General features: G+C 26.7%; 1 protein-coding gene and 1 long non-coding RNA gene across 2 annotated transcripts; one reads left to right on the forward strand and one right to left on the reverse strand.

Moving 5' to 3' along the window:
- Positions 1 to 1,543: 1,543 nt before the first annotated feature.
- On the reverse strand, positions 1,544 to 35,656 carry LOC135928164 (uncharacterized). Its single transcript, XM_065464531.1, has 5 exons — positions 35,378 to 35,656; positions 35,295 to 35,338; positions 35,153 to 35,258; positions 2,157 to 2,732; positions 1,544 to 2,096 (listed from the first exon to the last, which is right to left on the reverse strand). Exons 1-5 carry the CDS (start codon positions 35,462 to 35,464, stop codon positions 1,944 to 1,946), a joined length of 966 nt encoding a protein of 321 aa, XP_065320603.1. The 5' UTR covers positions 35,465 to 35,656; the 3' UTR covers positions 1,544 to 1,943.
- Positions 35,383 to 36,062, forward strand: LOC135928165 (uncharacterized). The gene is made up of 4 exons (XR_010572249.1): positions 35,383 to 35,699; positions 35,736 to 35,798; positions 35,846 to 35,905; positions 35,949 to 36,062. It is a non-coding gene; the product is annotated as an uncharacterized LOC135928165 (long non-coding RNA).
- Positions 36,063 to 56,980: the final 20,918 nt, after the last annotated feature.

The raw sequence follows: 56,980 nt of genomic DNA on the forward strand, positions 1-56,980 counted from the left end.
CATAATTTCCTTGAGTTCTGATAAAATGCTCTCCGCTATTCTCATCTTCTTAATCAAGTCAATGTCATGTTTTTGAAAAGTAATACTTAAAATAGTTGTATAATTAAATAATACATTCTAATGAGAAATAAAATTTGGAATAAGCATTGAATCCAATAATTTTCTTGCTTCTGAAGAAATATTTCTTTCAGGCCATTGTGATATTTCAGTAATAGCAAATAATTGGCTCTTCTACTTAAAAGCTGTTACTGCTTGATGGCAGAGACTCTATCTCGTTGGACTGCAATTTCTTTTTTCCTATTGGACAAGAAGTTTCAGAATTAATAATTATTTGACTAGAAATTTGAAAATGGTAGATAAATATTACGCCACTAAAAATTTGAAAATAATAAGTAAATTACGCCGGAAAACTTGAAATCGAAATTAATTGATAAAATAACTTAGTAGATAAATGTGATAATAAATGTAATTAAATATATATTTAATATGAGATACGAATAAATATTAACAAATATAAATTAATATAAACAATAATATTTTTGAAAAATATATCCGGCATCTGCATTTTTTGGCTTTGGGGGGAAGGGGGGGGATTTGTCCCCCTTCCCCCGCTGCATACGCCAATGATTGTATCAATATTTTAAAAAAGATAACAAATCTGATATGTCTCAAAAACCTGCCTTCTATGGTTGGTTAGCAATTTTAACTACCAGTAAAAGAGAATTAATTGTCAAAGAATTACAAAAGAATGTTAATGTCGAGATATTCGGGAAATGTGGAAGAGATAATATGAATTTCAAATATTTATGGGGGGGGGGGGGGTTATAAATATTTTGAATTATATTAAATATGAATTTCAAATATATATAGGTTTAAAATGCTTTTTTTAGAATAAAAAATATTTCCAATAATAACTGAAGCTTAGGGTGTAATATTTCCTCGATGTAGTTTTTTTTAAACAAATTTTTATGAAATACATAAATATAGAATACATGAAAGAGCAGTGTGCCGCAAAGATTAGATCTTACAAATTTTATATATCCTTTGAAAATAGCATGTGTCCACAATAGCTTCTGAAAAAATATTTGGAATTTTGAAATATAATATCGTACCAATAGTTTTTGGGGCGGTTGACTACCAATAACCTTCGAGATCATTTTTAGACGTTGGAAAATATAAGTCGATTCGTAATTTAGCATGTCATATTGCACATCTAGATATAATTTCTAGCGCATTCATTTTATATTTTAACTGGAAAAATAATTATAAAGTTATAAAACTTAATTATTGATGTACTCTGTGTCAAAAATTAAATTATTTTGTTGATAAGGGTATACCGCATAATTTTAAAAATAAATATATAAATTTTAATCGGTGGTGGTCAAGAGACGGTTTAGATAAATGCCAAACCGTCCAGATTATAAATGATAAAATAGTTATAAAATAATTTTATTTTTAAAATATAAATCTAATAATTATAAGTAGTTTGAAAATATAAAATGTTCCGACATCTTGACAAATAAAATGATAAATATGATATTATTTATAATAATACCATGACTTTGTATTTCAAATCTGATATTTATTATATTAAATAAAATATTATTTCACATCTATCACTAAGGGGAGTGGGATTTAAAAATTCAAAATGAGTAATAGTAACTATTACTATATATATTACATAAATAAACTTTCTCTTTAATTTTCTATCAGTAATTAACCTAAGCAAATTTTATATTCAAGTATTAAGTAAAATGCCTTGGTATATTTATAATAAAATGATTTCTTAGCCAATTTCTTTATTCATTTTATATTGCATAATTGTAAAAAATATAGGTTAAAGATTAGTTACTTTTTAAAGAGAGAGGAAAACGAATTAAATTTTCAGTATGAAATTTATTATATGTAAATATACAACATAACAACATTATTGACATAACAAGTTAAACAGAATTTCTTTTGTGTGCATTCTTAGTGTTTTTTCGTTTCACAATACATACGTTTTTAGGCTTGGCACACTTTTTGATTCGGATAACTCTTCCATTAATTTTTTGCTTTTCGTCCATGAGTAAAGCGATAGGAACTGAATCAGAGCTCTTAAGAATAGAATATGATATGTAGCATAAATTAATAATATTAAAAAATGATTTGTATACTTTAAACAACACAAATCCGCATCCAGTGCCTTTTACAGCATCCTTATTCCTGATAATTCGCACAGCTTCGATAGGTAATTCATACTTTTCTTGAAATAAATTCCAGATATCTTCCTCTTCGCAATTCATGGTGGGTAAATTTCCCAAAAATATTGTCCTCTTATCATCATATTTAACGATTCCATGTGTAATCGAATCGTTAGCATTGAGTTGCTTTTTTATTACTAAAGTTATTGATTTGACTTTGTCTAATCGTAAATGATGTGTACCTTTGAAATAAAAGCCATTTAATGCTCGGATAGCTTCGATTACAGATTGATTGGATTCAAAATTGACGTAAGCGTTTTTATTCGTTCTGGAAGAATGAAAATATTGTTCCTTGTCAGGGTTATTATTTTGGCTTATTTTTGCGGCTATTTTAAGGGATAACAAAGAAGTGATAGGAGATATAGCCGAATTTTTCGATACATCCTTATTCATGTTAGGGAGATAGGCGGTTGATTTAGAAATTAAAGGCATGGATCGGAATCTACAATTCAATATTTTCCCGTGAGGCTTTAATAACTTGATAAGGTCCTTAAAGTTTTTTGTGTAAATAAAAGGTTGAGCAATTTTAAATAAATATTGGGTAAAATATTTTTTCTGAAGAAGCAATTTAAATTTAACAAGAAACAAATTATCACTATTGTCAAGTCAAATAATAATTAGAGAATCTTCCTTCAGCCGGGTTCCCTTTAATGGCTTATACCTATTATACAAGATTTTTATTATTTCTTATATTTTTGGATAAAAATGTCTATAAACGAGAATTTTCTAATTTATTCTATCAACAATTCTCTCAGCAAAAATGCCTTCAATTTTATCTTGCCGCATATTTGCCCTCAGACTATTTTATATAATTTTAAATTTACGAATGTCTGAAAATAGACTTTGCTTTTTATTTTTAACTTTCAAAGTTAATTAAATTCTTTACCGCATTTTTCGATTTCCATTTATTCTCATTTTTAAATGTGCAGCGAAGAACGTTACTTATATTTTTCAAGACAACAATGGTAATTTAACTATTTTCTTTGAATAATGGTAAGTATTAATATTTTTTTTCAAATGTGCCAGCCCTATTGAGTAAAAGAATCTCAAGGACATATAAGATTAGATTTGGTTAAATTTATTATTAATTATTATTGCATTATTTTATTTTCGCTTATTAGACTCCTCACTATCATAAATTATCTAGCAAGTATTTTCATTTAGCTAGACTATTAAATTTTGTAAATATGAGTAAATGAAGACAATTCATGTCGTAATTTATAAGTGAATATTTGTGAAACTTTCTTGAAAGCTTTGTAAATTCATTATAAGCTTTTTGTACATTCAAAACCCTTCATCAAAATATTTTGCATCATTGCATTTATGTCTGTACATTCTCCTTGTTCGACTTATTCTATTTTTTAGCATTTTATTTTGTACCCAGGTGGTATCGCAGCTTTAAGTCATAAATTTCTTAAATTTTTACCCAATCTCATAACTTTATTTTGAATGGGTGTAATAGACATAGAAAAGTTGACATTTTCTTTCATTTTCCAAGCTGTAAAATAAAAAATTTAAATTTGAAGAAATTATTATCTAAAAAATTTGAGCTGATTAAAGTTTTAAATTGGCATAAATTTTCAAACAAAAATTTAGCTGATTTATTATAAATTATATTCTCTTCACCATATAACCATCTAAAGGTTTTCTCGAGTCCGCCATTGTTTTGCCTATTTTTTTGATAAATTATTTAAAAATATAGAGCATCCATTCTTTTGATTCGCCAAGATCAGCTGATGTCCTGGGCACCATATATTTATAAATCGTTTGCTACCTATTTCCTTTTTTAAAATTAAATTTTTAATTTTACCTAGAACAGCCTTAAACCTTATTAATGGTTGTCTTCAACAAAGTTATTAGGTATAGATTTTGATTTAGAGAGTTTTAGCTTTCCTTTTCTTTGTTTGTTCCTGAAAATAATCTTATCTAAGTGGCCTCCATAATTCCATTCAAAATTTTAAAATGTTTCATATTGGTCTGATTTTCTGTAGGATAAGTTTTGTTTACCTAAAAAATTTATTATCTCGAATATTTGTTATATTACACGGATATTGTGCGAATCTATAGATTCATTTGATTATTTTTAAATTGAATTCTATCTATTGAATAATAAAATCATATATAAATTATAAATTTATCAAAACTCACTTTCTTTCTTTTTAACGGAAACGCATTTTATTAACCTAAAATAGCAATATCTAAATAATAATCCTCAGGTGTAATGAATTGATATAACATTGTAAATTTAAAAAAGGTAATATAATTAAAATTAACTTATTATTTAATAAAATATATGAATATGTTAAGAGAAAAGTCAAATCAACATTTCCCTGAGGCTTTGTGGGCAAAATGCTCACTTGGTCTAATGGCAGGCCGCTATAGGATGGGTAAATATTTTGATAACACATCTATAATATATATAGAAGCCTTGTCACACTCTGACAGTCACACTTTCACAATTTATAATATATATATAAAAAATCGTTAATTTTGAAAAGTGTCTGCGGTCCGATCGGCAAGAGCGTCCATCGACTTAGATTCGAATCCCAGCGGCAAAATACATTTTTTTTTCTTAATCTGGCAAAATTAATCAAATAGAAGATATTCAAAGTTTGTAGTTACTTTAAAATTAAAACTATTAAATAGGTATTTCTTATATTTTTAAAATTCTTTTAAAAAATATTCGTCCAATTATATTCCTGCAAAAGATAATTAAATGCACTGAATATATACCTAATATTATACCTATTCATGAATATTTAGGGATCAGTAGAACTATAAATGTATCAAGTACCAATTCAAGAGGAATAAGAGATTTATTTAAATACTATTTTAATTCATGAATTAATCTATCATTTAAAATTTTATACCATTATATTGGAGAATCAAAATTTTCTCCTTTATTTGATGAGGGATGAATCAGAAATTTACCTATCTTAGGTGTTATTTAAAAATTTATATTTATTTGAGCTTATTCTAAAATTTTCCATTATTTTTATAAAATATTTTAATGAAGTATATATTTAGTAATTTTAATTTATGTGCACAATTAAAAAATCTTTTCTAAATTTTTATTCATTTGTATTTGTAATTTTAATTTATAATCTAAAATTTATTCTTGCTAGATGAGAATTTTGTATTAAAAAACCCTTAAGAAGGATCCATTCCACATTAAATTTTATACAACTATATATATTTTAATTAGGTAATTTTTATGCATAGGTAAATATTTGCATCTCTCTTATCTTTTCTGAAAAATTATGCATTCCATAGTTTTGCATATTTTCTTATAAATTCATAATTTAACTGTAGAATGTATGTTTTCATAACTTATTATAACATTTTTGATTAAATTTATAACCTTTTTGTTTTACTTATATATAATTTAACCAAGAATAAAGTTAACCTCCTATTATTTGTTTAGAATATCTTTTTATTTTTTCTATTGTAATTTAACAACAATGTATTTGTTAAGTAGTTGTAATTGTTTTTTTTATTCCTTTATATACTATTTGTTTTTTATATATTTTGGTAATGACATTCAAATTTTAAATTGTTTTTCTTTTTTTGTTAATGACATTGAACCATACAAATTCTAATTGTTAATGACATTTTACAAATTACAATTTATTTCGAAAGGTCAACTTGTTACCTTCGGTGATAATTTAAATTAAATATTTTATAAAAAACGAATTTTTTTGTATTTTCAGTGAAAAATAAATTTGATTCTTTAATAAAATAAACTTGGTTCATGAATTTATTAAAATATATCATGGGATTCTTTGAAAAATAAACCTGATTCTTATTATTCCTCCGAATATTATATTGAACTTTCAGAAAACAAAAGTCTTAAAGTTATATTTTGTAACTAAGTAATAAATCTTTTGGAAGGGTGGTGGTTTGTTTAAAATTTAAATTAGGATGAACATATTTCAGCATGTTACTTTAAAATATGTATTCATGAATTTCGTATAAATACCAAGAGCTAACGAGTAGAATGATGGGTAAATCAGATATTTCCCCTTCATTTGATGATAATTTTGAAAAATTTTTCCAATATAAAATGGCAAAAAAAATTATGTACATATTAGACAGATTTAAATCTTATAAACTACATCAGACCTATTTTTTTGAATCCTAGAAAAAAATAAATTATTCTTGGTTTTTCTGGGCTTGGGAAATATTTTTCACTATTAATATGAACTTGGACGTAGATTTGGGAAACATTTTTTAAATTAATATAGTCTTAGATTCCTGAAAATTTTTTAATTTTAAATATGGGCCAGAAATTGGTCTGAAAATTTCTTTTAAAGACATGGCCAGGCCTGATCAAAAACCAATGCAACTTTCATATTCTGATTGTATTTTTAAATGCATTGTGAATTTGTATATATTTTATTTCAGTTCTCAACTACCAAAATTATTATGGTCTTTGGCGAGTTTGAGAAAATTTTCCCAAGTATGTGGACCTGGTGGAAATTTTTTTAATATTAGGCATAGGTGTAATATTTAACACAAAATATTTATATGGCCCTTAGGTAAAAGCTAATTTAAATATATTTTCATTCAAAAAAATAGTATTCACTCTTAGTTTTAATGGGTTGGCCTTGGTCTGAAGTAGGGGTGAGCTGGGTTAAAATAGAATAAAATATAGATATGGTTTTTAGAGATTTACTTATCTCCAGGTTTGGGAAAAAATTTTGAAAATTACTATGGGTTGGCCAGGCTTGAGAAATTTTTTTTATAAAATTATTATGGGTTGGGCTGGGCTTGGAAAATGTTTTTATAAATTATATTGGGCTGGGCTTGGGGAAAATTTTTCAAAATTATTATGAGCTTGGACTTAACCAAAAGCCCGCCCACCCAATGTTTTAAAAAAATTTAACCCGCCCGCCCAACCCGCCCATAGTTTTCAAAAATATATACCCGCCCGTTTCGCCCTTTTGTCTAAATTATCCGCCCGCCTGCCCGCCCATTAGTCTAAAATTTTTTAACCGCCCGCCCATTATTTATAAATAATTTTAACCCAAGTCCACTTATAAAATTTAATAAAGGCCATTCTTTCAATTTTTTAAACATCTAATAAAAATATTTCAGCATTTACACCTCTATAAAAGTTTATAATTTAGGAAATTAATTTAAGCATAAAAAAATTTCAATTTAAATTATGAATTTATTTGATCAAATAGAATATTTATGAAATAAATATAAATATAAAATTGATATTATATGTAATTATAATGCAAAAATAATAATAAATTAACATTCTGGATTCAAACACGTTCTTTTTTGTTCTAAAAACCTTCCAGCAATGCTAAATCCTCGTTCAGAAGAAGTACTAGTTGCAGAAATTTCCAATGTTTTTCTTGCTAATCTTGATAGCTTTGGCAAATCTATTGTCGTTTCCACCAAAGTAGTATCCGTCTGAAGTATATCCTCTTCCTCAAGTGAGATCCGGATGTCCCGTATGCAATATGTAAAACTCTTTTTTGAAGCGAGTACGAAGATTAATCTGCCATTCCTAAAATACCGTGCTATTTTCGTAATCGTTTTATGCTATTCGGAATAGTAACAGAACAAAATACTATACAGTTTTATAAACCAGACCTCGAGTTAATATTAGAAATTGATGCATCTAACCAAGGATTTAGAGCTGTATTCATGCAAAAATATGATAATGGTAACGAATTTCTAATAGCTTACACCTCAAGAACTTTACAAGACGCTGAAAAGAATTATTCTACAATAGACAAAGAAGCAAAAGCAATAATAAACGGCGTAGAAAAATCTCACAACTATTTGTATGGACGAAAATTTAAAATTTGAACAGACCACAAACCTTTAATAAAGATATATTGTAATAACAGAGATTTAAGCCATTAACAAACCAAAGATTATTATGTTGGGTTTATAAATTATCTGCATATGATTATAATATAATGTAACAAGGCGTTAATAATATAATTGCAGATGATTTATCGCGAAACCCAATATAGAAAAATGATGATAGAATAACAAGTAAAAATAAAACAGTGAAATTTATAAGAAATCTTACTTATGACACATTAACTCTATCAAGAAAAGAAATGGTACAAATATACAAAATCAGATTTACAAGTTTTTAGAACAATAGGTAATAGAAAATGATGACGGTATTTTATTTTGGAATGGCAGATTAATCATTCCGTACTCACTTCAAAAAAGAGTTTTGCATATATTGCATACGGGACATCCGGTTACAACAATGAAATCCATTACGAGACATTATATATGGTGGGAAAAATTAGATAAGATATCAAAAAACTAGTAGTGTTCTTCACTTAAAAAACGATTGGTACAATAAAAAAAGAAATATTGTTATTGATCATAATTAATTATGATTTTCTTTAGTTTGTTTTTGCAAAAAAAATTTAAATTTCCTAAACCCGCCCGCCCATGTTTAAATTTTTCAACCCGACCACCCGCCCGCCCATAGTTTCATAATTTTTTAACCCGCCCACCCGCCTGCCCATCTCAAAAAATTTTTGTAGGCGGGCTGGCCGAAACCCCGCCCAATGCAGACCTCTACTTGACCTCTTGAGATTTTTTTTATTATTAACTTTGGGTCAGACATTGGCCTAAAAATAATTTTTTTGCAGGCCTGGGCTCGGCCTGATAAAAAAACCAAGGCCCATGAAAATCTGATTTTGATTGTATTTTTAAATTCATTATAATTATTTAAATATTTTATTTCAGTTCCAACTACCAAAATTTATGATCTTTCATTGAGCTTGGAAGAAATTTTCAAACTTATTATGGCATTGTATTGGAAATTTTTTTAATATTAAATATTAGGTATAAGTGATCAGTAATATTTAACAAATAATATTGGTATTATCAAGTAAAAGCTTTAAATTTATTTTTACTCAAACCATAGTATTTATTTTAGTTTTAAAGGATTGAACCTGGCCTGAAGGGGGGGGGGGTAAAAAAAATAAAAATTGGACATTATTTTAAAATAACAATAAACACTATCGTAAAAGTAGGAAAATTCTCATTCCCTGTCATTTTTGACGGGCTATCTACTAGTGATAAAATAAAACTTTAGTCAATTGGATTCGATATGGTTTTCATAAATTCCACAGGAAAAGAGATATTAAATGTAATAAAATGAATGCAAGCTAGATTAATAACTTTGTTTTCAAAATAAATTTCCTCCAGACCATTATTTTAAATATCAAATCAATGGATTGTTTTTATTTTTGTTTAAAAAATAATTTCTGCCAACTGAATAACATTTAGCTGAGAAAATTATTTGTTATAATATTTTAAGCGAAATATAACTCTAAAATAAATTACAAAGCAGAGATCATACAGTAAAATAAAATTAGCTCTGGCAATATATTTTTTTGGACCAGGAAATTTGCAATTTTTTAGACTATTGAATAATGGAAATTTATTATTTTTCCTTCACAAAATAATAACGAGATGGACAACCTGTGTAAAATATTTTTCGAGCCGGGCCCAAATACCTTTTTAAAAATTGATGGAAAATTTTGGAGTAATTATTTATTTTATCTTATAATTTGGGGTCAAATTTTTGCCTGGCAGTACTAAAAATGAAATTCAAATACAAACCGAATTTATTTATTGATATTGGGACGGCCCAGTTTTTATTTTAGTAGGGCTGAGAACCCGAACTCTCAAATTTTTACCAAAACCAAGCCTTTTTTTAATTTAGGGTTCAAAAGTTTTATTTTTATTATCTATATTAAAAACATTTTATTATCAATATTAAAAACATTTTATTATACTTTCTTCGGGCTGTGCCGATCCAAATATTTTTCACCTATCAGATCCGATATTTATATTGATTTTTCACCACCACCCTTTGAACCAAATGTAATTAAGAAATAAATTTTTTTATGCAAAAAATCGAACTAATGAATCTTTCATTATTCCTCCTCGTGAAAGTAGAATTCCGCAGATAACGCATTTTGCAAAATTATCTTTGTCTTTTGTTTTCCATAATTCAGATACCATATTTAAAAAAAATCTTTTATTAAAAGTAATTAATATAATGGGCTTTATCCTTTAAGAAGATTTAAAATAAATAAAACTTTGAGTGTTCCTTTCTATATTTATCAGACATGCAGGCCCGGCCCTAAGCTTTAAAATTTAAATATATACCCGGGCCGGGCCTGAAAATTTTTTAAAAAAAACCCGGGTCAGGCCTGGAATTTTTTTTTAAAAATGCCTGGGCCGGGCCGTATTTTTTTAAAAAATTTATACAACATGAATTATTATATTCGTCAATTAGATATGGCTATAATGATTATATATATTTATGATTAATATAATGTTTGGTGAAAGATAACACTAGCTAACACTCATAGTATCTATTACATACTATAATTATAGTTCTGCCATGGGATAAATACGCAAAGGATTAAATACATTATTATATAATATATAATATATGTTATATTTTTTATTAATTAAAATATCAATTTTATTTTTATAAATACAATGAATATAGTATATTCTCAAAATATTATTTACTCAAATTTTTTATAGTATCAATTTGTAATATACTAAATATCTGTTTAGAATAAAAAAAATAAAATATGTAGTGTTGTTAAATGGCTCGTTTAAGCCGATTTTTAAAAACGGCTAACTCAGTTTTTTATCCAGAAAAATATTATGCAAGCCTGAAAATTTTGCTCATAGATGGAGCAAAGGTCTAGACATATCGTATCAAAATTTCGAGGCTCGTTTTTAAAAATCGGTTCAAAACGAGCCATTTAACAACATTAGCGAATATACTTGCTTATTAAATGATAATACTTGCCGAAAAATATGGTAAAATACGAAATAGATGAATTTTTTGTATATACCAGGTCGAATATAATTTTTTCCGAGCCGGGCCTAAGAAATTTTTTTTTAAATATCCGGGCCGGGCCGTAAAAAATTTTTGAAAAAAATATCCAAGCCGGGCCTAAAATTTGGAAACCCGGGCCGGGCCGTAAAAATTTTTTGAAAAAAATATCCGGGCCGGGTTGGGCCGAAACTTTTTTAATCAGGGCCGGGCCGTGCAAATGGTACCTCTGCAGGTCTCTGATTTTTATAAAAAAAACTTTTAAAATAAAAAAAAATTTAGAAGGTTTTGTGCATTTGCATTGTTTAAAAAAAATATATTTGGAAAATATTATAATAATGTAAAATAAATATACAATACATAAAATAACAAAAAAAAGAGAAAGGATCGGATCGGTTACAAGTATCGGCCCAATCCGATATTTTGGAAAACGCTAAATAAAGTTAAAAAATTTTAAATTTTAGCGTTACATTTTGTAAAATTTCTTAACATAGTAATATATAATATATTTTAGGAATATATATTGTTTGTTGTTTTTTTAATCCTTTTTTTATTTAACAAAATAAAATTAAAGTAATAATATAAAAAGCATAACTCTTTTTTCTTCAATACAAAAATTGGTTAATTTTAATTTAACATTCGATAACTTTTCGGCCCGACCTTTTAATTTCGATAAAATTCTGTATGCTGAGAGAATATCATTTGAAAGCATCGAATCCAGAATTTTAGCTTTCTAGTACTCATAGTTACAGAGATATCAATGGTCATAAATGCCAAAAATGACCTTTTTTCGAAAAAAACGATTTTTTTAAATTGAGATAAGTTAAAAAATAATGATTAAGTCATATGTCATTTTGTAACTCTATTAAAGGCCTTTTATTAAATATTATATTGTTGCAGTTTTATTTACGTTATAAATTTTAAACATAAAAATTCCAGGTGTTTCGCTTTTCAAATTTTTTTGAATTTAATATTTTCTTTTTTTCTAACCTTATATCTATTCATAAAAATAATTTAAACTTGGGACAGTCATGGGTTTTTTAGTTATTACGATTTAAAAAATCAAAAAATAAATATTTTTTTCAAAATAGATGGCGCTCCTTTATAAAATAACGTGTTTTGTTATAATTATTATTTTTTTAAACTTTTTTTCATTTTAAACATAAATAATAAGATTTTCCAGCATTAATATCAGGAAAAAATATTATATAGATCGTTTGATAGGCTTACTTATTATTATTGCTATATTGATAACTTGTAAAAATTAGTTTTTATAATAAATGATTAAATTTCCTAAAAAGATAGTTAAGATTTCGATATCTCCTAATAATAATTAATTGTTGAAAGATAAAAGCAAGTTTTCATACACCTGCTCTAATATTAATTAATTTACAAATATTTTGATATTAATTATTTTTCTTCTTAAAATTATTTATAATGTATAAATAAAAAGAGTAAATCCTTTTAAAGAATCTAAACAACTTTAATTATAAAAAGAACCTGCGTATAGTTATGATGTGGATGACACAATATCCAAACATTGAGGAGGAACACAATATTTGTGATAAATGTCGTAAACGGTTATCACAAAAAAATATTGAAAATATAAATTCTGATAGTGAATATGTAAATAACAGCATCAACATCAATAGATAAAATCAATATAACTTTAAATGAAATTGGAATATCTCCTATTAAGAAAAAAAGACTAACCGAAAAAAAATATCCAAAAAAAAGGTAGCAAAAATAACAAAAGCGATTACAGATATAATAATTAACAATCCCGAATCGGATACAAAAGATAATAATGATATACTCAATAACATGAAATTACAATATCCTAATTTATCTAAAAATAAAAAATATCAATTGCTGACCATTCTGCCTCCTAATTGGAGCGCAAATAAAATAAAAACGACATTCAACGCTACATATCATATGGCATATAATTCCAAAATCATTTAAGGGGATTCTTTCAACTCCAAATCGAAAGCCTGCAAAATATCTCAATCAGAAAATGGCTGATATTGTTAAAAAAAATTTTTGCAGTGATGAAGTTAGTAGGGTATTACCAGGAAAAAAAGATTGCATAACTATCATTGAAAAGGGGGAACGAGTGAACGCTCAAAAAAGGTTAGTTCGAAAGTATTATATAATCATTTTAAGACGAGTAATTCAAACTTAACAATTGGATTTTCGAAATTTGCTAGCTTAAGATCAAAAAATTGTCAGGGGCTAGCGGAACACATAGTGTACGCGTTTATAGCATACACCAGAATATTAAACTTATGATTTTAGGCTGTGAATTAGCAACAATGACTAAAAATGGTGAGGATACATTAACAACTTATAGAGATGTTATAGGCAGAATGATTTGCAATCCCCCGTTACCCACCTGTTATTTTGGTGACTGCAACGAATGTCCTGGCTCGACACTCTTAAAAGAACGCATCGAAAAATTATTTATAAAAAATGATATAGCTCTTGTTACTTTTAAACAGTGGGTTTCGGTAGATAGAACAACTCTGGAGACTATTTCTCAATCTTCAGACGCAGGGTTGCCATGTCTCCCCCCATCAGCGGGAGACTCCCGCAATTTTTAGTTTACACGCAGACATCCCTCTCCCGCAAAACTACCGCAATTGGAAATCTCCCGCAAAAATCTACTGCAATTTTTAAATTTCTCCCGCAATTTATTTTAAAGTATTTTAACGTTTTTAATATATAAATAATAATTTTGAGACATTAATTGATTATTTTTATATTTTTAAAATAAATTTTAAATATTTATTCGAAAAACATGTCTAGTTTGCAAATTTCTTTCTATCCTTTTTTATTTTTATCCAATAATAATCAACATTATTTCATTCATATAAGTCAGTACAGGGAAGTATATCAACATCGATTGCAATACAAAAATATTCTCAAAATTAATAAATAATACAGATGCAACCTCATATGCGGAAATCGTATACATCTATCATGTAGTTCAACATTAACAGAGCTATATCATCACAATATGGGTCGAATCTTTTTCTCGTGATATTTAACGACACCAATATAAGTGCAAACCTTACTTGTGGCAGAACAAAAATGAGCACAAGTGTTTTAGTACCTGAATCCTAGAGGTCAATTCTAGACGATTTGAAAGATGGGCATCCATATGCAATTCTAACAGATGCATCTGATAAGGGAAATATTAAAACATTTCCCTCATTCCTTCGCTATTTCAACAAGAATAAGAACATTTCAATAAAACTGTTAAAAAAATTTCCTCGGATAGTGAAAATCCAACGATGTAGCTAGCCACATAATTGGAAATATAGTTGATTCAGGGTTATCAATGATTGGCATGTCAGTTTCTGCGCTGATAATGCCTCTGTAAATTTTGGCCAAAACCATAGTTACCGAATTGAGGCAGCACAATAATGAATTAATACCAATTGTCTGTATATGCCATATACTATATAATTCTTGCAAGAAGGCAATGAATGTACTATCTGTGGATGTCTAAATAATTGTGATGAAATGTTTTAACGAATTTAGTCACCAATTAAAAGAGTTTGTGAAGTGGTCTGACTTGGAATGGTGTGAGTTCTTGCGATATGTACCTATCAGGTGGTTATCATTAATACCTGCCAATGTAGAATTAAAATTTTACGAACCCTTAAAAAAAATTTCTTAAATAATAATTTTAAAAGCTGTCCTTTTTGAAAAATTTTTTTGAAGATGAAATGGCGTATCACATGTAGGAAATCTACTTCATGCAGTTAATATTCAGTTGCAATCAGAATATTCTTTATTAAAAAAGATTCACAAAATCATGCAGCTCTGTTCATCTCTACAGTTAAAAATTGATAATAAATTTTATGGCGCTATTGCTAAAAATATTATATTAAAATGTTCAAATAATACTCTAATTAATACATTTTTAAATGAAGCAAATATTTTTGTTAAGACAATTTTAGAATATTTACAATCAAAATTTAATTTTAATAACTCTATTTACAAATGTATAAATATTATGACCTTGGAACAGAAACCATCAATTGATGGTTTTTATAATTTAATAAATATATTAAAAATACCGAAAGACATTGATGTTTTGTTTGAGGAGATAGTAATTCTCTCTATCTTTTATGATTCGCCAAAATACTTAAAGTTTGATGGTCTAAAAGCAGAGGAGAAATGGGTAGAATTTTTTTCTAATAACGATAAATCCCCATGCTTAAAATAAGCGAGTATGCCTTCTCCTTACCTCATTCTAATACCTCATCTGAGCGCATTTTTACCCTGATGAGGACTGCCTGGAAAAAGGAGAGAAATAGGATTGATTTAACAACATTAGAGGCCGAGCTAGTGGTTAAACAAATATATATGTCATGCTAGGAATTTTATAAATATCTCAATAACTACTATAAAAATTTAGTTCTATTATTTAAATCTCAAATAAAATATAATTAAGTTTTAGCAATGGCACCATAAAATTTATTGTCAATTTTTAACTGTAATGATGAACACATCTGCAGCATAATTTTGTGAATCTTTATTAAGATTCTTCTGATTGCAACTACACATAAACAGCATGTATCAGATTTTCTACATGTGAAATCATTCCTAAATATACTCCGCCATTCATTAATGAAAAAATTTTTCAAAATGTATAGATAGCTTTTATAATCTATGAAATATTTTTTTAAAGGGTTATAAAATTTAAATTTCTATCGATGGCAGGTATTAGGAACATATCGCAACCAAAATTGTGGACTCAATTCTGTAAATACATTCTATTTTTACTAAATTCACTGAGGCATTATCAAATCAGAAAGCTGACATGCAATTTATTGATAATCTCGAATCTGCTATATTTACCCTTATGGTTAGCTATGTCTTTGGATTTTTCACTATTTGAGTTGAAAAAATTTAATAGTTTAATTGAAACGACCTTAATTTTGTTGAAATAGCGGAGGATCAAGGGAAATATTTTAATATTTCCCTTATTAGATGCATCTGTTAGAATTGCATATGTATGCCCATCTTTCAAATCGTCAAGAATTGGCCTCCTGGATTTAGGTCCTAAAGCATTGATGATAGCCTTGCTCATTTTTGTTCTACAAGTATAGTTTTCATTTATATTAGAGTCATTAAATATTATGGGAAAAGATTCTACCAACATTGTGATGATAAGTATCTCTGTGAATGTTGTACTAGAAGATAAGTGATTACAATTGCCGCAACTGTAGTTGCATCTATTATTTTTTATTTTTGGAGTACCTTATTATGTATTTAAACGTGATAAGTGATAATTAAGCGCCTATCCCTATAATGTTATACACACACAAGGTAGATTTCCAATTGCGGTCGTTTTGCGGGACATTCGCATAAAATATATTTTAAATAAAATTTTATCTTGTTTACATTCTTTTATATTTAAAAAAGATTGTTGGTTTTTTTTATTGATTATATTTTAATAAATCAAGATGTTATTTAATTTTGAAAAATAGTTACCGACTTTGTATTTATATAAACTAATTATTAAAAAAAATAGGCGGATAATTAAATCAATTCAAAATCCCAGCCAGCCCGCAGAATATTTTTTTAGCAATTTTTATATTTCTACAGCAATTTTCAAATTTCTCCCGCATAATACCAAATTTCTCCCGCAATTTGAAAATTTTGACCTGGCAACCCTGTTCAGACGAATTTATTAATTATTTTTTCGATAAAATGAATATTCTCATACGCCATTTATTTATTTGTGAACAACAAAATTCATTTCACAATAACCTTAAAAATAGTTTAAAAAATAATCACTATCTAATTATTTGTGACTTTTCAGAAAATTATTCCTTTATTGTCCAAGACGAAGTTCAGGGTTATCATTGGACTTCGCAAGTTAAGTTGCATCCATTCTCAATTTATTATAAAATAGGAGATCAAATAAACAATCGTGGTAATATAGGAATCCTTAATTCATAATACGGTTTCATTCCATGTATTCCAATCGCATTAGATTCATTTTTTTTAAAATAAATTCGACACTCCATCAGAAAAAAATTCACTACTTTTCTGATGGTTCAGCAGCGCAATATAAAAATAGGAAAAACTTCATCAATGTTAGCTACCATGAAATCGATTTTGGTGTTCAAGCAGAATGGCATTTTTTTCCTATGGCACATGGTAAACGAAATTTTAGCGCATTAGCAATTATATTAGCGGAGATAATCGGGGTTAAAGGTCCAAAAAACGTCTTTTTTTGCTTTTTACTGATGTTAAATAATTAGTTTTTAATTTAAAACTAAATATGATCAAATATTGAATCTAATATCAATAGCTAAGTTAATAATTGATAATTATGGCAAAAACATCAAAATTAATTTTTTTTAAAATATGGGTCATCTTATGGTCAGTTGAAAATTTGAAATTAATATTTCGAAATGAAAATAATCTCCAATTTTTAATTTTTTTAAGAAATATTATCCTTTTACTATTTTTTTAATAATTTCTTCAACAATTAGCATGGCTGGATATTTATTTTAAAAAATATTGCTATTTTATAATTTAAAAAAAATAGATGGCGCTATATATAATAGTTTTAATATGTTAAAATTCATTTTTTTATTGATTAAAAATATTTTAATGTATAATATATTATAAAATTCGATTATATAACTTTGTAAACCTTATTCCGCAGGATAAAAAATTTTAATAATTTTTTTAATATTTCAATGTAAATTAAAAATAATTAAAAAATCCGACTAGCATGCGAACAAAAAAGCAGGATTAAAGGAGTGCAGGAAAATTATTAAGGGAAAAATCGAAAATCATATAATTACCCGGCCTACCCCCCATCCCTCCCCCCAGACTAAGTCATACCCATCAAGACCAAGAATGTTATAAAATTGTCATTAACCAGAAAATTTCAAAGATTTTTAAAAAATTTTTAAGCGATATAAATAACAAAAAAATTAACTAGTTATAAAATTTTGGGTATCAAATGAATTTGAGCATTCTCTATAAAATTTTTGATCAAAGTCTTTGAATTTTGAGCATAGGTTTAACACTAAAAAAATTAATAAAAGTAAGTCAGCTGTTTTTATCTTTTCTTAAAATTATTAAAAATAAACTGATTAGCAAAATTAATTAGCGAATTTAATCGATAAATCACAGTTGCTAAAAATACAAATTGATTTCTTTAATATTTTTTCACAAACACCGATTCATTTTTTTACATTTTTCTAATTTAAAAATAACTAATTTTTTATATTTTTACTTGTCGTTAAAAATAAATAAATTTTTCTAAATGAAACCTTTAAAAGATAAGATAAAGTGTTGCAATCCACTGAATAAAGTAAAACATAAAAATTTTAAAAAAAATTTAAGATCAGTTCTTCCATGGATGCTTAATATAAATAATGATTTATATCTTCAACAAAAAATATGTAATTCGTGCCGATACCAGTTAAGTAAAATTGGTCCACACATTCCCGAAGAATTTATATCCCCAATAAATAACCCATAATCAGGATGCCTTTGAATCGATTAATGAAACATTACACAATATTGGAGAATCACCAATTAAAAGATAACGTTTAATGGAGAAAAAATATCCTAAAAATAAAATTCAAAAGATTGAAAAGCAATAAAGAGTAAGGTTTAAGAAATATCTGATTCCGAGATTGTTAGTCCAATGAAAGAGGAAATTCTTATTATATTAAAGGATAACTTTGATAAATTATCAAAAAATCAACAATATCAAATTCTTACAATTTTGCCTCAAAGATGGAGTGTAAATAAAATTCAAAAGGAATTCAACGTAACATCATACATGGCAAGAAAATCTAAAATGGTGGTAAAAGAAAGTGGAATTCTTTCATTCCCAAAACATAAGGCAGGAAAGACACTAAACGAAAAAACATTTAAACTCGTCAAGGATTTTTATAGTTCTGATGAAATAAGCCGACTCATGCTGGAATAAAAGATTTGTATCTGTTAAAGGCGAGAAAGAACCAGTTCAAAAAAGACTTATATTAAATAATCTTAAAGAAATATTCAAGATGTTTAAGGAAGAATACCCAAATATATCAATTGGATTCTCTAAATTTGCCGAACTTAGACCAAAAAATTGTATTTTAGTTGGAGCTAGTGGCACACACACTGTTTGTGTCTGCGCTATTCATCAGAATGTGAAATTAATGACAAATGTAATAGCTGAAATTACAGCAGGAGAAGATTACTGTATAAATTCTTACAACTATCTTTTGGCGCAAATTATTTGTAATCCATCTCAGCCAAAATGTTATTTAACAAATTGTGATCAATGCCCTGGTATAGAATCTCTTAAGGGACAATTATACAAATTGTTTCAGAGAAATCGTATAGAATATGTCACGTTTAAACAATGGATCACGGTGGATAGAACAAATCTTGAAACTATTATAAAGTCCGTTGATGATTTCATCGATTATTTATTAGAAAAAGTTCAAATTTTACTGCGTCACTCGTTTATAGCTAAACAACAAAGTTTATTTTTGAAAAATTCCAAAGAAAATTTAAAAGATGGGGAATTTTTAACAATTCTAGATTATTCTGAAAATTATTCCTTCATTTTACAAGATGAAGTTCAGGGATTTCATTGGAACAACGTGCAGGCCACTATACATCCATTTGTAGCATATTATAAATCTAGAGAAGATTTAAAAATATAAATTTTGTTATTATATCCGAATCATTAAACCATAATACTAGTGCAGTCCACCTTTACCAAAAAAAATTTATTAATTTCTCAACAGCCAAATTTAATTCTAAAACAGTAAAAATAATATATTTTTCAGATGGAGCCGCGTCTCAATACAAGAATCGCAAAAATTTTCTGAACATATGCCTTCATAAATACGATTTTAATATTCCTGCCGAATGGCATTTCTTTGCCACTGCTCACGGCAAAAATGCATGTGACGGTATCGGGGGAACTGTCAAAAGATTAGTTGCCAGAGCTAGTCTTCAAAGGCCAAATAAAAATCAAATCCTAACCCCATTAGAATTATATAATTATGCTAAAGAAAATATTAATGGAATTCAATTTGAATATATATCCAATCAAAAATATATCGAAGGGGAATTAGCCCTTCGTAAAAGATTTAATTCTGCGCTGCCCATACATAGGACCTTAAAAATTCACGGGGTTATTCCCATTGATCAAAATAGACTAAAAACCAAAATATATATCAAATTCTAAAAAATATAATATAAAACAAGTTTCGTTTTTAAATGAAAAAATTATATTTAAAAATATTAATGGATATGTAACATGTGTATATGATGATAAATGGTGGTTAGGATATATAATCGATAAATATGATACAAATGAAGAAGTAAAAATCCGATTTTTACACCCTTGTGGACCTTCAGCCTCATTTAAATTTCCCCTGAAAGATGATATTTTAGTGTTACCTAAATCTCATATTCTTTCGCTGGTCAATCCTTCTACTCCCATCGGTCGAACATATATATTATCTCCTGAAGAAATCTCACAAGCTAGCAAGGCTTTGTATTCCTTTAGATGAAGTAAGATTTAATTAATTTATATGATATATATAAATTAAAATATTTTTAATCAACAAAAAAAACGAATTTTAACATAATAAAACTATTATATATAGCGCCATCTATTTTTTTAAATAAATATCCAGCCATGCTAATTGTTAAAGAAATTATTAAAAAAATAGTAAACGGATAATATTACGTAAAAAAATTAAAAATTGGAGATCATATTCATTTCGAAATATTAATTTCAATTTTTCAACTGACCATGAGATGAACCATATTATAAAAAAAAATTAATTTTGATGATTATGGCGAAAACATCAAAATTAATTTTTGATAAAATATGGGTCATCTTATGGTCAGTTGAAAACTTGAAATTAATATTTCGAAATGTATATGATCTCCGATTTTTAATTTTTTTAAGAAATATTATCCGTTTATTATTTTTTTAATAATTTCTTCAACAATTAGCATGGCTGGATATTTATTTTAAAAAATATTGCGATTTTTATACTTTAAAAAAAATAGATGGCGCTATATATAATAGTTTTAATATGTTAAAATTCATTTTTTTATTGATTAAAAATATTTTAATGTATATATATCATACTAAATCGATTACAATGTCCATTATATATTTTTATTTGTAATTCAGATCATAAATTTTTAAAATCTTAACAAATTTAGCCTAATTTAGATAGTTTATAAATTAATTAAATCTTACTTCATCTAAAGGAATACAAAGCCTGGCTAGCTTGTGAGATTTCTTCGGGAGATAATATATATGTTTGACTGGTAGGAGTAGAAGGATTGACCAGCGAGAGTATATGAGATTTAGGCAACACTAAAATATCATCTTTCAGAGGAAATTTAAATGAGGCTGAAGGTCCACAAGGGTGTAAAAATTGGATTTTTACTTCTTTATTTATATCATTTTTATCGATTATATATCCTAACCACCACTTATCATCATATACACATGTTATATATCCATTAATATTTTAAAAATTAATTTTCTCATTTAAATACGAAACTTGTTTTATATTATATTTTTTGGAATTAGAATATATTTTGGATTTTAGTCTATTTTGATCAATGGGAATAACCCCGTGAATTTTTTGGGTCCGATGTATAAGCAGTGCATTAAATCTTTTACGAAGGGCTAATTCCTCTTCGATATATTCTTGATTGGATACATATTCAAATTGAATTCCATTAATATTTTCTTTAGCATAATTATATAATTCTAATGGGGTTAGGATTTGATTTTTATTTGGCCTTTGAAGACTAGCTCTGGCAACTAATCTTTTGACAGTTCCTCCAATACCGTCACATGCATTTTTGCGGTGAGCAGTGGCAAAGAAATGCCATTCGGCAGGAATATTAAAATCGTATTTATGAAGACATATGTTCAGAAAAATTTTGCGATTCTTGTATTGAGACGCGGCTTCATCTGAAAAATATATTATTTTTTCTGGTTTAGAATTAAATTTGGATAAAATAACAAAATTTATATTTTTTAATTCTTCTCCAGATTTATAATATGCTACAAATGGATGTATAGTGGCCTGCACGTTGTTCCAATGAAATCCCTGAACTTCATCTTGTAAAATGAAGGAATAATTCTCAGAATAATCTAGAATTGTTAAAAATTCCCCATCTATTAAATTTTTCTACATTTGTCATCAATTTCACATTCTGATGAATGGCGCAGACACAAACAGTGTGTGTGCCACTAGCTCCAACTAAAATACAGTTTTTTGGTCTAAGTTCGGCAAATTTAGAGAATCCAATTGATATATTTGGGTATTCTTCCTTAAACATCTTGAATATTTATTTAAGCTTATTTAATATAAATCTTTGGACTGATTCTTTCTCGCCTTTAACAGATACACAATCTTTTATTCCAGGCATGAGTCGGCTTATTTCATCAGAACTATAATTTTGTTTATTTTTATTACTTAAAAAATTTTTCAAAATCTTCGAAATTTTCTTTATCTCTGGTTATTTTAATAATTTAAGATAATGACAATTTCATAACATTCTTGATCTTGATGGGTATGACTTAGTCAGGGGGGGGGGGTATGCCTGATAATTAATGTGATTTTCGATTTTTCCCTTAATAATTTTCCTGCACTCCTTTAATCCTGCCTTTTTGCTCGTATGCTAGTCGGATTTTTTAATTATTTTTAATTTACATTGAAATATTAAAAAAATTATTAAATTTTTTTATCCTGCGAATATCTCAGGGGAATAAGGTTTACAAAGTTATATAATCCAATTTTATGATATATTATACATTAAAATATTTTTAATCAATAAAAAAATGAATTTTAACATATTAAAACTATTATAAATAGCGCCATCTATTTTTTAAAAGTATAAAAATCGCAATATTTTTTAAATAAATATCCAGCCATGCTAATTGTTGAAGAAATTATTAGAAAAATAGTAAACGGATAATATTTCTTAAAAAAATTAAAAATCGGAGATCATATACATTTCGAAATATTAATTTCAAGTTTTCAACTGACCATAAGATGACCCATATTTTATACAAAAATTAATTTTGATGTTTTCGCCATAATCATCAATTATTAACTTAGCTATTGATATTATATTCAATATTTGATCATATTTAGTTTTAAATTAAAAACTAATTATTTGACATCAGTAAAAAGCAAAAAAAGACGTTTTTTAAGACCTTTAACCCCGATTATCTCCGCTAATATAGTTGCTAATGCGCTAAAATTTTGTTTATAATCTAATGGGAACATATATAACCAGTCTACAACTTTTTATCGAAATTGAAAGGGGTCGGCCGAAAATCTTGATTTTTTTGCTCATTTGACATGGAATAACCCAAAGGTTAGTTGCAAAGGCAAGCTTACAAAGACCTTATACTGATCAAATAATTACACCTTTACAATTTTATATATGCAGAAGAGCATATAAAAGATATAAATTTTTCTTAAGAGATAAGGCTAAGTGAGAGATTTAGTAAATCTATCTCAATACCCGGGACATAAAAAATTCATGCAGTGTTTCCGATTGGCTTAACTAAACTCAACACTAAACTATATTATAATTCTCAGTCATTTATTGTGGAGAATATAGTATATAGACGTGAGGATCCTTAGATTGAGGATCTGTTAATCGATGAGATTAGAGGATATATATCATGTGCATATGAAAACGATTGGTGGTTAGGATTTGTACAAGAAGTGAATGTAATTAGAGATGAAGTAAAAATTAATTTTCTTCATCCTAAAGGACCAGAAAATTCTTTTGTTTATCCAGCTGCACAAGATATCCTTTTCATACCAAAAAATAATATTTTAACAATAGTTAGCCCATCAACGGCTACTGGGCGTACATATAATTTATCGCAAAACGAAATTATCATGGCGTCAAAAAAACTAAATTTAATGAAAAACCGAAAGTAGGTAATATCTTTCTGAATTTTAATTTATCTATTATATCTTCAAAATTTATAAAATAATTTTTCGAAAATTAAAATTTTTTATAAAAAAAAATGATTATAACCGCAGCTAAATAATCTTATTTCATGATATTAATGCTGGAAAATCTTATTATTTATGTTTAAAAAAGAAAAAAAGTTTAAAAAAATAATTATTATAACAAAACACGTTATTTTATAAAGGAGCGCCATCTATTTTTGAAAAAAATATTTATATTTTGATTTTTTAAATCGTAATAACTAAAAAATCCATGGCTATCAAGTTTAAATTTTTTTTTATAAGGTTAGAGAATAAGAAAATATTAAATTCAAAAAAATTTAGAAAGCGAAACACCTGGAATTTTTATGTTTAAAATTTATAACGTAAATAAAAACCGCAACAATATTATTTCAAAAAAATTCTTAATATTTAATAAAAGGCCTTTAATAGAGTTACAAAATGACATATAACTTATATTTTTAAAATCATTATTTTTTAACTTATCTCAATTTATGGTAATTTTTGCTTTTGATTGACCATTGATATCTCTGGAACTATGAGTACTAGGAAGTTAAAATTTGGGATTCGATGCTTTCAAATTATATTCTCTCAGCATACAAAATTTTATCGAAATTAAAAAGGTCGGGCCGAAAAGTTATCGATTTGGTATGGAATTACCCATCTACAATATATAATATTTTATAATCATTTACTTCAAATTAGAGAAAATTAATAAATAATTAATTTTTACTAAATTTGAACTTACCCAATATAAAATATAACATTTTATTAACCAAATTTTGAAAAATAAAATAATAGAAATAATGGATTTACAATTTAAATATTTATATTCAATTCAAATAAAAAAAGATTAGATCTTCAAAATTAGTGATCTTTAATATTTCAAATTTTATGATGATCTTTGAAGATTTTTTAATTTTGAACAATGTACAACTGTTTATTTATAAAAATAAGCATGTAAAAGAACATATCAAATAAAATTAAAAGGTTGTATAAAAAATAATGGATTTAACAATCATGTTCCAGAGCTATAATTCTATTTAAAAATTTTGATTTGTATTTTTTTGTCTGATTTATAAAAATTCTTTCGCTTCTTTGGTGAAATGTCTAATTTTACCGCCTACTTTTTAAAACCTTAAATGTTATAGGCGGAAATGAGCCGTTAATTAATATGATTAATGGCATGAAAAATTTTATTATTGGTTTCAGTCTGGGTAAGCGAATTGATAGTGTTTGAAGGGAATGAAGAGACACAAGTAGTGTTGTTAAACGGCTCGTTTTGAGCCGATTTTTAAAAACGGCTAACTCAATATTTCGTTCAGAATAGTAATACGCAAGCCTGAAGATTTTGTTTGTAGAAGGAACAATGGTTTGGACATCTATTACCGAAATCTCGAGGCTTAGACAATATTTTTCTGGCTAAAATATTGAATTAGCCGTTTTTAAAAATCGGCTCAAAACGAGCCGTTTAACAACACTAGACACAAGCATAGTCCCATATTAAAAACAGAGGGCCAACGGGATGTTGTCAAATCAGGTCTTAGGCCGTCTAATTAACAATACAAAAATATTAGTCTAAATAATAAAGACATATAGTATAGAACGGAGACGAAAAAAGAAAATAAGGAAGGAATTTTTATAAATAATGGGCGGGCGGGCGGGTAAGGAATTTTAGAATAATGGGCGAGCGGGTATATTTTTTTGAAAACTATGGGCGGGCTGGGCAGGTGGGTTAAATATTTTTTAAAACATTGGGTAGGCGGGCTTATGGTCCAAAAACCCGCCCAATGCAGACCTCATATAAATATTGCAAAAATTATGATTTATGTTTTATAAAATACTAGCTAATAACCCGTCAAGAATGACGGGGTTGAGGGTGAGGGGTAATTAGTTAGTTTGTGTATATGGTACTAAATATGCTTTATATTAAAATTTAGGAGAAAAAGAGGTAAAATTGTTGCAATGTAACCCGTGAGCATTAAGGGTATTAGAAATATCAAAATTTAAATTTGTGATAGGAATCATATTGGGTAAAATTAAAAATAGAGATTCTTCAAAATTTTTGAATTTTAAATATGGGCTAGACATTGGCCTCAAAATTTTGTTTTGCAGACACAGCTAGGTCTGATCAAAAAACCACGTCCCATGCAACTTTCCCAAAATTTTGCCATTTATTTCTATTGTAATTTAATAATGTCTTAAATTTAATTTTATATTTAAATAAAATTTACTTGTGATAGAAATCATATTGAATAAAATTTAAAATAGAGATGCTTGGAAATTTTTTATTTTTGGGGTAGACATTGGCCTGATCAAAAAATCAAATCCCATGCAACTTTCATAAAATTTTGCCATTTATTTTTATTGTAATTTAATAACAATGTTTTAAATTTAAATTTATATTCCATTTATTTCTATTGTAATTTAATAACAATATCTTAAATTTAATTTTATATTTAGAATAAAATTTAAATTTGTGATAGAAATCATATTGGGTAAAATTTAAAATAGATATGCTTGGAAATTTTTTAATTATAAATATGGACCAGACATTGACCTGAATTTTTTTTTCTCAAACCTGGCCAACCCATAATAATTTTTTCCCAAGCCTAGAGATAGGTAAATCTCTGAAAACCATAGTTGGGAAATTTGCCCGCCAAAGGCCATAGTAATTTTGTTAGTTGAGAACTGAAATAAAATATATATAAGTTATAATTCATTTAAAAATAAAATCAGAATATGAAAGTTGGATATGCTTGGTTTTTAATCAGGCCTGGCAATTTCTGCAAAAAAAAATTTTCAGGTCAATGTCTAGCCCATATTTAAAATTAAAAAATTTTCAAGCATTTCTATTTTTTATATTTTACACAATATGATTTCTATCATAAATCTAAATTTTATTCTGAATATAAAATTAAATTTAAGACATTTTTATTAAATTACAATAAAAATAAATGACAAAATTTTAAAAAAGTTGCATGGGACTTGGTTTTTTGATCAGGCTTGGCTATGTCTGCAAAAAAAAATTTTCAGGCCAATGTATAACCCATATTTAAAATTCAAAAATCTTAAAGCATCTCTATTTTAAATTTTATCCAATATGATTTCCATCACAAATTTAAATTTTGATATTTTTAATACATGCAACAATTTTAACTCTTTTTCTCCTAAATTTTAATATTTATATAAAATTTATTAATAAACTATATTCAGTACCATACACACAAACTAAATAATTACCCTTCAACCACGTCAGCTAGTATGGTAATAAACGGCAAAATTTTAAAAATATCAACTATTAATTATTATAAAAATAACATTACAATATAGTCTCCTTAAATTTTAAATACATTAGGAAGATACGAAAACGAATGGAGATTATATATATTAAATAATATTTTATTTCGAAAATTATGATTTATTTAATTTATTATATCATAAATTTTTAAATAATATTTATTTTCCTCGAGTCTTTAAATGAATGCTTTGAATGTGCGTATTAAAGATTTATGCCAAATACGTTTTATTGAAAAGATCATCAAAAAACCAAACAAATAATTAAATATATAATTTAATGGTATTTTATTGGCAACTTTTAAAGAGAGGCAAATATTGAGAGGATATAAATCTTCTTTAAAAATTTCATGCAAAAGTGTTGTGAAAAATAATAAAGTTTTGCATGAAATTGCAATTTCAAGTTTAGGCTTATTATATTGGGCAAAGAAAGATTACTGGGATAAATTAGAGCCTGTACTGACTTTTTTGGAATTTATTTATAACAAAATTATAATTGTAGAATCGGATACAGCGGTATTATCTGACGTACCAGAAATATTTTGGGATATAAAAGATAAACTCAATTAAGTGTTAAGATGCATATTAATAAACGAAAGAAATTTTGTTGCCGAATATCATTATGCAACAAATCTTCTGGATCCTAGATATTATGGTGTGAAATTAACAGACCACGAATTAACAGTAGTTTTAAATTTAATAGATATTTCAGGCCAAATTAATTGCGATATTGGAAAAATTATGAGTAATTTAGCAGAATATCGTTCAAAACAAGATTTCTATAAAGGAGCTGGCATATGGGAGAGCTCAATCCATTCCAAACCACTCATATGGTAGAAAGGGTTGTGTACAAATCAACCCCTTTGGCAAGTGGCAGGAAGATGCCTTTCAGTGCCTCGTCAGAAAGAGTCTGGTCAGTATTTGGAAAAATTCATTTAAAAAAGAGAAATAGAATATGAAAGAGTCGAAAAATTAGTATCAATCAGGCATAACATGCATTTAAAGGAACACACAAATACATCATTCGGGTATATCAAAAGAGTTCAGATTCCGATTTATCAATATAAAGTGATAATGATGATATTTCATTTAAATCCCATGAAGATGTTGATACCATTTCTTTAGCATCTCATAAATTTTAAATGTAATTTATAATACATGCTTCTTGTAATTAATAAAGTTATCCTAAAAAATGAAATATTTACAGTGTCTTTTTGTCTTTATTGTTTAATTATTTTATTTTCCATTAATTCCCCAAATTTAATAAAGTTATTCAATGAAAAAATTAAAAAGTTTAAAGTATATTTTGTGGTTATTTTTTAATTTTACGAATTTTCCCTTTTCACCAATTTTACCGGGGAAATTTCCCCTGAATCAATTTTCCCGATTATAACTAATTCAGGATCAGAAAGATTGTTTAATATCTAAATTTTAAAATTATGATCAATAAGGGAAAAGTGTCTGGGGATCAAATAAATAAATATTCTCTCCAATCAACCACAATGATGCTGGTGATACCAAGCCTACAAAGAATGATCATGACCAACGATATGGAAGGAGACTTTATAAATCATAATATAAAAAAAATCAAGCTTTGACTCACCAACTGACAGCACGATGACAACTACGATATAAAAGGAAAAAATAAGGAGTTTCCTAGAACAGAAAAAAGGAAAATTTAAAATAAAAAATAATTTTGCATTTTTTAGATTATTTCTTTGAATGTAGACATTACTTCGATTATATATACGTAAATTGATCTCTTTACCCCAGTTTGGTTTCTTAAGAAAGGGAGGAGACGTGTTCTATCAATTTGTAAATGAGATTCATAAACGCTTGCCAATATATAATTTTGGAAAAAAAGAAAGTATATGCGATCAGTGTTTTCTTTGTCCATAAAGTGTTCGAAATTGTGTTCTTCTTGGCTTGTAAAATGTTTATAACTGTATTCTCAGATTTGTAAGATATAATATGTTAATAAAGAAATCGAAGATATTCAGGAGAAATAGATTTTATGACATATACTTTCTAAAATCCGGACCTAAAAATAAAATAAAGACATATTCCGGCTATAGATATTTTTTATTTACAAAACACGGATCAAGCCCATTTTTAAAATATTTAAATTATGTTTCAAAAATCGGATAAATAGAGCTGTTTAACAACACTCCATTCACCCATATTGAAAATATTTTAACTCTTCAATACTCTGGTGGGGTATATTAAACCCCAGGCATGGTAGAAATGATATTACATAAAAGCGGTTAAATATTATGATCTGGATTCTTCAGTAATTAGAATCTATATTCCAAATTTCATATATTTTGGTTGAATAGTTTTTAAGATATAAGCATTTTGTGACTGATTGGGGTTTGTGAGACCCCACCAGAGTAAATTTGTAATTTTTTAAGAAATTTAAAAAAATTTTTAAATTATAAATATGTACTACTATATTATAAAATATTAAAACAAAATTTAAATATCTTATATTTTGAATAAGATATATGAAAAAGAAAACGTAAAGATTTTCTCTGGTGGATATTTTATTATTATTTTTCACAAGCTGACTCATTTCTTATATTATTTTTATCATTTATAATGATTTTTGCAGATTCTGAAACTAAATATATAATTATTTAAGATGTAATATCATTTTATTTGAGGTGATTATGACAATATAATTAATAATGAGGATGAAGATTTTATATATGATAGTGATTTTATATATTATAGTGATCATGATACACAATCTGAATTAGATGAAGAAGATATGTTAGTTGAAGACAATAAACTTAATATCATTTAGGTAAATAGGAAATCATAGTATATTTCTCTTTAAAATTAGCTAAAAAAATAAGTTTACTAAGTGAATAAGAACTAATCAACAAAATTTAGTTATTCATCTGCCAGGAGTAAAAGAATAAGGGAAAGACACTCCAGAAAAATGTTTTGACTTGTTCATAACACCAAAAATGATTAAAGAGATTATTTATCATACCAATGAAAAAATTAAAATTATATGTGTTAAATATAATTAAAATTGAATATTATAATTTTTGTTTAAAAGGTCTAAAATTGAATATTGTATTTTTTAGTTTAAAAGGTCAGTGATAAGAAAAAGTAAAATGAAATTGTAAAGGACATATGTATTTTGTTTATATGTAAATACGATATTATAAAAAATGTATATAATGACAAGAATTTTGTATATAGAAATATATAATAAAATTCAATTTGAAAATCAACAAAGAATTCTCCCGTTGCCTTCCATTAAATTAAAATGGTGGCAGCGAATTAAGACGCTACAAATTATACTGAAACATGGTGAAGCTAGACAAAAGAGGATTATGGAAAATGATTTTAATATTATTCTAAAAAAAAAAGTAAGAGATGATTAAAATATAAAATTGAATAAAAATATAATAAAATTTTAATGTTGAAATATTTAAAATAAGACAATATTGATAAAACGAAATTAATAGATTAATTAGAAGATTATTTAGTAAAAAATTTAAGAATGATGAAATACGATGAGTACGATAAAGGGATGAAGTCGCACGTACATAGATATCAGTGGAAACCGAGATACGATAATTATGAAGATTCGAGACATACAAATAATTATGAACCAAGATATAGAAACAATTATAATCCTAGAGTTTATGATAATGATAGGGGGTATAATGGATCAGGACCGTATAATAATTTTACAAGATTTAACAACAATTATAACTACGATAACTATAGATATAATAATAATGATAATTACAAATATAATGAAAATAATTATAGATATTATAGACATCAGAACGAATCGAGATACATACCTAGATACAATAATAATCAGAACAATAATCAGTCATACAAGAACAGATTTGACGTAAATAGAATGGATGATGATGACAGGGCAAATGATGCTTACAAAGTTACGATATACCTTAACGATATACCGGTAGAGATGCAGATAAATACCGGGTCACGATTTTCAATATTACCGATTAATATTGCTAGAAAGATAGGAATCAAAGTCTTGAATAAATCGGATACGAAACTGACTGGTTATGATGGGAGAAGAATAGAGGTGCTAGGAATTGTTAAAATAAAAGTGAGATATGAAGACAAAACTCAAAATTTAGATGCGTATGTAGTCCAAAATGACAATATTGCAATTCTGGGAAGGACTAAAAGTTTTTGGGAACATACTTAATAAAATTGTAAATATAATCGAGGAAAATAGAGAAGTAGATAATAAAAATTATGAAGGTACATATTACAATAAAAAGCATGAAAATTATAAATGTCATAATAATAAAAACTTGAATAAAATTGAATTGTGTAAATTAAATGTTAAAAAAGAAATAAATTCTTATAAATTAGAAGAAATAAATCATTTGATAATTGAATAAATAATAGTTATTAAAAACAATAATGAAATAATAGTTATTAAAAACAATAATGAAATTAAAATTGAAGAAAATAATAAAATAAAAAATTTTATAATTAATAAAAAATTTAAAAAAACTTTGGAAAAGAAAATTACAACAAAGGTGATTAAATATCGTGATGTTGAAAGAGAGATTAGGAGTACGATATGGAGATCGTATAATGGTAGGAGAAAGAGAAATTTTGTTATAAAGAACAAGTTAAAGAGAAATTATGATATAAAAAAGTGTTTAAATTGAAAAATAAAGGAGTAAAATTTAAAAATAAAAATAATTAAGTAATAAATAAAAAATTATAATATAAAATGAAACAATTCCAAATATTCTATTATTCTATATTCCATAATTCTTATTCTTATGATTGATTCTGATAAATTATTTATTCCATTATCATTATTCCAAAATTATTTTATTATTTACAAACATTGATAAAATGACGAGATGAACAGTGTGAAGATGATGTTCAAGCGAATGATTAGATGATAATAACAGGATAAGAACAAATCAATGAAAAAGATATGACTCAGGCTAAACAACGAACAAAATATCAAATTTCTACTACAAACAAATGAAAAAATTTTTAGAGGGGGAAGAAGTGAACAAGTTCAAGTTCAAAATTCTAAAATTCAAAGTCAAGTTCAAAAGCGAGAATATGACCTACGACATAGAAAATGATTAATTGTTATAAATAAATAAAATTTTGTAAAAAATATTTATATAAAATTTTGAAAGAGAAATGGGATGATCAATACAAACAGCAAATCAACAAGCAATGTTCAACTAACGACGTTTCAACAATGATGTTCAACCAACGATGTTTCATAATGTTCGATAATCAATTCAACTAACGATAATCAGATGGTCTAACAAACGATCTAAACGATATACTCTCGATGATAGGAAAGAACACTCTAGCTTTCGAAGGAAGAAATTTAAAAAGAAGAGGAAATGTTAAATATAATTAAAATTGAATATTATAATTTTTGTTTAAAAGGTCTAAAATTGAATATTGTATTTTTTAGTTTAAAAGGTCGGTGATAAGAAAAAGTAAAATGAAATTGTAAAGGACATATGTATTTTGTTTATATGTAAATACGATATTATAAAAAATGTATATAATGACAAGAATTTTGTATATAGAAATATATAATAAAATTCAATTTGAAAATCAACAAAGAGTTCTTAACTATACTGACCAATATGAAAATTCTACTAAAGAAGTTGATGTAACACAATTCAAGACATTATTGTGAAATGCTGGAATTTTTAGATTTAACGATCAAAATAAAAAAAACAAAATATTTTTTTCCAAATATGTAAAATAAATTTATGTTTAGAACACATTAATGTTTTATGTAATAAATGTTTTGCATGTCAAAACATATTTCAATGTTCTATATTTTTTTTATGTTTGAATTTATTAGTGTAATTTTTTTTTATATTGAAGAATAAAGATCCTTATAATGAATTATTATGATTATATGATAGATAAGTTATTTTATTAATTTAATATTTAAAAAAGTAAGCTTTTTTAGAAAATTTTGGCATAAATTATAATTATCTTCATCATCTTTAATCTAAGCTTAAGAAATAAAAATAAATAAATATTTTATCAAGTTTAAGGTTAGTTCTATCTTATATCCAAATATTAAATAAAATAATGAATATAACTGGAGATATATACATTTGAAATTGGGGCCTATAAAACCCCACCTTAGTACTAACGTATTTTTTTCACCAGAGTATTGAAGGGTTAAATGAAATTATTAACCTTTGAGAATAAAAAAATATATTTAATCATTAGTGAAAGTTTGTTTCTTATTTTAAAATAGAAAATATAGATATTTTTATTACATTAGTTCAAAAATAAATATAAATATTGGATTGGTATTGTTTTAAGAAATATAGGAAAATCGGATCAGATTGATTAAAAATTTGTGGGTCAAAATAGCCCTAATAATAACTTTAAAATAGTTAAGATATCTAATTCAAACTGGTTTACAGGCCTTTTTAGAGGTTGGTCCTGACAATTTTTAAAGGTTCAGTAAATAATAACAATAAATATATGTTTAGCAGTACGGATCAGGTTTTTCCCTGCAATATAGTGCTGTTAGATATACATTGTAAGCCCCATGTGTTAAATATGATAAAACTATTAAACTTGGCAACCTAGACCACAATAAATGTGCATATTTTGCCCAGCACATAATAATCTTTTGTGAAGGAAAAAGTCATAAATTTGCATAGTAACATTAAAAACATTTACGAACTTCTTAGTCAGCTTGGTCCATAAACATTTGACAAGTTGGTTTTCCTCAAATTTTTCGGATGTGTAAATTATTCAGTCCTATTGGTATTAGACAGAATCCAGACCAGGCCAATAGCTATTGGTCCATTTTCTAAGGTCATTTTAGAAAAAATTATTTGTCCATACAACTTAACAATATTTTTAAAAAATATTAGGCTCAACCGAGCCTGATCTTAAATTATTTTTTGAAGTAACCCCCCCCCCCTCCTGACCAAGCCCAAATGCAGGATGTGCAGATCTCTAGTCAGTGCATTTTCAATAATAATTATTTAATCATGTATATATTTATGATATAAAATATTAATAAGCACAGAATTTTTTTTTAAATATAAAAATTTTTTATGGCCTCTGAACTTGTCTTTAGTCTGGACTGGTCTTTGCTTTTCAGTTCAGTTCTTCACTAAGATATCTGCCTTCATATGGGGTTTGACAGATTCCAATTTTAAATTAATTTTCTTTTTATAATGTATTATTTTGATAACATAAAATCTTTATAAAGCATTTATTTATATATATTTATTCTCTACTAGGTGTATAATTCTCAAAATAAATAGAATGATTATTCAATAACATAATAAATATATGTCATAAATTTAGTTTATTATTGAATTAATTTCTATGCATTTATGGGGGATAAAAAGTATAATAATAAATCTATATTCTTAAAAATAGTATTAATTCTAAATTTCAAAAAAAATTGTTAAAATTAAAATGTAAAAACATGATTCTATAAAAAAAATATTTATATAAAAGTTTATAAAAAAAACACTGAAGCTGTCCCATTAATTTTATAGGTTTTGTAAAGATTTAATAAAAAAAACTCTGAAGCTGCCCCCTTAATTCTATATGTTTTGTAAAGATTCAATAAAATCATAGGTCTGAGCTTTATATAAAAGTATGCAGTTTATAAAAAAATTTAAAAAACATAATTTGTATATATTCAAAATATATCTATATGATTTATAATAAAAATGATAAACTTTTTTTGATGTCTCTTTAGGTATATTTCCAACAAATAATGTAAAGGCGACATTATCCACACTTGTATTATCACAGAGAATAATTTTCTTAGCATGTTTCTTTAGTCTAATAAAATTAATTAATCTCTATATTTGTAAAAACTTTTTTTGATTCGTTACATCTATAGGCTCTTTTAAAACCTTAGCCTATTAAAAAAATTTATTATAATATAATAAAAATATAACCTTTGAAAAAATTTCAGAAAGAGTTGTTTTATTATCGACATATCCAAATAACGATTTCGTTATATCACCTGATGTATAATTAGGCATATATTTAAGTGACCAAAAGGAATGGGTTTAGTCAGGTTCAATTTAAATTATTCTTTGATTTGGGTTCAACTCATATAATTGTCATTTGCACAACTGATTTATTTGACTTTATTGGTCATAAATATATTAAAAAATCGGTATCGTCCCTCCAATTCGTATGAAGATTATGAATTAGGCGTTTTGTCGTATTGCCAAGATTCCCAAGAAAATCTTGAAGATTCCCAAAAATGTATAAGTAAAACAAATTAATATTTACAATAATTTTTCAAAGCTATTAATCTACAAGGTCCAGTTTTGGATAACACAAATAGTCCGGTTTTGGATAACACAAATAGTATTAGTAAATTTTAATTATATTGGTATAACTATTTTTTAACAAAGTTATGAACCAAGAGGTCTTGGAGGAAATAGATGCCCATAACAAAAATACCATTAGTCCAAGTAAATAGTATCTTTTAGATATTTATAACATTTTTAAACAAAGCTATTATTCAAAACAATTCTAACAATCAAATGGTTCAATATAATTTGATTAAATCAAAATACAACAAAAATATTATCTATTCTAACAAATATTTAATTCAATTTATACATCATCATGCAAAAAAAAAGGAGATTGCATTTTTATATATTAATTAAAATTTTTATTATGAGATATTTGATATCTATTTTATTAATATTATATCAAAAATATATTTATAATAAAATTGTGGTGTCTATTTTATATTAATAGATCTTGAGTATTAAGAGTTTGCTAAAATATTGTAAATTATCTGCAATTTATTTTTTAGTATATACTGTTCTTGTATTAATATAAATATTAATTACCATTTATTTATTTAAATTTAATTTAAAATAAAAAGCATTTTTTAATTTATTTGTCAAATCTGTTACAACGTTTCAAAATTATACAAATTTATAATCGCTTCAAATATATTTGTGGCCATTTTAGGTCATTTGACGTTTTTTCATAAATGTTCATACGAAGAGGTGGACCCTCACTACGGTTAATTTTTTTTAATCAGTAATTTTGAAATTTATATTAGTTTAAACATTGTTTTATAATTAAATCATAATTCAATATTCCAAATATCATAATTGCTAATCAGACCAATCATTTATAAGTATTGGTTAAACAAATTTTAAGTTAAATGGGCGAAAAACTGATTGCAACATTTTGATATATTACGTGATACGTGATATATAGCGCATCGCCCTCTAACGTTGAATACACAACAGAGCTACGCTAGGTTTTCCTCATTTCCATCTAATTGGAACAATTTAATTTGGGTATAAAAGTAAAAATATGAGGAGCCCTCCCGTTTGTGGGCAAGCCGCACGTACTTGTAGGCACAACCTTTCGAAAATGTTACTTAAACCTCTATATGTTATAATTTAAAAGGAGTGGGACAAAGAAAAAGCCTATACCCGAGAATTACAGTATAATTTAATTACTTTAAAGGTGGGTGATGGCTGATTTTAAGCTTAATTTCTTTAGTGTAAGTTATTATTACTATCAATATTGAGATATAATGTTCATAGAATCTGTAAATAAATATGATTAAAATAAAATAATATTTACCGTTTTATCACTTCAAATTTTCCACCGGAAGTTTTCACATTTCAAAAAAAATTTCTGAAAATTTTGAATTCTTCATATTTAAAATTCAATGAAAGAATCAAAACCTTTTGATATATTAAATTTAGGAGTATTCATAATTTTTTTTTTACATGGTCATTTCCCAAATACACGTTTGCTAATCAGGCCATCTTAAGTCCAACAAGTTTATTAGCTTTTTTAAAGTAGAAAATTTAAAAAAAAATTTGGCTGCTAGATTTTTAAATTATCTAAGTCATGTATCTCATAATATATATTATTATACATTATATTATATTAAAGTGTCAGTATGAATGAACATAAGTATGAAATTGATTTATATAAGAAAGGGAAAATATATATGGTGTAGAGAAGTGTTGTTAAATTGCAGGTCGGGTCGGTTTGGCCGAAAATCCAGCAATGTTGAGCCGAAGAAACGACCTTAAACGCGAGCCAACATATTTAACCATAGATCAGACCCGACCCAATGCGCCTCGTGAGTCGATCCATCGTGTCTGCCGGATGGGTCGGCTGACTATGTCAGCAAAAAATATTAAACTAGTTTGTTTTAATCCGGGTTTAGAGTTTTTGATATTAGAAAGATGTTCTAAAATCTTTGGTTCTAGTAATAAATTGGCACTGCTATTATATTTTATTCAACCAGGAAAAGAATTATGAATTATTTTAAAACTATGTTTTAGGCCTGGTTAAAATTTTTGATACTAGAAAGAAGTTCTAAAACCATTGGGTCTAGTAATAAATTGGCACTGCCATTATAATTAAGTCCAAAAGGAAAAATACGAAATTTTTTTAAAACTTTGTTTTAAGCCTAGTTAAAAGTTTTTGATACTAGAAAGATGTTTTAAAACATTTGGGTCTATAAATAAATTGACACTGCTATTATATTTTATTGCATGAGGATAAGAAAATTTTGTAAACTTTGTTTTAAGCCTAGTTATAAGATTTTGATACTATAAAGATGTTCTAAAACTTTTTGGTCGTAATAAATTAATATTTCCATTTAATAAATTTTTTTTATAAATTTGTTTTAAATCTAGTTAAAGGTTTTTGATACTATAAAGATATTCTAAAACCTTTGTATAATAAATTGGCACTGCTATTATATTTTACTCCAAGAGGGAAAAAATTACCATTTTTTTAATAATTTGTTTTAACTCTCGGACTTGTGGCTGAATTTTACTTACTCCCTCATTATCAAGGAACGCAAGAGCAGAATTCAGCTGAGTGCATTGGCCTTTATGGCTTTTACACTCGTCGCTACTAAGTAATAATAATAATAATAATAACAATAATACCAAAAAAATTAAGTGTAGAGAATACTGCCAATTAATATAAAAATTAAAATGGCAAAAATAAATGACAATTAAAATTAAAAAACAACGACAATAGCGAGATGAGGTAAAATACATCGTTTATTTATAAATAAATATATGCAAAAAGATGTTATAAAATAATTGGGACTAGTAATAAATTGGCACTGCCATTTACTACACCCAGGAAAAATAAATATGTAAATTTTTTGAAATTTGTTTTAAGCTTAGTTAAAAGTTTTCATTATTTGAAAGATCTATAACCTTTGGGAACCTTTGGATCTAGTAATAAATTAGCATTGCCATTATATTTTATTCCATGAGGGAAAAAATTATGAAATTTTTTTTTAAATTTTGTTTTAAGCCTAGTTAAAAGTTTTGATACTTAAAAAATGTTCCTAATGGCTCAAGTAATAAATTGGCACTGACATTATATTTTCGTACACGAGGAAAAAAAAATTATGAAAATTTTTAAAATTTTGTTTTAAGTCTAGTTAAAAGTTTTTGATACTAAAAAGATGTTCTAAAATCTTTGGGTTTAGTAATTAATTGTTACAGTCATCATGTTTTACTTCACTAGAAAAAATAATTATGAAAAATTTGAAAAACTTTGTTTTAAATCTAGTAAAAATTTTTGATACTAGAAATATGTTCAAAACCTTTGGATCTATTAATAAATTGGCACTGCCATTATATTTTACCCCAATAGGGAAAAATATATGAATTTTTTTTAAAATTATTTTTAAGTCTTAAAAGTTTTGATACTAAAAAGATATTTTAAAACCATTTTATCTGCTAATAAATTAGCACTACCATTATATTTTACTCCTCGATGAAAAAATTGCACTAAGTCTAGTTAAAAGTTTTTGATACTAAAATGCCATCGCGTACGCAGGAATTTGGTCTGGGGGGTGACCTAGTTTGTAAGATATTTTTTGTTGATATGAATATTTTTATTAAATGTCAATCCTATTTGTGATAAATTTTTTATCGTTTTTTTTAACATGAATTCATTCTTCGTTTTTTCATAAATGAATTGAATATTTATGATTATTATAGAATTTTCTCAAAAAAAACTTTACAATAAAATTATTCTTGGGTCTTTAAAAAAATGATTTGTTTATTTTGGTTCTCTTAATTTTAAAATAAAAGGATTATTAATTTGTACCAGAATTTTTATATATATTTTGAATTGATTATTTTGAGTTTTGGTAAACTTTCCTTGTATTAGTATTAGACTTGGAAGGCTAGTTTTAGTAGTTTTTAATTTAGATTTTTCGAAATTAAGTTTAGCTTTCTTTTTCATCTTTGTGTTAAAAAAATTATATGCACAGAATCACTTAAAAGACCCAAAATAGAAATTTGAATTTTTTGAGCCTTTTTATATATAAAGTATAAAAAATTTAAATGTTAGAAATATAAATTAATACAAAAAAAGTTTCTTAGGAATAATTGTATTTTGTATGTTATATATTTACAATGTAAAATATGCTTGTCGTCAAATGCCTATGAATATTCATCCAAACCTTTCAATCTACTTTCAGAAGTTGTACTTCTTGGTATCCCCGACCGGACCGTATTTTAATTTATCTAAATATAATGGGCCTTAATTTTCTTAAAAAAACACCCAGGCCCTGCCTGAAAATTTTTTTAAAAAAAATATCAGGGCCGGGCTGTATATTTTAAAAAAGCCTATATTTGAAATCGATATAGCTATAAAAATCAAAAATAAATATAATTTATTTTTAAAAAACCGGGTCGGGCCTTAAAATTTTATTTAAAAAAAACCCGAGCTGGGCCCTAAAAATTTTAAAATAAATCCGGATACCTCTGCAGGGCTCTGTTATTCTTCTTAAAAAAGAGAATGTTCTCTCGTTAGTTTACTAATGGGAAGAGTTGCTAATATATAAAAACCCTTTTAATACATTGGGAATATAATCTTAAATGTGTTTGAAATAATGCAGAGCATCCATAGCATTTTTTGGGACCATATCAACTATAGTTAATCTTATAAACATAGTTATTCAGCTAATAAGGCATCATAAGATACTTTATGATCTTCAAGATAAAAATCCAACAAATATTTTTTTTTCTATCACCATCTGAAAAATGTTGGGAAGGCTTTTATGTAAGTAATATTTGCAGATTGGTAAGTGCTGCATGATGAATTAAAAACCATTCATTTATTTGGGTCATAAATGTATCTGTATCAAAGATATACCCTTCTACACTGATCCTATATTATTGTTTTAATTACGAGCTTGCCTTGCCGCAAATCGAGGGAGATAAATATTAAACACGTATAGCTCTGCTTTTGACTTAACAATAACATTAAAATATGAAATTCTTCATCAACATTAGCCCTAATTTCATTGAATTCTAATAAAATGCTCTCCGCTATTCTCATCTTCTTAATCTAGTCATTGTCATGTTTTTGAAAGTAATACACAAAATAGTTGTATAATTAAATAATACATTCTAATGAGAAAAAAATTATTTTGGAATAAGCATTGAATCCAATAATTTTCTTGCTTCTGAGGAAATATTTCCTTCAGGCCATTGTAATATTTCAGTAATCGCAAATAATCGGCTCTTCTAACTCTATAAAAGCTGTTACTGCTTGATGGCGGAGACTCTATCTCGTTGGACAAGGTTGCAATTTCTTTCTCCCTGTTAAACAATTTCAGAATAATTATTATTTGATTAGAAATTTGAAAATGGTAAATAAATATTACGCCACTAAAAATTTGAAAATAATAAGATATATCGCCGGAAAACTTGAAATCAAAATTAATTGATAAAATAACTTAGTTGAAGAATGTGATAATAAATGTAATTAAATATATATTTAATATGAGATAGGAATAAATATTAACAAATATAAATTAATATAAACAGTAATATTTTTGAAAAATATATCCGGCATCTGCATTTTTTGGCTTTAGGGGGGGGGGGGGTATTTGTTTTCCACCCCCGCTGCGTACGCGCCTGCTAAAATGATATTCTAACTATTTTGTCCAGCAATAAATTAACACTACCATTATATTTTACCCCACGAGGAAAAAATTATGAAAATTTTTTAAAAGTTGTTTTAAGTCTAGTTAAAAGTCTTTGATACTAGAATGATTTTCTAAAACTTTTGGTTTCATAGAGAGATTTTTATTTACGTTAAATATAGAAATATTAAAAAAATATATTTTTTTTGTTTTGAGCCTAGTAGAAAGTTTTGGTCTAGTAATAAGTTGTCATTTTCATTCTATTTTAATCCAAGAAGTAATTTAAAATTTTTTTAAAATTTACAAACTTTGTTTTAAGCCTAGTAAAAATTTTTTGCTATTAAAATAAAGTTCTAAAACCATAGTATCTAGTATAAATTAATATTGTTATTATTTTTTCTTCTTTCATTTTTTTAACATGAGTTTAGTTTAAAATATTTGGTATTAGTAATGAGTGGTATACCATTTGAAACTTTTTAGAAGATTGGCAGTGGAAAAGAAAAGACTGGAGAAGTTGAACAGTAGAACCCATTTTAAAATGTATAACACTAGGATATATAAATTTATTCTAAAATATATCTTAAACTGTCCATCTATATGCTAAAAATATTTTGAATATTATAAATTTTTTATATTAAATTTGGAAAATGTTTATAAGTGTTAAACAGTGACACTCATGTATTTTATCTTAACTTTAAAAAATAGTTTTTTATTTACATCCTTAAGCTATTTATGGCGTAACTTAAAATATTTCAAATGTAATAAGAATTGTTTCTTTCTTTTTGTTAAAAACAACTTTTACATTTTAAAAAATCAATTTGCTTATAAACTAATATTAAATTTTATATTTTATATTATATAAATCAATTTACTTAAAAAACGAATGTTCAATTTTATATTTTAACTTTAAAAAGATCAATTTATTATAAACGACATTAAAATTAAATTGTTAATATATATAGGAAACTATTTTGAGTTATGTGATAATTATATTTTTAAAATTTAAATATCAATAAATTGACTTAAAAATTATATTCTTGAAGTCTGCATCATTAGAAATCTTTAGAAAAATCATGGTGGCAGCGTATCCTAAATTAAAATTTTCTAAAATATTAAATATAAATTAACTTCTTAAAATTTTTATAAAATCCAATACTATAAAATAGAAAAATTCAAGGATATTGTAAATTATAAATTATGAAACAGACCTCAAATAATAACGTTAATATTAATATTGAATTTCCAACATACACAGGTAATGGCGATGTTTTTCTAAGTCGTTTCGAAGACATATTCAACGATGCTCAGATCTCTGATATTGAAAAAGCAGGATCCTTCACAAGAAGACTACCAGACGAAGAATACATCAAGCTCAAATCGATATGTTCACCTACCGATTTCATCAATCCATTGATATTGATTAAAAAATTTAGGTTATTACACCCGAGGAAATCTACAAGTTCGAAATTGTTATTATTCAATGCAGCTGTACAAGGTAAAAGTAAAAGTTACATCAATTGGGTAAGTAGATTATGTATTTTACAAAATGAATGTTCGTTAAGCGATAGTAGAGTCATTGAAAAGGTAAAAATTTCATCAAATAGCAGAAGTATCAGGCAGAAAATTACGTTGAAAGAGAATATTACGTTAGCAGAAGTCTTTAGTTTAAGAGATGATTTTGAGGAGACAGAATTAAAAGAAAATATAATAGCTAAAGTTGAAAACATTTCTTTAAGTGAAAAGACTGAAGAAGAAACAAGCGTAAAACATTTGGAAAGACAAAGAGGCATGAAAGTTGAAGAAAACAAACAGGTGGTCAGATACGACGATAGACATAATCCACGATCAAATAACGATAACAGACAACTATAGACTACGAGAAACAACAACTTTCAAAGAAATAATTATCAGGGAAATAATTACAACCCTAGGCATCAGAACTATAATGCGGGTAACTACAATAACGTTAGGGCAAATTACCCAGGATTATACAATAATTCTTCGAGATATGATAATAGAGCTAGTTATAATAAAAATGACTATAATAATAATAGATTTAATAATGATTATAATTACAGATATAACAGATATTATAACGATTCAAGATGTATTCAAAGATATAACGATAATCATAATATTGGAAATCGAGGAACAAATCAAATGTGCAATTGTAAATATCATAACAACGACAATAATCAATCACGATATACAAATAAAGTAAACACTGTAAATAGAGAAGAGATAAAAGAAGATCATAATGACAAACTAGAAAGAAAAGAATATAATTTATACAATTTAGACATAAACAATATGGATGCCGATAATAAGCTAACGATGAACGACATGCCTATTTTGATGCAGATTGATACCGGATCAAGGTATAGTATCCTACCGATGTATGTTGCAAAAGAGATTGGTATCAAAATATTAAATAAATCAGACACAAAATTAACTGGCTATGATGGGAGAACAATAAAGGTGTTAGGAACTGTCCAAGTAAAAGCGAAGTTCGAAGACAAAACCCAAACATTAGATGCTTATGTTGTCCAGAGTGACAAGGTTCCACTTTTGGGTAGGACCTGGATAGCAGTCTTTAGAAATATACTAGATAGATTTGTAAACTTAGTCGAAGAAGATTATGACAATACTATTCAAGAACTGATCAAACAATGCGAGTCAAAACTTAGCAAGAAACCAATACTACGCAATTATGTCAAACTACATCTAAAACAAGGCGCTACACCGAAAATCATACCTCCCAGGCGTGTACCTTATTCAAGAATTGACTTGGTTACAAAAGAACTACAGAAGTGGATAAGCGACAAAATAATCGAACCTGTTGAAGAGGTAAGATGGGCCAGTCCTCTCACTCCTGTTGTCAAGAGCGATGGTTCACTTCGGCTATGTGCTGACTTCAAGAATACTATTAATCCTGCGTTAGAGGATTTCAAGTACCCAATTCCACGCATCAATGACCTTATAGCAAAGTTATCGAAAGGCAAGAAATTTACAAAGATCGACTTTAAAAATGCATTTCTTCAAGTTCCAATACACAAAGAATCAAGAGATTTTCTCACTATTTCAACACATAAAGGCTATTTCAGGTTTACAAGACTTCCGTTTGGATTAAAAACTTCATCAGCAATATTTCAACAAACTATGGACAATATTTTCGGGAACATGAAAGACGTCGTGTTTTATATTGATGACTTATTGATTACTGGGGAGGACGATGAAACTCACGTGAACAACATAAAAATGGTATTTGACAAAATATCAAAGTATGGGCTTACACCAAACTTCACAAAAAGTATATTTTTGAAGAAAAAACTACGGTTTCTAGGTCACGATATAGATGACAATGGAATTCATCCGAACGCAGATAAAATAAAGGCTATTTCTAATATGCCGGAACCTAAGACAAAAGAAGAGTTGGCAACTTTTTTGGGGATGGCGAGCTATTATAGAAAATTTTTGTGCAATTTTGCTGACATCGCCGATCCCTTATACAAAATAGTAAATAAAGACAAGTGGTCATTGGATAGTACACATCAAGAAAGCTTTGATTACCTAAAAAAACTCATAAGCACTCCGCCTACGTTAAATTTTTATAACCCGTATCTACCAGTGGACATTGCAACTGATGCTTCAAAGAAAGGTTTAGGCGCAGTCTTATTTCATATTGAGAGTGATGGCAAAGAAAAACCCATCGCTTTCGCGTCAAGAGCACTATTGAAATCAGAGTTAAATTATACCAATATCGAAAGAGAAGCTTTGTCGGTAATTTACGCGGTTAAAAAATTCCAGGAGTATTTAATAGGCACAAGATTTGTAATAATTACCGACCACAAGCCACTCGTGTATATATTTACGAAGGGACTCAAGGACAATTCTTCCATATCAATGCGACTCCAAAAATGGAACTTGGCTATGGGAGCGCATGACTTTACGATAGTTCACAGACCCGGGAAACGAAATATTGTACCAGACTGTTTGTCCAGATTACCACTAATGAATACAGAAGAGATGGTACAAAAGTTAGATGACGAAATAATTGATGACAATTTTTGGGACACACCAATAAATTTTAAAAGAATAGTTAAAGAAACTAATATTGATCAAGAACTAATGGAAGTAATCAACGATATAAGGAATCATGAGCAGATAAAGAACAAAACGTATAAAAATATGGTATTGGAATTGAGTTTAATCAAAGGTTGCCTTTTTAAAGAGAATAAGATCATAATACCGAAAGGTATGAGAAAAGAGATTTTGCAAGAGTTGCATAATGGGCATCTCGGTGCTGGAAAAACAAAATCATTAGCGAGAGAGTATCTGTGGTGGCCTGGTTTAAATGCAGAAATAGATCAGGAGGTAAAGAATTGCGATGCTTGCAATAAATACGCAGACAATCCTCATAATATTCAAAACCCATGGGAAACAGCAACGAAAGTATTCGAGCGCGTACACATAGACTTTGCAGAGTTCAAAGATAATAATTTTATGGTATGTGTTGACGCCTTCAGCAAATTTCCTATTATTAGGAGAATGAGAAACACAACTACGGAATCAACGATTAAAGAATTGATGAAAATAATAAGTTTATTTGGTATACCTAATAGAATAGTCAGTGATAATGGAACTAACTTTACCAGTAAATTATTTAAGAAATTTTGCGAAGATCACGAAATCGAACACTTACTCACCGCACCTCACCACCAACAGTCCAATGGCCAATGTGAGCGTATATGAAAAGGAATATGGAAAATAATAATAAAATAGACGTAGACATAGCTCTAGAAAAGTTTCTTTTTAATTATCGTAATACACCCAACGCAACGACCAACAAAATACCAAGCGAAGTAATGTTCTCCAGAATGATTAGGACAAAATGGGAGTTGATAAAACCGAGGGATGAAAGAGATCATATACTAAATCGCAAGATATCAATAGATAGGGATATAGAAATAGGAGACAGCATATGGTATAAAACTTTTAAGGATAATAATTGGGAAAAAGGTACAATAATGCGCAAAAACGGAAATTTGTTGTATGAGATAGATACTAGGAACAAAATTATAAAAAGACACTTGGACCAAATAAAAAAAAGATCAACTAATGTTGAACCTTCTTCTAATGGTGCAACAGTTTTTAAAGCGAATGTTAATAATAATGCATCACCTTATACATTTAATTTTAGAAGGGGAGGTGATGAACCAAGAAACCAAAATGTACAAGTGAATGATCAGAATCGCAACGTTCAAAGACCAGTTAGAAATAGTGTGTTGCCTAGAAAATTTGAAAATTTTATGATGAATTAAATTTGATAATAAATTTTTTTTCTTCCTTATTTTAAAACAAAATTAGTTTTTTTTGTGTGTGGAACTAAATTGATAAAACGTACAAAAAAAAAAGATCAACGAAGGGGTTAACGAGCAAGAATGACAAACGACAAAAATTATAGACAGAGGGCAAATAAGAAATAAAAAAAAAGTGTGAAATGTTAAACAGTGACACTCATGTATTTTATCTTAACTTTAAAAAATTGTTTTTTTTTTTACATTTTCTTTCTTTTTGTTAAAAACAACTTTTATATTTTAAAAAATCAATTTGCTTATAAACTAATATTAAATTTTATATTTTATATTATATAAATCAATTTACTTAAAAAACGAATGTTCAATTTTATATTTTAACTTTAAAAAGATCAATTTATTATAAACGACATTAAAATTAAATTGTCAATATATATAGGAAACTATTTTGAGTTATGTGATAATTATATTTTTTAAATTTAAATATCAATAAATTGACTTAAAAATTATATTCTTGAAGTCTGCACCATTAGAAATCTTTAGAAATTTCAATAAGACAAATAATTTTTAGCAAATTCTGAACTATCTTAATTAGTTATTTTTATAAATATTTATGATAAATTTTACAAATATTTATGATGTGATTTTATTTAAATCATGATTAATAAAGCGAGTGTTAGGGATCTTGCTAATCTCAACATACTTTCTACAACTAATTAAATATTAAAATAATTTTTTTATCTTTGATAATTGTATGGATAATTTATCAGAAATTACTTGAGATATAATAAAAATTACAATAAATTCATATTGATTTTCTCCATACAAAGCTTAGTCATTTAAAATTAACATTAAATTGCTTGATGCGTAGTTTAGTGATCTAAAATTAACATAAATTTGTTCAAAGAGTTAAGTCATCTATAACATTGATTTGTTCAATGCACTGTTTAGTCATCTAAAATTAATTTTAATTTGCTCGAAGCGTAATTAATTCATCTAAAATTAACATTAATTTGCTCTATGCATAGTTTAGTCATCTAAAATTAACATTAATTTGCCAGATACGTAGTTTGGTTATCTAAAATTAACATTGATTTGCTAAATGAATAATTTAATCATCTAAAATTAACATAGATTTTCTCAATGCCTACTTTAATAAATTTAAAATTAACATTAATTTGTTCGATGCATAGTTTAGTCCTAAGAATAATATTAATTAGCGATTCGTAATTTAGTCATCTAAAAATAATATTAATTAGCTCGATTCATAGTTTAGTCATCTAAAATTAACATTATGTTGAAAGAGTAGTTAAATCATCTATTATTGCAATGCGTAGTTTACTCATCTTAAATTACCATTAAGTTGCTCGATGCGCATATTAGTCATCCAAAATTAACATTAATTTGTTCAAAGTGTAGTTAAGTCATCTAAAATTAATATTAATTTGCTCGAAGCGTAATTTATTCATCTAAAAATTAATATTAATTTGCTCGATGCGCAGTTTAATCATCTAAAAATAACTTTATTTGCTAAATGCATAGTTTACTTCTCTAAAATTAACATTAATTTGATAGATGCGCAATTTAGTCATCTAAAAATAACATTATTATGTGCAGTTTATTCATCTAAAACTAACATTTATTTTCTCGAAGCGTAGTTTAGTCATCTTGATGTGTAGTTTAGCCATATTCATTTTTTGAGATGATATAAATAAATAATAAAGTTATGTGTTATATTATTTTTTAAATATATTTAAGATGGTTAAAGTTTTTTCATTATATTATTTTTTATATTATTTTAATGTATATTTTTGAGATGTATTTTAATTTTATATTATTTGTTAAATATATTTGTTAAGTTGGTTTCTTTATATGTTTTTTAATAATATACTATTTTCCTTTAAGAATGATTTTTTATGATAGTTCGTTCATTCTTTATATTTATTTTTTAGGTTAATTTTTACGAATATTATTTTTACTCCTTTTTTTTAATATAATTTTTACGGTGGTTTATTTCCTAAATTTACTTATATTTCTTTTACGAATATTTTATCAATTATATTCTTACAATAATTTATAACGGTATTTTTGTAACATTTTGATGTTTTTTTAAAGATTGAGGGATTATAACCGTTGTCAAATAAAGAAAGGTTAGAACTAAAATGATACTAAATCAGACTAATATCCTCGATTATATATACTTTTCTATAATATTCGCCAAATAAAGACAGGTTAGAACTAAAATGATACTAAATCTTTATTAAATAATAAGATAAAAACATAATCAAAATAAATTAATATAAATTAAAATTAAAAATTAAAGATTAAAAAAATTAAGTTCGTAAAATCATAATTTAATCCTTTATTCAAAATTATAACATTATCAAATTAACAAAATTATAAAAGTAAAAATAATAAAAAAAAATTAATAAAAATAAAAATAAAAAATTAAAGATTAAAAAAATTAAGTTCGTAAAATCATAATTTAATCATCATCTTTCGCATCATAATTTCTCCTTATATATCCTTTTTCTTTAATCAACATTTGCATAGTCTCAATTTGTACCGATCTTGTAGATTTGAATATCTTTGGGCTTCGTAATTTTGTTTAAAAGTAATTTGCCTGTCTGGCTGTTTCGTAATCTAGTAAATTTGCATGTTACCACAATTACACAATTTTTTTTTATAAATATATTTTGATATTTTTCATAGGCAGTAAATATACTATTATCAATAAAATTCCTAAATCGCTTTTAATTATTCGTTCAAAATTAATGATGAATATTTTTCCTGCTAATCGTGAATGCTTTGATTTGAATTGCTCAAGATGTAAAAATTTAGGTGAGATGTATTATAATTACATTTATGACTTAAAATAATGTTTTCTACTATTATGATTAAACTTTACTTTTCATAGCAGCGGGGAGGGTATTTCTTTAAACATAATTCATAATAGTCCGCAGATATAAAAACCAAACATTTTTAAAATTTATTTATATTTTATAAAATATATTAATCATATTTTTTAGTCATAATTTTTGTTTTATAAGATGTTAATTTAAATAAATAATCCTGCATAAATTATTTTTATATCAACTATCTATTAATATCTTTGACATACTGTTTCAAATCTGTAAGAAATGCACTTTAGATATTTATTCGCTTTATAGAACGATCTAAAAATACAAGTTAGAACTAATATTGAAATATTTCAATCAAAGTTTTTATAGCTTTTTGAAATAGTTTCTATGAAAGTATATTAATAACGAATAAAATTTCAGGATTTTGCACTCAATATTGCAGTATAGCAATGATTAAATACTAACAGCCCTCATTTAATTGATTCTAAATCTGAGTTTGTTTGGCTCAAGCATAAGATTTATATCAACTGAACATAAATTTCCCGCGAATCACGGAGATTCTAATTTTTAAAATTGTTTTTTTTTATTACGTTAATTTAATTAAATTATTTTTGAAAGAGGAATATATTTTGAAAACAAAAAAATTGTGCAATTTATAAATAAAATTTTTTCACCCTTCTTATAACATTTCAATTGAATGAAAAATAATTTAAAGCCTCTCAACTCTCGTTCAGCAATGAAATTTGTTAATAAATTTAATTTAAATATGTTTTATTTTCATTTATCTTTACTATATACTATTATTATTTGCACTGAAATTATAATCAGTCAAAATTTTAAAATCATATCTACCTATAAATCTAAGAGATAATTGATGCAATTGAATATTCCTGACCCCTCCGGCCTAGACCCGCCTACTTTGAGTAATAATTATTATTAAAATAATGGAAAATTTAAATTACCCTTTATGTGATACCCATATCGTTATTTTTAATTTATACAAATATTCCTGAACCCCCTCCCCCCATTACCTAGATTTGCTTACTTAGAGTGATAATTATTATTACAATCAAAATAGACCAATAATAAATACTTTTAGTCAAAAGATATATAAATTATCTATTATTTGATACTCATATCGATATTTTGTGTTGATAAAGATATTCCTTACTCCCCAAGACCTAGACCCGCCCACTTATAAGTGATTATTATTGCTATAATAAAAAATATTTTAATTATCTTTTATTTAATACCCATACCAAAAAAAATTATCTTTTAACCACCCCCTCCCACTCCATCCATCCCCTAGACCAAGTCATACCTATTAAGACTAAGAATGAATGCTTTTAGACAAAAGATATTAAAATTAGCTATTCATATCTATATTTTGTTTGGATAAAAATATTTCTGACCCCCCAAAACCTATACTCGCCCGCTTAAATTGATTACCTTTTATTTGATACCCATATCAAAAAAAATAATTTATCCCCCCCTCCTCCCTTCATCCACTTTCCAGAAGTCATACACATCAAGAATGAATGCTTTCAGTCAAAAGATATTAAAATTAGCTATTATTTGATACCCATATCGATATTATGTTTTGATAAAAATATTCCTGACACCCCCCAGACCTAGACTCTACCATTAAGGGGGAGAGATTGACCTCCAGTAGAATATCTCTTTTTGAGCTATCGATTGATACCCTACATTTGACATATCTACTTTCATAAGTCCCCAAAAAACATTGAATTTTTTTTTTCCTCTTTTAGCTTTCACCTTTTCTGGTGGTATGTTCCTTCAATATCTCTCTCCACCCTATGTTATTCATACTATCTCGTTTATCTAATTTATACTTCTTCATATTGGCTCTACCCCATTGAAGTTTTGGCCTTCCTCTTTTACGTTTACCCATCAATTCCAAACTCTCAACCTTATTTCCTATGTAGTTCATAGGCCTTCTCATTGTATGCCCATACCACATAAGTCTGTTTATCATTATCTTAGTCTTAATGGGCACTACCTTTAAACTTCCTAATATTCTTGTACTTCGCACCTTATCCTTTCTTGTTACCCCAGCAATCATCCTCAGCATTCTAATTTCCATAGTTTGTAGACTTCTCTCGTCTGATTCTTTGGTTGCCCATGTTTCCGAACTATATAAAATAGTTGGTTGTACTATGGAACTGTAAATTTTTCCCTTCAATTTGTGTGAGATTCTTTTGTCAAAGAGCACTCCAAATAAAGATCTCCACTTTAACCACCCTTGATTAATTTTACTCTTTATCTCTTTCTGAGCCTTTTGTTTGTATAGTGGAGCCCAAATATTTACAGCTTTCAATTGCCGATATCTGCCATTTTATATCAATGCTCTCTGTTTCATCTCCTCCTATCACCATATACTCGGTCTTTTCTCTATTTACTTTTAGTCCCTGCTTTTCTAGGATATTTATACAGCTCACTAGTCTTTCTTTCATTTCATCCTTGGATTCGGTAAGTCTCACATTATCATCTGCAAATGTTATATTCCACGGGACTATTTGTGGTATAGACTGTGCTAATACATCTATTACTGTTATGAAGAGAAGTGGGCTGAGACCGACCCTTTATCAACTTCCTCGGCTGTTGTGAAGCCTGTTGAAGTACCAGTTGTGCTACGGATCATTGTTGTATGGCCCATATACATATCCTGTATTATTCTTATATATTTTTCGGGAACCTTTTTGTGGCGTAGCGCCTACCAGATAAGTTTTCTTGGGATTCTATCGAAGGCCTTTTCTAGATCGAGAAAAACCATGTATAGCTTTTTGTTCCTATCGCCGGGGTGGCCTAGTGGGTTATGATGTAGGCTTGGAAACAGAAGGTCCCAGGATCGATCCTGGTAAGGAACGTAAAAATTTTTCGGTTTTTCTTCGATGACTGATGTGTAAAAACATATGATAGGATAAATTTCGGAGCTTAGAAATGACACCCCGGTCATCGACAGGCTTGGACAGCCGGGTGCTAAGGATACTTATCCAATAAACAAAAATGAAGGACATAAATGAAAAAACATTGAAAATATATAAATTAAAATAAAATTAAAAAAAATATATAAAGCAAAACACGCGTAAAACGCGTTTTTAACCCTTTCGCGCTATGGATAACTTTTGGAATCATAATTTTTCAATAGTATTTTTTATGCATCAAAAATGGCCACTGAAAACTTTTGAATCATATTTTTAATTTTTAATATTTGCTGTTTGGTATTTTGTCAATAACTCGCTTTGTTTTATATGCTATTATATCAAATTATAGTTATAAAAAATCAATATTTCGTACCATTTTCTCCAAAATTTTAATTCACATTTCTGGTTATTGCTAAAAATATAAGTAATCATTTTATTATATTAATTCTTTTATTTAAAAATTATCATCTTTTTAATCATTTTAAGTATAGAAAATTGAGCATAATGCAATTTGGCATCAATGGTCATTTCTTATGCACTAAAATATTTTTTTATCAATTAAAAGAAATTTTAGGCAAAATATTTAGGATATTTTAATTTAAGGTTATGAAAACGGGTAGGGGGGGGGGGGGGTTGGTAACTAGATTACATTTATAAAATAGTTAGTCGAATATTTTTTTGTATTAAAGCTATTATGCAATTAAGCTCAAAATATGTATTATTCAGTTAAAAACCATTTGAAATAATGTCAACAATTTGTAATGTGCAAAATTAATATAGGTGACAAAGGCCAATCTTTTATACAAACATTAAAAAGTGTCAACATGTCCTTCCTTTCAAAAATCTCCAACCAATGAAATTATAACAATATCCAAACCCTTATTAAATATTATTGAGCCTCATCCTCCCCCTATTAACACAGATTTTCTTGAAAGATTTTTTGAATGGAAAAAAGGACCCACTTTAACACATCTACCAAATAATTAGAAATTGTTACAAAACTTATCACAAAAGTAAATGATAACTTTAATTGCTTAAAATCATGGGAAGACTTATTAACCTTTTCTCACAAATGTCTTATATGTCCTGCTAACAAAGAGACCCCATTACATGAACAAATAAAATCACACATAGATAATTTTGACACTATTCAAATGATTAACTAAAATCATAATGTTAAAAAGCAAGTAGATGATATAACACACAAATGCAAAATAATATCAACTGTCATCAAGGTTTTAACAACTTTTTGTAATAACATAATTCATAATGCCATCCCAATACAAACTCATCAAATCCTTTTTATTGCTTTATCCAAGCCAGATGGTGGTACCCGTCCCATTGCAGTAGGCTCCTTTTTAAGAAGATTAATAGCCAAAATCATAATTGCTGTCAACATTTTAAAATCTTATCAACTAGGTTTTGGGATCAAGGCGGCTGCCAAATAGCGGCTCATACCTTAAGAATTTACTTAGAAAACTCGCCACCAGACTCTGTAATATGTAAACTAGATTTCAAAAATGCCTTCAATAGCCTACATCGTATCTTTTTTTTAAATTTTTCTATGAAACCTTTCCCTGTTACTCTAAATTTATTGAATCCTCATATGGCTTTCAGCCTCTGACATTAGTGTTGTTATATAGCTCGTTTTGAGCCGATTTTTAAAAACGGCTAACTCAATATTTTGGCAGAAAAATATTGCCCAAGTCTCGAGATTTCGCTAATAGTTGTCCAAACCTTTATTCCTCCTACAAACAAAATCTTCATGCTTGCATAATACCATTCTGGAGGAAATATTAAGTTAACCGTTTTTAAAAATCGGCTCAAAACGAGCCGATCTTACATATGGATCTTTTCAGATTTTATCCCAAGAAGGTATCCAACAAGGAGATTCATTAGGACTTCTTCTTTTTTGTTTTGGAATCCATAATCTCATCTACCAAATCAAACAAAATTTCAACCTAGATTTTGATCTATGGTATTTAGCAGGGATCCAAACCGAAACGAATATCGGTGCAGGTTCAGGTTTGGATAAAAATAACGGTTCAAGGTTCAGGTTCGGTTCGTAAAAAATAAAGGTTCGGTTCGAACCTCTATAAACCGGTTTGAACATTTTTGTATTCAAACCTACATTCGAATTATGTATAGGGAAAAATATTTTTTTTATCATTAAAATAAAAATTTTTATTAATTGCATAATATAAAATAATATTTAATTTATAAATATAACAAATAGATATCAATGATTAATTTTATAATATGAACAATATTTATAACTTTATTTATTTAAAAAAATTTTATTAAGCCGTACAATTAATATATTTTCAAGATTTATCACACTCAAATTACATCTATAAGGGGATAGTATAAATTTAATTGTAGAAAAACATCTTTCTACACTAACTTGGGTAGCTGGCACTGCCAGTATGATATCAGACAATTTATATAATTCAGGGTATCGATTACTCTGATTTCTCCAATAGTCTAAAATATTCATAATTTTATTTAACCTAGGTTCTTTAGAAAAATTAACTAAAATATTTTTAATATTCTCCGATTTTTGTAAGAGATTTTGTTTGTTCTCATCTTTTTTTTTAAGAAGACTTTCTACTAAGTCCTCTTCAGATGAAGATCCATTAACCGGTGTTGAATTCACCTTCACTAAAATCCTCCACTCTTATAACAAAGTTCGATTCCATGTTATGCCATATTTTAATAATATATTCTCTAGCTTTGGTTTTTTCTTCTTCAGTCAAAAGCCCTTGATATCTATATAATAAAAATTAAAAATATCATTAAAAAAATCTTATTATATTTATGTATAGATAGAAAAATATATAAAGTGAAATAAAATTATTAATTAAAATAAATAAAATTATTGATTAAATTTATATAAGATATAATATTTTTAAAACATACCTTAAATCTAGATATATGCATGACAAAAAGGCATTGTTGTTTAAAAGTTGCTTCTCTCTAAAATTCATAGCATCAATGATTGAACCAGCAAAGAGTGAAGTAAAAATGGAAATTTCTAATTTAGCTTTCAGCCATATGCCATAAAAATCCCCTAAAGTTAGCTGCTCAAGTTGTAAGTTCATGGTAGCACTTTCATTGGTTTTAGTATATTTACCAACCCTATAATTGCTTTCCATTCCAGAGTTGTAAAACAAAGTTCACTATATGATACTGATAACTCCTCACAAATATCTTTTAATTCATTCAATCTCTCTAGCATGTCATAGGTTGGTAACCATCTGTGACAATCCAATATAGGTCTTTTTAAGTTTAATTTTTTTAGTATGATTGATATCGACTTTGTCCTTAGCTTCTTGCAGGCAGTACGAGCTTTAATGATAATATTAGAAATGGAGCAATTTTAATGCATGAGCTACCACAAGTTGTAAGGTATGAGAAGCACATTTTATATTTATAATATCATATTGAGAATCATTAAGATTGCTTGCTAAGTCATCAGGTACATTTGTGAAACTAGTATAAATATCATAATTATCTATATTTTGTATTTGTTCTTCTTCATCATTTTCAGACAATTGATTGTCATCATCACTATCCTCCATAAATAATTTTACCATCTTAATTAGATTTGCCCCATTGTCCGTTGTTTTAGTGTACAGTTGTGATGTTTTTATTTCATAATCATTTAATACTTTTATTAGAAGGAGTTTTAAATTTTCTGCAGTGAGTTCAAAAATTTCTTTCATTGCCAGTGTTCTCAGAACAATTTTTGCTTTTTGAATGTACTGAAGATTAATCCCAATAATGGACCTGTCTAGACGAGTAACACAGTCAATTTTTAGAGATAATAATTTACCATTTATTTCTTTGATTATATTTTGCCGAATATCTAAGGCTAATTCTGCAACATTCGATTGAATATTTTGGGAATTAATTTTAATATTACCTAAACCTTCTAATATAGGATCCAGAATTTTTCTAAAGCCACTATCATCGATTAATGTGAATGATCTACCATTAAAAGTTACCAGCTAAGTACAAGCATCAATTATTATTTTTTTATTTAGCTTCACTGATGTAGTAGTTTGTTCTTTAAATACTTCTTCTATTGTCTGTTGGTTTGATGGCATCTTAAGCTTTTTTATTTTATTAGGAATTTGTTGTTGTGATATTTTAATTTTATTAAATTCTATAGGGTGGTTTCTTTTTATGTGACGCTCCAAATTTGCGCCATGATTACCTTTCATATTTATTTGACAATCAGCAATATTATATTTTGATGTGTCATTAATAATATTATAAGTAAAATAATTGTATATGGGGTTTAATTTTGCTCTAGGCATTATAATTTATAAGCTTAAAAAATTTAAAAAATATTGTAAAAGGCAATATACTAAAGTTCATAAAAATTATGACTGACACTTATCAATCAAATGTGATTGATAAAAATCTTTAAAACAATTCGAATATAATTAAAATATTTTGCATACTA

The sequence above is a fragment of the Gordionus sp. m RMFG-2023 genome, chromosome 4 (genome assembly GCF_954871325.1).
Source record: "Gordionus sp. m RMFG-2023 chromosome 4, tfGorSpeb1-WG-v2, whole genome shotgun sequence".
NCBI lineage: Eukaryota > Metazoa > Nematomorpha > Gordioida > Chordodea > Parachordodidae > Gordionus > Gordionus sp. m RMFG-2023.

What these genes read in the sequence shown, in the direction of transcription:
- LOC135928164 (XM_065464531.1), bottom strand. Translation starts at nt 35,464, where the DNA reads ATGCCTAATTATACATCAGGTGATATAACGAAATCGTTATTTGGATAT. An exon ending in GATGTAACGAATCAAAAAAA is followed by an intron (nt 35,259 to 35,294) that starts GTTTTTACAAAT and finishes TAATTTTATTAG; the next exon opens with ACTAAAGAAACATGCTAAGA. An exon ending in GCGGATTTGTGTTGTTTAAA is followed by an intron (nt 2,097 to 2,156) that starts GTATACAAATCA and finishes TCTATTCTTAAG; the next exon opens with AGCTCTGATTCAGTTCCTAT.